Here is a 65,972-nt window from a genome sequence, read left to right on the forward strand (position 1 = left end):
TTTTGATTACATTTTTGTGAATAAAGCATGTAATATTCCTGAATCTATTGCAAATACGGCCTGGAGTAGAGGTCGAAAAAGAGTTGCTTGACAACGTAACTGAGACAAAGATTGCATGATGCAAGACTCTCTCTTTTTTCCTTATTTGTCGCTCAAAAGCGTTCCCTGATTACGTTAGAACCGATGGAGTTCAGGAAGTTTTGAAAATTAATTTTTCAACTGATTTTTTTTTATTAGAGCCATCATTGTTCTAAAAAATGTGAATTTTGCAAGCTCTATCAAAAATCTAAGAGTTTCATGTCATTCTTGGCTGGGAACACCAGATTCATCAAAAGCATCCCTACTGGCGAAGAGAGGTTATAAATATGACTTCGAAACTATACAAAAATATAGCGAATGGCGCTTTTAAACTGAAAAAACCTAAATTTGCTGAAGGAGAGAATAAAGGTTTGTCACAGTTCGGTTGAAATTTGAACAAATGGAAATGCAAATATAATATGCATTTACTATATAAGTAATGTTTAAAATGCTTATAACAAGATTTTATGCCTTCAAGTTTGTTTGTCTATGAATTGTTTGTGTTTTACACTTGAAAATTAAGTGTATCATCTTTCAAGCTGGCATAAAAATAATAAAGATTTAATTAGCAAGCTGTGATGCACAATCAACTGTATTGCGTGTATGTGTACATTGTGCTGTTAAAATTGTTACGGGAAAATTGTCGTAGGTTAGGGTCTTTCGTATGATATAAGTACATATCGATTACGATATATAAATTACAATTTTGCGGTCGCTAACTATATTTTGACACTGAATTTTGCAAATGAACTTGCAAAAGGCAGTTTTCATAACTGGAAAAGCATAGAAATGCTGTCAAATATAACAAATATATAACCATTTTATAACAAATATATAACCATTTTATAACCAAAACTCAAATCTTGTTTTAGTATCAGCGGTTTCTATTATATCGTTTTTCCCTCACCTGTAAACGTATGAAAAGTGATTTAAGTTATTTTTTATTTTAGTTGATAATATATAATATGTATATGTAATTTTTTTTATTAAAAAAAGTATCAATTAAAAAAAATAATAAATTGTAAAAAATGTCATAAAAAGACACACTTACATACATATGTTTACATAGACCCGATAACAGCACAAATCAACGAGAAAAATGTAGCAAATGTATATTTAAACATTAAAAAAATATATATAATCATAAATATCAAAGTTGTTAAGCGCAACTATTAAATAAACACAAGCTATAAAGTGCATTTTTTTCTTTAAATTGTTTACAGTAAACACACTAACGAAGTTTTATCTGTAAACAAATATATTTATTTAAACTAACAGCAGTTACCTTATAGTTTTTCATTCTAATTGGCAGATTCGACACGTCAAAAAGTGTGTTGTGCACGAATGAAGAAATCGCGTTGACAAGCAGTAGCAAAGCCTTGTAACAACAGTAAACCAAACAAAGTCAACTTCAGATCAAATAGCATAAATACACAATACATAACTGCAAATATATACAATAGCAACAATAAAGGCACGAAACTAACAAATCGAGCAACATCAATCGTCAAGCGTCAAGAATCGAGAATTCACAAATAAATAAACCAAGTTAACAACCACGACGACGACTAACACCGATTCGAAATCCAAACATTTCCGTTAGAACTGAAACAAAAAAAAAAAACAACAAAGTTGCCAACTACTAACTCAGCAAAACGCGAATGCAAAGCAAAATAAAAACAAAATAGGCGAATTAAAAAAATATTAAGTTTTTGTTACAAAAAAAATAAATAAAAAAATTAGTAATCCTAAGTAAAAGCGGTAAAATACCACTAAAACAGCAACAACAACTACTACAGTAAGCATACATAGTAGTAGTACACATAGTAGCAGTAGCAACTGTAGAGGAGCAGTAAACTAAGAGCAACCAAAAACAAAAATGTCATTTCGCGTTGTACGAAGTTCGAAATTTCGTCACGTCTACGGTCAGGCACTGAAACGTGAGCAATGCTACGACAATATACGCGTCTCAAAAAGCAGTTGGGACTCCACATTCTGTGCGGTGAATCCGAAATTCTTGGCGATCATTGTGGAGTCCGCTGGCGGCGGAGCATTCATTGTACTGCCACACAATAAGGTAAGCACACATACTTACATACAATATTTACTTACATGTACACAGTATAAGAAATTATTTGAGGTTTTGTTTTGTCTTTAAAAAGCGTTAACGCACGTTTAAGGAATTTAGAATAGACTTACTGGCGATTTCTATAAAATAATTAAAATGGTGTAGAAAATAGTGAAAATAAACGTTCGGAAATTGTGTGGGTGAAATGACGTTTGGGTTGGACTACGTGCGTCATGTAGAAAAGAAAACTATTTTTTTTATCAGAAATACGTTCATTACACTACACTGTTTGACGGTCGTCTTGTAAGGTGGCAGCATTATCTGTTTCGGTTTCATTTAAATTTATTAATTCTGTTGCTACTATTTTCAATATCTTGAGTGATTTATTAGTTTTTAACAAAAAGTGAAGTTTCAAATTAAATGAAAAAAACTATTTTTGAAAACAAAACCAATCCAATATGGGGGCTATATACTATTCTCAACAAATTTTTCTTTTTTATCATTTCGAATATGTTTAAATTATTGTATCACCTTAAATTTTGTTTTTCCCTTTATGTTTACTTTTATTTAAGGTCATGAAAAAATTTATTTTTTTTACTTACTGGGTTCTTAGTATTTTGTATTAGGTTCGTGATAAAGCTGGGCATTCACAGAGAAAGTCGAAAATCGTTTTATTATTCCCTTTTAGCATCCAACTGTAGCAAATATTGTTATATGGCTGGTCCATTTTTAGCGCATGCTCTCCAAAGAGCCAGCGTCCCGTTATGGGAGCTGTAAGTCAGTATATGCGATTTCTGGACCTATTTAATAGATTCTTGGTTCTTTTTTTGTCATACTTGGGCCATATCTGTTTTAATATCTAGCATGATGTTATTGATTTCCATCTGCTCGGAGCTATTTGTACAAAATATATAAGTATAAAGCTCTCTGTTGATCGTTCCCAGCAGGCGTGATATTAATCTCCGCTTCTGGTTTGTCTAAAAAGGCTTCTAGCTTTGCCAATTTGTCTGCCTTTTCGTTGCCGAAAATGTTCCTATGACCGGGAATCCAGTGGACGTCAGTGGAGTTAACTTGCCAACGAGCTTCAAGCTTATCTGCAATTGTTTACTATTCTAGAATTAATCCTTGGTATCGGCAAGGTTACTTTCCGTGTACTCCCGTGGTTTTGAAATATAATTCTACAGGCCTTCTTTATACTTAGTACTTCCCCTGGGAAGTTGCTGGCTGACTTTTTTAGACAGATAGAAGCAGAGATGTATGGATCATTGGTGTATACTCCTGCCTCTATTCCGCAGTCCATTTTGAACCCTTCTGTATATATAGAGGTAGTATCTTTTTTCCCTACTAACCCTCTTCTCCATTTACGAAAGTGAGCATTGACATTAAACCTTGGAAGGATATAGTCTGATTTATCTAGGTTAAGCTGGTTCAGAAAGGCGCTGTGTCATATTCTTTCCTGTTCCAACATTCCAATTTCTTTATCATGAAGACCGGACTTGCTGCTCCGTTCCGATTGAACTCATCTATGGGCAGTTGATGCAGGAGTGTATTAAGCGCCTCGGTCGGACATGATTTAATAGCCCCGGTAACCCCTTCACATGCTGCACTTTGTATTCGAATCAGTCTTCTGATATTATAATATATTAATTTGTCAAATATCTCCCTTCCGCGTTTTGCTTTTTAAAAAGTGTTACAATCATCGGATCTAGTTCAAATATGTGCCGTTTCGTTCGATAATAAGTTTCCATCTAGACGGCAACTTCATAATACCCCCCTCGTAGAAGCCCTCCTCCTTATTTGCGAAGAACTCGGACAGCCACTTTTCACAAGCCTCTTTTGAGTTCAACTTTACACCATCAAGGGCGTTCGCCATGGAGAGGAACAGGTGGTAATCACTTGTCGCTATGTCCGGGCTATATGGTGGATGCGATAAAACCTCCCATCCGAGCTCCCGAAGCTTCTGACGAGTCATCAACGAAGTGTGTGGTCTGGCGTAGTCCTGGTAGAACACTACACTCTTCCTGTTGGCCAATTCTGGACGCTTCTGGCCGATCGCCTGCTTCAAGCGGTTCAGTTGTTTGCAGTAGATTGTAGAATTAAGCGTCTGGCCATATGGGAGCAGCTCATAGTGGATGATTCCCTTCCAATCCCACGAAACTCACAGCAAGACCTTCCTGGCCGTCAATCTCGGCTTGGCCACTGTTTGGGACGCTTTACCGACCTTCGACTACGACCGTTTTCGCTTGATATTGTCGTATGTGATCCATTTTTCGTCCCCAGTCACCATCCGCTTCAAAAATGGGTCGAGTTCGTTCCGTTTCAGCAGCATATCGCAGGCGTTGATTCGGTCCAGAAGGTTTTTTTGCGTCAAATCATGCGGCACCCAAGCATCACGCTTTTTTGTGTATCCAGCCTTCTGCAGATGGTTTAAAATGCTTTGGTGACTAACTCTCATCTTCTGGGCGATGTCACGACAAGCCACATGCCGGTCTAACTCAATGTTTTCCATGATTTGATCGGGATTCGTCGTCACAGGTCTTCCGCCAGCTGGCTTATCCATGGTGTCGTTTTCCATTCCTTCGCAGTTCGAAATGATAGAGTACCATCCCCCAAAACACCATTAATCTCACGGAATGTGTCTCTAGCGGATTTGCCTTTAACGAAGGAATTTTGGATGTTTACACGTCTATAATTGTTGAGCGCCATATCCAAACTAATCATGCATAGCGTCGTTTTGTAGGTTATGTCAAGACCCTTCAAAGTTGTACATATAGTATTGCCAGATAGGAGCCCTGTAGCCGCTCATAGCCGCGAAATTCTAAAGACAAAAAGACGGAAGAAAGATATTTGACAACCTAATACAGTGGCGGACAAAAGTCTACATACACCCCCTGTTTTCTTCGATGTGAGAGTACAAAAAGTTTTTAGAAAAATGTATTTATACAGTTTTATTCTAATATTTATTATAATAGCAATTAACTAAAAAAATCCATTATTTAACATAAAACAACAAATTTATGGAAGAAAAACTCAAAAATTGCTTTGACAAAAGTCTACATACAGTTCAAATCTCATACTTTGTACATTGTTATAAAGGGTGATTTTTTAAGAGCTTGATAACTTTTTTTAAAAAAAAAACGCATAAAATTTGCAAAATCTCATCGGTTCTTTATTTGAAACGTTAGATTGGTTCATGACATTTACTTTTTGAAGATAATTTCATTTAAATGTTGACCGCGGCTGCGTCTTAGGTGGTCCATTCGGAAAGTCCAATTTTGGGCAACTTTTTTGAGCATTTCGGCCGGAATAGCCCGAATTTCTTCGGAAATGTTGTCTTCCAAAGCTGGAATAGTTGCTGGCTTATTTCTGTAGACTTTAGACTTGACGTAGCCCCACAAAAAATAGTCTAAAGGCGTTAAATCGCATGATCTTGGTGGCCAACTTACGGGTCCATTTCTTGAGATGAATTGTTGTCCGAAGTTTTCCCTCAAAATGGCCATAGAATCGCGAGCTGTGTGGCATGTAGCGCCATCTTGTTGAAACCACATGTCAACCAAGTTCAGTTCTTCCATTTTTGGCAACAAAAAGTTTGTTAGCATCGAACGATAGCGATCGCCATTCACCGTAACGTTGCGTCCAACAGCATCTTTGAAAAAATACGGTCCAATGATTCCACCAGCGTACAAACCACACCAAACAGTGCATTTTTCGGGATGCATGGGCAGTTCTTGAACGGCTTCTGGTTGCTCTTCACCCCAAATGCGGCAATTTTGCTTATTTACGTAGCCATTCAACCAGAAATGAGCCTCATCGCTGAACAAAATTTGTCGATAAAAACACATTTCGAACCGAACACTGATTTTGGTAATAAAATTCAATGATTTGCAAGCGTTGCTCGTTAGTAAGTCTATTCATGATGAAATGTCAAAGCATACTGAGCATCTTTCTCTTTGACACCATGTCTGAAATCCCACGTGATCTGTCAAATACTAATGCATGAAAATCCTAACCTCAAAAAAATCACCCGTTATTAACAGTAAGGTAACGTTAGCCTTTTTCTTTTATTTCAATATGTTTATTGTTTGATATTTATTGAATTTAGTTGTGGTTTAAACACTTCAATAGCTATAATGGCTCCGTAAAATGAAATATCAATTGATGTAAGAAATTTGGTGATAAAAGAAAGAAAAGAAAAAAAATCATATGGTGAAATTTCTAAAATTGTAAACTTGAGTCGAGCAGCAGTACAGACAATTCTAAAAAACTTTAAAAATAATGGTTCCAACGAAAATAAACCGCGCAGAGTGGACCCCCAAAAAAACAATCTCGTAGATACGTCAGCCTGATTCTCAACGAAGTAGATCAAAATCCAAAAGTAAATGCTCCAAATATAGCCGAACCCATAGCGAGTACGTCACAAATGAGTATCCAACCAAGAACAATAAAAAAAAACTCTAAACGATAACGGATTCCACAGTAGAACACCACGGAAGAAACCTTTTATTTCTGAAAAAATCGGAAAATTCGTTCAAAGTTCGCCAAAAAACACAAAGAAAAGGAAATGGATTTTTGGAAAAAAGTTTCATTTACAGATGATTCTAAATTCACTCTTTTTGGTAGTGATGAAAGTGCTAAAATTTGATGGAAAACTAACGCCACGCTTGAACCGAAGAACGTAGTATCAATTGTGAAGCTCGGTGGCGGCAGCGTAATGGTTTGGGGAGCTGTTGCGGCCTCTGGAGTTAGAAATTCGGACTTTATTGAAGGTGAAATGGACGGTTATAAGTATAAGTCTCTGTTGGAACATAATTTGAAGCCTTTGGTGGATAATTTAGGGCTCGGTTCCGGTTGGATATTTCAACAAGATAACGATCCGATGCATGCGGCGCAAATTGTCAAGGATTGGTTGCTTTATTATACTCCAAGTCAATTAAATACACCACCTCAAAGTCCAAATATGGATATAATTGAACATGTCTGGAAGGATTTTGGAGCGTAGAATTAGAAAGAACCAAATTTCTAGCTCTGCTCTACTCTAAGAGCGCATATTGGGACCTTGGAACAGTATTACATCTGCAGCGTTGACAAATTTTGCAGAATCAATGCCACGGCGTCTTCAAGCAGTTACAGATGCCAATGGGGACCCAACTAAATACTAAAACGCCTTAATAAATAGCATTTTGTAAAGTTTTTCGCACTGAACTAAGATATTTTTGTACTGTATGTAGACTTTTGTCAACACAATATTTGAGTTTTTATTCCATAAATTTGTAGTTTTATATTAATTAACGGATTTTTTAAGTTTGTTGTTATTAGAAAGAAGATTAGAATAAAACTGTATCAACACATTTTTCTAAAAAGTTTTTGTACTCTCACATCGAAGAAAACAGGGGGTGTATGTAGACTTTTGTCCGCCACTGTATTTCTTTATTGCTGGCACGATTTGCTATCTCAATAATAAATTAACCTAACCTAACTTCTTTATGTTGTATTGCCCCCCCCTTCAATTTATAGTCTATTGGGATTACATCCAATGTATAGAACTGTTATAATAATATCAAATCAGTTAGAAACCATGGGTCCGAAACATGTCAAAGAGGCCGCGTTAAAAACTAATTTCCTTATATATGCATATGTATGCAAATATATTTATATTTATATTTGCTTCCGTTGATAATTTCTTCGCGCAGTTTTAAATACATAGTTTCTTCTACTAATTGCTGATCATGATAAATAGACCGCGAGCCTTCCAACGCCAACATATTTTCAGCATTTTACAAAATTGTGTAAACAACAAACACACACAAACTTAAAGAAAACTTCGTCCTTCAACTCGTACAATAAATAAATGTGTGAGATCAAAAACAAAATTCAAATGATCTTCAATGTCTTTATTATATAAATAAATCTATTTTTAAATATTTCCAATGCAAACCATTTTATACATGCACACACAATATTTTCATACATACACACTTGCACACATGCACACTTTAAATAAATGTATTTTCTCTCTAATTGGACTGCTGAAGCCGTTTCCAAATAAGGTTAAGGTTAAAATAAAAATTTCGCTCTTTGTGTGCTTAACGGTAGGTGAAGTCTTAAGAAGGTGCATGCATGCACAAACATGCGCACACACCGATGTACATGTGAGAATGTATGCATGAGAGCGCGTGTAGGGAAAAGGAACTAAATTTAGCCCAGTTTGTATTTATAATAAATTTATGATTTGCATAAGCAAATAAAAATATCGTGGCATGAATTAGAATTGCGGAGGCATAGGGTTATTGTAGTAAAATGAAAAAAAAAAAATTAAATTAATTTTACTTTTAAATCATGTGAAAGTAATGCGAAACACAACTGCGAACTAATGTGAACGCGAATCGAGTGCAAAATGAATGCGAAATTACACGAAAATCTACAAATGGCTCGTGTTGGTTATTTGAATGCGAGCAACACAGCGCAGACCACCGCCACAGCCAACGCCAAACAGCAGTGGCACCGAAACAACAAAAGACCAGCAGCCAACTGACCACTGGTCGTTAGTTGCTCGCACCGTTGCGTTGCGTTGCTGGTGAAGCGTTGGGTGTGGGCGTGTATACCCCTACTGCTGTGCGCAACGTAAGGCCAAACGTAGGCCAAAAACAAAAATCTTCCAAAAAATTTTACTTTCTAAATCTGTTCAAAAACAAAAAAAAACCATTATCTTCTATATCTGTTTCTGCGTGTGCTGCCTGTATGTAGAAGGGAAAGTGCGGTGAACGAGGAAATGGCACGAATACAATAAATACATATGTATGTATGTAAATGCGTGTGTGTGTGTTTGTAGCAGAATTTCGTAAACGTATTCGAAAGTGATTTTTCATTTAGAATGAATATATCGCTTAAAAATAGCATACGACTACGATAGATTTTGGCAATTGACCAATAATTGAGGTAACGCGCGCAAAAATTCTAATTTAAATTAGCGACGTTTGCGCTGGTGCACACACAGCATGCGGCGGCGTGGGGGGTGTTGCGTGGCTGCTGGTGTACGTTTGGCATGCTGCAGCCACTTCTTTCAAGCGCTAATAAATTCAATTTTGGGAAAGTTTTTTTTAGCTATAAATTTCATAATTAAAATGTGTCAGCATTTGTTTGCAGTATTGCTAAATTGCAGTACTATATATTATATATGCAAAAATTGAAAATAAAAAGGCCGTTTCACTTCCCAAATTTTTCTGTTGTGTAATATTCCTTAAATAAATAGGAAGAAAACGAAGTTGCACCATAATACCCTTCACAAATTCAAAAGTTTTCATTCAGTTTTTATGACAGCTTTATGCTATAGTAGTCCGATCCAAACAATTTCTTCGGAGATTTCATTTTTGCTTTAGCCAATAACTTGTGCCAAATTCTGTAAAGAATTCTGTAAAGATAGTCAACGAAAAGGATTTTTATTGGCCAGTTCTCACATATGAATAATATGCTATATGGATTCGATATTAGCAGTTCCGACAAATGTTCCTTGGGGAGAACAGTATCAATATCTCAAAAATTGAGAAACTAGTTTGTGTACATACAGATAGTCATGGCTAAATTGGCCTAATTCGTCATACTGATTATATACAGGGTGATCCATTTCGATGTTCTCTTTTTTTTTTCGAGAAAAAGCACAGAAACTTTAAATTTAATGGCGAATGTTTTTTATTATTCGAAAGAACATTCTTTGGCATTTAGTTTTTGAAGATTATCTCTTTTAAATGTTGGTCGCCGGTACGTCTCAGATGGTTCATCCGTTGATTTTCGATGACTCATGCGAGTATTTCGACTGGTAACTGGCGAATGACACGCGTGATGTTTCGCTCCAAGGCCTGAATCGAAGCGGGATTGTCCGTATAGACTTTCGACTTTACATATCCTCACAGGAAAAAGTCTAATGATGCGATATTACATCATCTTGGTGGCCAATCAACATAAAGTTATCTGCTCATTGATCAATAAATCCATTGATTGTGTGGGAAGTGCCACCGTCTTGTTGAAACCAAATGTCGCCGAGGTCTCGAGCTTCAATTTCAGCCCTTAAATCGTCGTTATCATGGCGCGATAGCGATGAAATAACAGCTCTTGAATCTCTTCAGGCTTCTCTCCGTCAAACGCGGTAATTTTGCTTGTTTACATACCCATTGAGCCGAAAATGGGTCGCACCGCTGAACAAAATTTGGCTCGAAAACGGCGGGGTTCTTGGAACTTTTCAAGAGCCCTTAGAGCGAAGCGATGTCACTTGGGAAGGTCGAGCGGCTTCAGTTCTTGCACAATTCATTTAAGATCTCGATGTAGAATGCGCCAAGTAATTTCATACGTCAGTCCGAGTTGCTGCGAACGCCGTCGAATGGACTCTCCATGGTCTTTGTGTACACTGTCAGCTACGGCTGCTATATTTTCTTCACAGCATACTGGCCGTGGTCCATTCGGACGAATGTTATCCAATAATGAATGCTGGATCTCGAGATGGGTAATGCTGTTGCGAATATTACACTCAGTAGGTGTTGACCACGAGTTGAGCGAAGCGTAGGGCGTAAGTTTTTCCAAGATGAAATACCAAACAATACTGATACGTCTTATTTTATAGGGTCTCCGATGTTTCCTTCCAGGGGTTAAAAACTTAATGTACCCTGTTCTGTTTTTATTATTCTTCACTGATTAGAGTAATGATATCCTCAAATAGGCAAAACTAAAATTAAAATTTTCTACTGCCACACAAACACCACCTAACTAGTGTGTGTGTGCGTTAGTTGCGAACATGGTGAAGTATTATTTAAAAATAAATGTTTAATTTTAGTTTTTCATCAACGTTGCGTCTCTCAGCACTCAACCAAACATTCGCATATAGAGAGATGTACTAACCATGCAGATAATCTGCTGGTTTTCTAAAAAATAAGCCTATAATGATGTAAGAATTGGTAGCAATTACAGTTTCTTCTAAAGCAATGAGCTTCTAAGGGTTAATTTTTTTCATATCAGAACTACAATAGCAATTGCCTACTTTCCTCTAAATAAATATTCGAAAAGTTATAACTTGAAGATGTTTAGGCTATAAAGAAAGAAGGCTGCAGGGCTTATATCCATTCGCAAGTCCAAAAATGTGTATTTGGGGGAATTTAATGTACTTTAATCGGCTTAAGGGTCGATTCTGGATAAGTGGGAGTTTAACCTGCTACAGTATCCAGAACGAAGCTGCGCAAGGGCGCAATTCCCACAACAGCCGGGGTTCTACGTTACCGGAATTGACCCGGATTTCATTCGCCTAAGGGCTGTACTTTCGTAGGTCTAACCTCGTTTGGCTTGGATCATTGATCCGTGTCATGCTTTGCCCTGGAACCCCTACTCCGTATATGATGGTTAATTACTCTTCTTAATCATTAGTTTACCGTTTATGTTTATGTTTGCAAACGTCTACATAAAAGCTAAATCCCGACTAGTCACTAAAATGTTGGATATGGGTTATTCTCAGTACGTGATTCAATTGTGTATATATGTATATATGTATGTATGTACAAAATTGCTCTGATTTTCTTATTTTTATGCCTTCCTTGCTGAGTTTTATTTTTAGATTATTCGCAATTGTTGGCCAAATAAAGGGATTTCCTTAAAACATTTTCTTGTTGTTGTTTGCTCTGTAGCAAATTGTTAATTTACACATGTGTCACATATTGCAGATATAAAACAAAAGCACTAATTGCATTGAGTGAAATAAAATGTACAGAATATTATATTTTAATTAAAAAATATATGAGAAACTAATAATTGTGATGTACAATATGTATAATAATATACATATAAACATTATAAAGGGTGATCCATTTTGAGGTTCGGTATGCGAGACGTGATCTATTCGGTCGAATATTAACCAATAATGAATGCTGGATCTTAAGATGGGTGATGGTGTTGCGAATAGTACGCATAGTAGGCCGATTATGTTGACCATAAGTTAAGCGAAGCGAAACATATTCTTTATAGAACCTAAACTTTCATAATAAAGTTGAACGATTTGCAAACGTTGTTCAGGCGTAAGTCTTTTCATGATGAAATGCCAAACAATACTGAAAAAATATAAAATGACAGCTTGACACCACTCACGCGTGATCCGTGAGAAAGGTACCTCTACTTGGGTCACCCGTTATTATACAAAAAACCACTTCGAAAAAAGTTCTTTTTTGTCAATTCATCTCTTTAAATACACATCACTTTCCTTTAATACTTAGAAGCTTGCTAATCCAATGTTTTCCGCAATTTATTTTTGAATGTTTTAGTGATTGATGGGTTTTGGATACAAATGTTGTTGAAAAACATTTTATTATTTTCAATCTGCTAACGTACTTTTTAAGTATTAATCTATTTCCCGTAATTTCTAAATTAAATACAGAAAAGGAGATTTTTTAAAATTTTCTCATGTTAACACAACACTGAAAAATGTTCATTATTGCTTTTGACTGCCTTATGCGATCAGCTGTTTCTGTTTATTACTGTTTTTTATGATATTCGCAAAATTAAATGTTGAAGCCATTGAATAATTGAATATTAATAAAAAGTGGTGAAATTTCATCTGAATTATGAAGCACATTTTAATTATGAAGCAAGTGCTGAAAATTTGGAATGCTCAGTTGTATAATAATAAGTGCCAGTTCCCCTTTGGAGCTATAAAAATTCATTGGCATAATTTCTTCATTATAAATATTTATCATAGACAAAATTTTAAACAAACTCCATAAATATAAAAAATTGACCTGTTAAAAGTGCTACAGAATTGGAAAACTCCCTTATGTAGTTAGTAAGACGCACTTAAAATTACTAAAATGGTTAAAGACCAAAAGCGAAAATATAAAATAGCAGTTCTCGTCTATATAAATTTTCGTATCGTATGTTACAAAAAACTAGTTTGGTTAGTACTTTCAAATCTGTTAAAGTATTTTATGGCATTTAAGAGTCATTGAATTTATAAAACGCTCCTAAATCTGCATAAAAAATTAATATATCTATCAAATATAAACTAGTGCAGACATACTGACATGCAAATAAACATATTTTCATGTGTGTGTGTATGTATTTAGTTCGCAATTTAATGCTATTAATGACCGGCTGTCAGGTGTTTCGGTTTCGGTGCTTGGGAGCTATTACAAATCTCACTGAATGAGTCTGAGCACCTGCTTCACGCATTTTCACGGCACATTGCTATTATTTACGAGCACAAGCTCCTGAAATATATATACATACATAAATATACTTTATACATACATATATATTATATATAAGTACATATGTATGTACATATGCAAATATTGGACCGATATGACGTGAGCAGCAAGCAAGTTTGCGTGCGGCAAGGAGTGTTTTTCACAGCAGGTGATAAATATCGAATGCGAATTGTGCTGGTGTGGCAATCGGTGGCTCGACGACTATGTCATTTTTATTTTTCACAAAAATATGAAAACACTGAAAATGTGAAAATCCACATAAAATACAAATAAACATTGAAAAGAGTTGCGGCAAAAATAGAGGGGCGCACTTGAAGAGCGTAAATGAAAATGAAATATGCGATGTGCGGACTGAAATTAGGAAATGAGGTTGACATAGCGTCACACGGGCTGACTACATACATACTTACATATATACATGTGTACATATGAATATGAGCATATTTACGCGGGTGTAACGATGTAATTAATTTGACACTCATATGCAAAAATAGAATACTTTCAGCTGTTCGCTTTCGTTTTTTTTTTATAAAAATAAATATGTATAATCTTAGTGTTATATGTTTTACTTCTATTATTTGACACTTGATCTTTCTATTATTTATATTAACTTATAACACTTTAAATTTTTTATGTTTGCAGGTTGGTCGCATAGCTGCCGATCATCCATTGGTGGGTGGCCATAAAGGTCCCGTTCTAGATATTGCCTGGTGTCCGCACAATGACAATGTCATCGCCTCCGGCTCTGAGGATTGTGTGGTTAAGGTTTGGCAAATACCCGATGGCGGTCTGTCACGCACACTCACCGAACCAGTTGTCGACTTGGTGTTCCATCAACGTCGCGTTGGTCTTGTGCTTTGGCATCCATCGGCATTGAATGTGCTGCTGACGGCGGGTTCGGACAATCAGGTGAGGCTAATTGAATATAATTGTGCTCAAGTTTGTAGAGTTAGTGTAAATTAGATGGATTTCATAAAATTTCAACGAAAAAAGTGAAATATATTTGTGAGAAACATTAGGTGTGTTTTTTATAGTGATGTTTAGTACTTGTTAGAAGAAAATGGAAAATATTTTAGAAGTAGCACTTGCGAGCATCAAAAAAAAAATCACAAAACAGTTTGATTTCACGGTCACTAATTGAAATTTAGGAAGAAAAAATATTTTGCAATCAAAAAAGATATATGTAATTGAATATGCCAGATAAATAATTAAATGCCATAAGATCAAATTTGACCCGGACTGGGCTTGTTTGGCTTTGCAATTTAGGGAGAAAAAATATTTTGTAATTAAAAAATAAATATGAGTTAATTGAATATGACAGATAAATAACTAAATATTATACATACCACATGATCAAATTTGACCCGGACTTGTGTTGAGGTATTATTTTTTTTTAGTTTAAAAAGCTTACTTAAAAAATAATTTTGTACAATTAATCATTTGTTGGAAATATTTTTGGGAATCTACTTTATCACGAATACTCGTACAATTACTTCAGAGAGATAGCAGAAGATCTGAACATATCTTACGGAATGGCTTAACACATTTTAGTTAATATTTTGGGTATGAAGCATGTCAATGCTAGACTCTTTCCAAAAAGCCTGAATCTTTTACAAAACGGAGTCGAGTGGAGATCGTAAAATATTTGACAACGTAGCTTTCAGCTGAAAAATCTACATTTATTCAACGCTTCATTACTGGTGACGAGATGTGGATTTATAGAATGTGACGTCGACTCTGTCGAACAATTTAGCGAATTGCACTGCTAAATTGAGTCGAAACCGAAAAAACTACAATAAAATTCTTAAAAGACACTGAAGACCATCCTAGCTTGGCTTCCATATAACAAGGGCATGGAAATTCTTTAAGCGTTGACACGCGTGTACTGATTTAGGACCCTATTTTTAATTCCACAATAAATATTTGTACAAAAATACGAAAATGTAGTTTTTTTTTTGCCAGTCCAGGTCAAATTTGATCAGATGGTCTCTTGCCATTTTATGTTTTATGCTATGTAATCTTCTTAAATATTTTTTATTTCTGGAGACTGAACAAAATAGTCAAAAGTATGCTTCTGTTAGCCACTGGTGACTCCTGTGCGGAAAGACTCTATTGACATGGCGAAAGTTTGATTCTATTCCATTTTACAAGCGAATGACTCACTATAGGCATCCATAAAAACATTAAAAAAAATTAAACAATGAAACAACTTTTACGTGATATACAAACTCATAACAACTTTTCTGTTCTTCACATAGGTTGTCATTTGGAACGTGGGTACTGGTGAAATACTCGTTCACATCGACTCGCATCCGGATGTTGTATATAGTGCATGTTTCAACTGGGACGGTTCGAAATTGGTGACCACATGTAAGGATAAAAAGATACGTATCTATGATCCACGTAACGGTGAAATAGAAAGCGAAGCACTTTGTCACGAAGGATCGAAGGCAACGCGTGCCATCTTCCTGCGTCATGGTCTGATCTTCACCACCGGTTTCAATCGTTCATCGGAACGTCAGTATTCGCTGCGCGCACCTGATGCTCTTAATGAACCCATCGTCATGGTGGAGTTGGACACATCAAACGGTGTGATGTTCCCACTTTACGATGCGGACACGAATTTGATTTACCTATGCGGTAAAGGCGATTCAGTTATACGCTACTTTGAGGTAATTGCACAAATTAAAGTAAATAAAAAAAATGCATTAATTTTTTTTTTTGTCTACTGTAGATAACGCCCGAACCACCGTTCGTGCATTACATCAACACATTTCAAACGCCAGATCCCCAACGTGGTATTGGCATGATGCCAAAGCGTGGCTGCGATGTCACAACCTGCGAAATAGCTAAATTCTACCGGCTAAACAATAACGGCTTGTGTCAGGTGATCTCGATGACAGTGCCGCGTAAATCGGATCTCTTCCAAGAGGATCTGTATCCCGATACCTTAGCCGAAGATGCGGCACAAACTGCCGAGGATTGGATTGCGGGAAATGATGCCGAACCATTGACATTTTCATTAAAAGTAAGTGTATTGTGTGTAGAGTGTGTCAGTGAATTTATAAAATTGGAATACATAAACGGTATGGGCTTAGTGCCAAGACATATTTTTTCGGTTTAATTTTTTGTTTCGGTGATAAAAACGATCCGGTGATATAAACGAATGGAAAGCTAATGTCAAGGGTTGGGTCGACTACGAGCCCAAAACATTTTATTTGCTCATAGACTTTTTTTTAAATACATATAATACCAATAAAAATTGAGTGCAAGGTTCATTCATTTAAAAAGATAAAACTTTTTCTAAATGTAATAACTTGTCATGCCCTGAACAGGGCATATTAAGTATGCCACGAAGTTTGAAACAGAAGGAAACGTCGGAGACTTTCTAAATAATATTTATAAAAGATCAGCGTGATCAACTGAGTCTATTTAGTCACTATCTCTCTATCTCTCTCTGTCCGTTCGTCTGTCTGTATATATGTGAACTGATCCTTTAGTTTCTGAAATACTGATTTGAAATTTTGCACACGTCCTTTCCCCCTCAAGAAGCTACACATTTATCGCAACCGCCGACATACAAACAGAATGATCGCGGTCAAATTCTTGTATGGAAAACTTATTTATTTGACAATATACATATCTTCAAGTGATTTGTCATAGAATATGCGTTACTCTATATGATTTTTGAAAATCTGTATTCCAATTTGAAATTTTGTGCGTTTGGTATTTTGCATTTACGGTTTGGTTTGGTTCAATGGCTGCCAACAGCTGACTGACTTGTTTGAATGACAACTAACTTAATCTCTAATATTTGTTTATTTTTCTTCGAAATTTTGAAAGAATTTGTTTACAGTTTGAATCAAAATATTTCAATTGTTCAATGCTAGTTAAACTACGCTATACACCTCACACAGCATATACTACACAAAATGCAAAATTAAGCATATTTATTTTTTTATTGTTGCTGCCAGCAAGCAAAGATGTTAAGAAAATATTAACATCAAAAAATAAAAAAAAACTCATTTCATGCATTAACATGCAATACAAAAATATACATGCATACATACTATATATCAAATAATGCTTCGAATTCATACATACATACATGCCACATCTTAGAAACTTTAGAAACATTTTTAAATCACCTTCAAAGCAGACATCAATGCATGCAAGCTTACATACGAAGAAACATCCGTTTTCATGCAAACTTTCACTACGCATGCATCATACCATCCACATACATTCCACAACTTTCTTAGCTAATCTCATCGTCATCACCACCACCGCTAACACGCACGTTTTGCGGCGTTGTTGTGTTTTCGTTGTGTTCTTTGTTAATTTCCAAATCCTCCGCTCCGATAGCGAGCGGAACAGTAATGCTAAAACGCTTAAATAGGATCGTGTCTCTATTGTACAGGGTGGCTATGTCTCACAATCGGCCAGCAAGTCGCTGTCGGTGACAAAGAAGGCGAACATCCTCAACAAGGCCTCAGCGGGCACATCGAAGAGTGCGAGCAGCGCAGCGCTTGGTGGTAATCATGCGACATCGAATAACAACAATGCATCGAGCGGGTCCGGTTTTGTGAGCGGTGTCAGTGTAAGTAACCAAAAAAACAACATAAAACACAAGAAAACAATCAGAAATTATTGTTTCATTTTGTTTTTTGCAGGAAAAGGATCTGCGCGATATCACCGATGAAATACGCAAATTGAAGGCGATCATTGTGAAGCATGAGAATCGTATACGCGCGCTGGAGGCGGCTGTGCGCGCACAAGAAGGCGACGATACCGATTCACGACCAGCGGCGGCGCCCGTCACTGCCGGCAATGGCAATTCTTCGTCCAAAGCGGCCACGGATGGCGGCGCGCAAAAGGAGAGCAACGATAATAGCAGTGCCAACGATCAGAGTCATCCGACTGCCGCGAACGACGATGAATTTTAATTAAATTTATATATAACTATTTTTAATTAAACTTGCTGCGCGACGCTTTATCGATTCAAAATACGTTTCGTTTGTATTAATATTAATATTATTTTATCGATTTTGTAATTTATTTTTAAAATAATATATAAATAGCTTTTCCACCTTTTAATTTTATGAAAACCAGAAAGATACATTTTCATTATTACATTTTAAAATAAAATTAAAAAATTTATATATATACATATATTGTTTGTAAATTGTCAATACATACCCACACACACACATGCGCGCCCTATCAAAAATCAGTATAAATGTGCTTTAGTTAGACCATAAAGAATAAATCGCAAATAACTATTAAAAACAAGAAATAATATAAAAAGAGGAAACTTGTTAGAAAATCGTTGAAAAGTTGTCTGTAACTAAAAAAACAACGCAAAATAAAGCAAAACGAAAACTTGTAAATTACCATTGTAAAAGAGTAGTTATAACTTGATGTGTATTGTTTTTTTATTTATACATAATGCAAGCTCATTTCAGTAATGGTAAAACAGAGAGCTTTAAGTAGACGACTAATCACACACTGTTTAAGTGCGCACACTTTCAGTTGGCTTAGCTGTGCCGAAATTAAGCAAAATAACGCCTCGAATGGTTATATGCTTTTGAATAGCAAAGTCATTTCGTATAGTTAGTTGAATTTATTTTTTTTATAAAAGATACACACTCTCTGCTACAAAACTAAAATTAACTGTTAAATGAAAATATGCACTTATAGGCCTAAATAAAATTAAAACTTTTTGAATTCATTTTAATTCATTGTAAAATAAAATATAAATCTTTCAGGCTACGTGGAACTAATAAAATGGTTCAGACTGACTTCAAATGGCGCACTTAAAACCAATTTACACACATACGTATAACTATTAACCACACTATTTGTACATTTATCATAAATATAGTGAACGTTTTTTATTAGTTGTTTACACTTGTGTGTGTTTTTCTCCCGCCGTTGCTGCCTTTTTAGCTCACAAATATTCGCGTTGTAAAATAACCTTACAAAATAAACAAAATAAAGATACATAACTATGTATTTACACTCAGTTGTTGCTTCACGCGCATATTGAAAACAAATGTTTGCTACGAAAATGCTGCATGTTTGTTAACAACGCGCATGCGCAAAAAAAATTAAAATTTTAGCAAGTGATTATGATTAATTAATAACTCTTAATACAAAAATGCTTGAATTGAACTAAAATTAGGTGAATAATTGAACTACAAATGTTGCGTGCGCAGAATTTCTCAACAAATTAACTAGATTCAATACAAATTAATACACAAACGTTATTAAGATTTATTTGAAAAAATATAAACGCAAAAACTTCAATTTTGTTGTGTAATATTAAATTTTAAACTGTAATCTGCTTTATTATTAAAACTACAAAATTTGTTGACAAAAATTTCAAAAATTTTATTAATTTTTTTAAACATATTTAAATATGTCAAGTTTTGTGCATTCTTATTGTTCAATTATTTGCTCTTATTCATTCACAAAAGTCCTATTTAGTTTGAAAAGTAAACGCCACAGAACAAATTGAAAGGAGAATAACTAACCAAAAAGAATTTACAAACTACTAAAACACGGAGTTCAGCTATAGCAGAGATTTGAATATAAGCATATTAAATTATAGAATCTAAAAGCCACATTGTATATGGTTAGATCGGAAGAAATGTCGAAACTGCAAATGTGAATATTTTCATGTTTCTGCTGTCTGTCCAATGCTGCGAGTCGTCCTCTTTAAAATTAGCTTACTTATACAAAATTTATGCCAAATTAATAATGTATTTTTAATATGTATACATATACTTACATAATTACAAAAAATATATATACATACATATGTAAAGCATAAAGCAAACTACTACTACTACAAGTATGCGACAAGCATAACTAATTAACATAATAATATATATTTATATAGAAATTTTTGATAACTGAAAAACTTAAAAATGATCGTTGTAAATTTTGTATTAAGCGAATTAAAATCATAAAGTGTGTGAAGAAAATGTTTCTGCTGGCGAAGCAAACAAATGAGCAGGTAAACTTAACTTATTTCATTGGCAAATGCTGCAAGCGCTAAAATCTAGCTTTGATACCTAAATTGAATTGCTTGCTGCTTGTGAAGAACATGACAAGGTCCAGTCAAACCAATAAATTATGTATACGTATGTACGTAAATTAAGAAAACTACTATTTTTTCTTTGAGATATTGTCTTTTGTTTCCTCAGAACTTGTGTACTTTCTAATATATTTTTATTTAATGTGAACATTATTTGTTTTTTTTTTGTCTCATTTTTTTATAATTTTAATGTATTCATATTATGTTAATTTAAAAATATTTAATTTGTTCTGAAATGTCTCTCTTTTACGCTATTTTTATATTATTATTTTGTGTACTTTTTATATTGCTAAAAATGCCTTGTTATGGAATGTGTTTCAATAAATGCGATTGTAATTCTTAGTTGTTTTCTTTTTAACACTTTTACATTTTCTCTATACATACATACATACATATACTATGAGAATCACAGTTTCTTACGAAGCAACATTAATGCTTTCCTGCCGATTTTCAACTAGCAAACAGTTATGCAAACATAATTGCATATAAATAATCATGAGTATGTATTAAATAAAATATACAAACGCTAAATATGTGTGAATGAAAAGTGATTTACACATAAAATAAAGTTTTTGATAACATTTATACAAACGAAATAAAAATGGTTATAAAAACGAATGAGCGACAATATTGTATATATTTATTTCAAATGTTTAATTTTCAGTTGCCAGACTAAATATTACTTAAGGGGTTAAGGGATTACTCTAAAATGTGGATTATTTTTATAAGAAACATTTTTTTGGGGATTTTGTCTAAAATAATAATAAGCAGCAAAATCTTTCTCCTCGCCAGACCAGCTTTACTCTTCTGGAGAGTGGCTACGGGTTCAAGAAAATGTATAATTTTTTCTTCTGGAGATGGGCCACGGGATCAATTATTGAAAATACTACTGTGATCAATTGAAAGGAATTTTGTCATATTTTTTAAATCTATATTTATTTTTGCAAATCCATTTCAGCTCCTTCAAAGTAATCCCCTCCCTCTGCAATACACTTATGCCAACGACTTTTCCAGTCATCATAGCACTTGGAAAAATCCTCCGTCGTGATGGACATCAGAGCTTTAATCGATGCAGCTTTTATATCTTCAACTGAGTCAAATCGATGTTTGCTAAACAGCCAGAAGTCACACGGGGCCAAATCAGGCGAATACGGTGGTTGCGGAACGATATTTGTTGAATATTTGGCGAAATGATCACGAATAACCAATGCGGTATGCGACGATGCATTATAGTGGTGTAAAAACCAAGAGTTGTCAACCCATAATTCTGGCCTGTTGAGGCGAATAGTTTCACATAACGTTCAAATAATATTCCTTGTTGAGAGTTTGGCCCGACGGAAGGAATTCATAATGCACCACTCCACGATAATCGAAGAAAACTGTCAACATGACCTTGATATTTGAACAACTTTGACGTGGTTTTTTCGGTTTCGGTTTGCCTTTAACACGATATTCGCTCGATTGATCGGTTATTTCGGGATCGTAAGGGTAGAGCCAAATCTCATCTCCAGTTATGATGCGTTTCATTATGTTTTGATAGTCAGAAAGCATTGTTTCACAGATGTTAACACGACGGTTTTTTTTCGAAAAAATTTAGTGTTTTTGGAACCATTCGAGATTTGACACTCCTCAAGCCCAATTCGTCTTTAAACATTGCCTCCACCGATCCAAACGATATGCCCAAACTATCATCAATGTTACTTTGACTTTATTGACGTGATGTTCATCAGTCGATGTTTTTGGCCGACCAACTTCCTTCAAAATCGCCTGCACCGATCCAAATGATATGCCCAAACTATCAGCAATGTCTCTAATAGTTAATCGATGATTATCAAGCACTATTTCTTTGACTTGTTTGACGTGATGTTCATCAGTTGATGTTTTTATGCGATTTGATATCACATTTTTCTCAACACTCTCACGACCGGCTTTGAACTCTTTATACCAGTTGTAAACACTTTTAGAAGACAGAGTTTGATCCAAAAAGGCCTTTTGCAACATCCTCAAGGTTTCTGCAGGCGAAATGTCATTCCGCAAACAAAATTTAATCACACTTCTTTGTTCAATTAACTCAGACATAGTAAAAAACGAAGAATTCACATTTAGAGCCTCACAAAACGATGCGTATCTCAAAAACTAATAAAAATTTTATGTGAAATTTAGCACAGAAGTCACCAATAGTACTACCTACTTACAGAAAAAAAATTTTACCTATTCGAAAAACACAGGAAGTATAAATTAAAAATTCACCTTTCAATTTGATCACACTCACACACCGCTGTTAATTTTGATATAAGTTTATGACTATGCTAAACACAAGATAAATGTTTTGTAAATATATTTTCATTTAATACTATTCGTTCCAAATGTGTCGCAGAGCAGAGCAGAGTATCTATTTAAATTTATATATTTTAAAGATTAGTTCTTAAAGCAGTTAATTTCGTAAGAATATACATATTTCAAAATCAACATTTACGAAAAGAAATTTGAAATGACATCGCAGAAGGAATTTAAATTCTTTGTGTTTATAAATATTTCAACGAATAATTAGTAAATGTCACTTCCTGTTTAATTATCGCTCACAAAATAAGAAAGGAAGCGTTAGAAAAACATTTAAACAATCTCATTTCACACTCTCTTACATTACAGAAATTCAAAAATAATTATAAAGATTTTATGTAGAATAATTTTTACCAGTTTCGATTCCTATTGAAAAACAATATCAGCGTTAATTTATTTTGTGCAGTGGCAACGCGATTTAAAGTGTTGCATTTCCGACCCGTATCAGCGAAACCGGTTTTGGCATCTTGCGATGCCAACCGATATTATTGTGCGCTGTCAACTATTTCAGCAGTCACATTTTGACATTTGCTGAGGACAGTTTGGAAAATTTATAGTGTGAAAAATTCTTGAATATTCGCAAGCTAAATAATAAAAAATATTTTCAGTAAGAAATAAAATAAGTCAATTGAAGTGTAAACAAATAAATGTTGAGGAAAATCAATAACCCTTGGAATAACAGCTAGAGAATAATAATTACAAGTTCAACAAAGAATATTGCAGACTGCGGAGAATTACATAATTTATTTAAATAACTTATAGAAATGCAAAAAGGAGTGGAATACAGGAGTATAAATGAAACTTTGAGAAATTTTTATTAAACACAAATTATTGACGATTTTGTGAATTTTTCCACGACTGAGTTAACGGGTCGATGAAATTTCATCATCAATACAGAGGCAGAGCCGAAGACAAAATACAGTCGTGAGCAAAGAAAACGATTCATAAAGGAGTTTTTCATTTCTATACTGAACTAAAAAGAATTGCAGCAATTACTTACTCCACGGGAAGATGTTTAGCAGTCATTTTACAAAAGAATTATCTATTACACTGAAAGGCGAAAACGGGAGCTTTTTAGTTAGTAAAAAAGACGAAACTAGTGCCAGAACTGAATCGAGCAGCTTAGCGGAGCAGTTACGCACAAAGAATAAGGAGTTCCTTTGATCAAATAAATATTAGAATACATATTCAAAATAGTATCTATTATATAGTTTGACACTAATAACAATTAAAAACTAAAAATTGCTGCGGGAACAGCACATTCGCCAAAGAGCTATGAAGTTTTGATATAAAAGTAAGAGATAACTCAATTTTAGAATTATTAAATTGAATGAATGGAAAAGAATTGATCTGCTGTACGTGTGAAAATTTTAGCACAGTTTAAAACTGTATTAAGAAACTTAGAAATATTAAAAAGCCAATAAGCAAACTACAAAAAGCACAAAGCGCTGCAGTTCAAGTAGTCGGTTATAAAAATAAAAGGATTAATATACACAGTTTGTATATAATACATATACGAGTGTCCAACCGGACGCAAAATCGACAAAATTGCCGACACCAACAGAAAAACATCAAAAATTTCGCCGAAGGAACAGGAAGATAAAAAGGACTCTGCAGAAATGGCTGCCATGAATACAAAGTCTACCAAATTTGGAGGGAAACTGAATTTGTCCTCTCATGTAAAATATGAGCATTTAGTAGCTGGCATTTCGGGTGGCGTAACGTCGACGCTAATATTGCATCCGTTAGACTTGATAAAAATTCGTTTTGCTGGTAAGTTTCTTTTTTTACAAACAATCCCAATATATAATATAGAATTATTTAAAAAACATTATTTTTCATCAATTTTTATATAAAAAGTATGCATATATAATTAATTTTTAACTTAGAAACAAATTTGTTATTTAAATTGTAATGAAAACGTTGCATTATGCCTTCATTTGACAAATACATACAGTCGGTAAATTTTTACTGGCTTGTTAAATATTAATCTTTTGTTGATAAAATATCTAAGAACGCGTGCTATAGTCATCATCCATTTTAGCGATTTGACTACGACGCAAAAAATTTAAAGTCAATTAATTCAAACCAATTAAAAATTGAATAATAATTATAGATGTCTAGGAACAACTTTATCTCTCTTTTGCCAATTATGTGTATATTATGCCGAGTACAATGTTCAAATGCTAATGTATGTACGTTTGTACGCCAATACGTTTCCTGAAGTAAAGGGTGATTTTTTAAGAGCTTGATAACTTTTTTTAAAAAAAAAACGCATAAAATTTGCAAAATCTCATCGGTTCTTTATTTGAAACGTTAGATTGGTTCATGACATTTACTTTTTGAAGATAATTTCATTTAAATGTTGACCGCGGCTGCGTCTTAGGTGGTCCATTCGGAAAGTCCAATTTTGGGCAACTTTTTCGAGCATTTCGGCCGGAATAGCCCGAATTTCTTCGGAAATGTTGTCTTCCAAAGCTGGAATAGTTGCTGGCTTATTTCTGTAGACTTTAGACTTGACGTAGCCCCACAAAAAATAGTCTAAAGGCGTTAAATCGCATGATCTTGGTGGCCAACTTACGGGTCCATTTCTTGAGATGAATTGTTGTCCGAAGTTTTCCCTCAAAATGGCCATAGAATCGCGAGCTGTGTGGCATGTAGCGCCATCTTGTTGAAACCACATGTCAACCAAGTTCAGTTCTTCCATTTTTGGCAACAAAAAGTTTGTTAGCATCGAACGATAGCGATCGCCATTCACCGTAACGTTGTGTCCAACAGCATCTTTGAAAAAAATACGGTCCAATGATTCCACCAGCGTACAAACCACACCAAAACAGTGCATTTTTCGGGATGCATGGGCAGTTCTTGAACGGCTTCTGGTTGCTCTTCACCCCAAATGCGGCAATTTTGCTTATTTACGTAGCCATTCAACCAGAAATGAGCCTCATCGCTGAACAAAATTTGTCCGAAAAAAAAAAAAAAACCGAACACTGATTTTGGTAATAAAATTCAATGATTTGCAAGCGTTGCTCGTTAGTAAGTCTATTCATGATGAAATGTCAAAGCATACTGAGCATCTTTCTCTTTGACACCATGTCTGAAATCCCACGTGATCTGTCAAATACTAATGCATGAAAATCCTAACCTCAAAAAAAATCACCCGTTAGTTAACTAATAGCTTGACTAAATAATCGCCCACAGCCAATGCTCGTTCGCACGAGTCTGGAACGTGATAACAGTTCATAGGAAAATGGAAATTTTTGCCAAGCCAAATAGTAAAATAAAATAAATAAAGCACTATAGAATGACAGAATTAATTTTATAAAGCAAACAAATTGCGAATACTCGCAACCAAAGCTACAGCAAACTTATTGCAGACATCATGGCAAATATTGTAGCGATATACATACATATGTATGTATTTAATTTCATACACGCGCGGAGGTATTTAGATTCATATTGTTTGGTAATGTATAGAATTCGCATTTAGCCGGCTTATGTATACATATGTACATATGTGCATACGTAAATATAACACATCAAGTGTACATGGTTTTTTCCGTTGACTTCACCATGGTCAGCTAGTTTCTCCGTATATTGTGAACTCATTATTGACAAGAAAATAAAATAAATTAATTTATAAAGTTAAATAAAATATTATAATGTGTGGGGCTGTAAAAGCCCTTATACCAGTGACTGTAAAATAAAGTTCTTGAATTTGTAGATACAAAATTCTAGAAGTAATCAACAATAAAAATTATGGCCTAAAATAAAATGAAAACAAAACGAAATTGCACACTGAACGGTAATGGGGGAATAACACTCGATTCAACTTGTTTTTGTTTAAATTGTTTATTACTAATTCATTGTTAAATGCTATTAACGCCCCGATTATTGATTTTACTTTAGTTTATATGCAGCAGAGACTTGTTGTCGACCAGAGTTGTTTACCGCTATTTCGCAACCATTTAAATGGTTATGAAAACGAATTTTATTTATTATTGTTACAAAAAGCTTGTGCCGATAATTATCCGCACATGCCAGCTGATGACACTGTCGCACCAATCTTTTTTCTAAATATGTGTTTTTCTTATTTTATAACTATTATTCATATTTTCTCGGAAACTGAAGGGTTCAGCTTATCGTTGAGTAAATTCTGTCGGTTGACGTCAATAGTTATTTGCACGCCTTTGTTTTTAAACGAAAAATTAGTTAACAGCACAATCGTGCGTCTTTAGTTATATGATATCAGTCTTACAGGTTTTAGTAAACATATTTGTTTTTAACTTTGGCGAATTGCGTTTAGAGCTGGCGATTGTAAAGTTATTAAGCTATTTACACATTTTACGCACTGTTTACATTATTTTCATTTGCTACAACCGCTTCCGTTTAGCATCTGTAAACAATAATATGTAATTCATTTCAACCGTCTGTGTCCAACCGTATTTACGCAAAGTGAAATGGAAAAATTTAATAAAAATTTTTCAAGCAAATAACCCTGAAGCCTAAGTTGTACAGCTTTATAACAATATGTGCTTAATGTATTAATATAGGAAGTAATTGCTGATTGGTTTCAATGGCACGTCAGACCGACGGTACTAATCCACATTATTTTTCCAACTAGTCTAGCTGTTTTTAGTTGTAATTGAAATTTGTTTTTGTATATTATTATTTACATTGATTATTTTGTATTAAGCGGACAGTAAACCAAATATTGTTGCCTGCATTTTTAATTATTAACTAAAAATCACTTGGATAAAAAATATTGTCATGCATATTTTAATACAATAGTCTAAAAATTTTTTTATATTTAATTTCGAAGTTTTTGAAATCGGATATCTGCTTAAGATATTCTTATTGGATATTTTTTTTATCTCAGCTCTCATATTTGCTAATCTAATCTATTAGAATGCCAAATAAACCATTTTGTATATGAAAAACATTCTTGTCTGTCAGCTGTTCAATAAATGAAAGATTACGACTCGTGTATTTCATACTTGCCATGGTGAAAAATGCCATAGATTGAGTAACGACATTCTTCTTGAGAAATCTCTAATAACGCGCTAGTTTCTTTGTGTGCACCATATGTACATACTTATATGCATACATATGTATGTACATATGCACTTAACAATTGATTTGTTATTGTGTTTTGTTTAGAGGCATCAAACAAAAGTTCATATATCGCTGGGGGGGACTATTGTTTCAGTAACGAAGTGTTCAGCTTTATTAAAGTAATAAAGAAATTCATTTGAACTGAAATTTCTCGAATCAAAAAATATTCCTCATAAAAATTTCAATTTATATTCTGTGAATTTCAGACTAATTTCTATATGTAGTGTGTGTATTATTTATACATATGTATGTACATTCAAACATCACGTGATTTCAACACTGCCATGATACCTGATGGCATTATGATTCATGATTATTCAAACAACAAACACAGACAATGCCAAAGCGATGGATATGGAAAAATAAAAAAGTTAAAAACTCGTATGACTACTAGAAACAAAAAAAACCCGCCCTATGTCTGCATTTACTCTCTAATATACCTATCTCCATCAATGTTTATTATTCGATATGTTCTTTGTAGTACTACGCTCCTGTCTATTTGAAATTTTTGCTTATTTTATACTCAGCCCTTTGCTGTGTGTGCTGAGTGATCGAGCATGCTATATTAGCGTGTTGCTAAGCGCTTTCAAGTGATTTTGCCCAGGGTTCGTAAACGTTTGCTTCGTTGCCTCGGTTTTTCCGTCGCACCCGTCAGCCCGTCACTTAGTACTGGCTATGAGCTGTTGAATTGGGTGAGTCATCTCATTTGACAGTGCAAAAGCAAAACTTCAAAATGCAACTGCCACAGCGAGCTGGAAACCTGAATATTGCTTTGTTTCGACTGTTTAGTTTTTTGTTTACACGGAAAATATTGATGCACGCACTCACTTCCTGACTGTTGCCCCATTGCAATGATTTTTTAGTCGGTTGTTAACTTGCATTGAACAATGTTGTCAACCTATTGACGTGTATTATAAACATTTTTTTATTTATGTTTTTTCTTGTATTGTTATGTGTTCATGTTTCCATCACTTTTACTATCTGCGTTTTTTCTTTATATTCGTAAGTTTTGTCGTGTATGCAGTCAATATAAAACAAAAGTAGTAAATTTTTGTTTAAGTTTTTTTTTAATTTCTCAATTGTTTTTGCGTTAATCATTTACTTGAAAAGACCTCCAAATGCAGTTTCTAAGTTTCGTATATGAGTCAACATGTGCGTTTAGGTATTGCATATGTATGAGTAATAAACGATGATTAGATACCAGTTTTTGTATTTTTATACCTTGAACAGGATTTATGAAGTTTGTAAAACATATGTACCTAGAAGGAAACGTGTAATGTTCTACAAAACATGTAAAGCGTGACATATCTCTCCGTCTGTGTATACACGTAAACTAATTTATCAGTTTTTGGAATATTGATCTGAATTTTCGTATACGGACTTTTCTTACCAAGAAGCTGCTTATTTTGCGGAATTGTCGATATCAGAACACCGTTTCTAACCGTCACCCTCTACGTAACCGAAACGGACCCGGATCTTTTATCCTGTTAACGTCTGTAAACCCGGCAGATTTCTGCCGCTATAACAACAACGTAGCTGGCATACAAACTGAACGCTCGGAGTCAAGTGCTTCCTTAGAAATGTTTTTATTTGTCGAGATATCCTTCCGAAATTTGGCTCGAAGTATTGTCCAATCCAAAGATACAATTAATCTTGGAGGAAATTGTTCAGATTGGATCACTATAGCTGCCTTACAAACTGATAGATGGCAGTCCAGTTCTTGTATGGAATTTTTTACTTTGTGAAGGGTATTATTGCTTCGGTGCAATCGAAGTTAACATTTTGTTTTTTTTTTTAATTGTTTTCTGCTTTTGAGCCTTCTACTTCTTTCTTATATTTTTTTTTTTTTGTAATTTTGAAAATGCACATCTAAAATTAAACTGGTTTTTCTGCACACATAGACTTGCTAGAATCTCTGAGCGAGTTGAGGTTGCCACAAGCCCAGCTCAAGGCCGCCAAATCACCTGTAAAACTTGTTACCAACTAAATGATTGTATTTTGCGCTAATGCGTGGAGCCAAAAAAGTTACAGTACTAATATTAATATTATTTTTTAACACAATATTGTAGTTCTCTATTACTTTAATTAAAAAATACAAGAAATATTCGTGTCAGCAGCGAAACTATTAACTACTTACGTAAGCAACTCGTAGAAGTGCGAATCAGCTAATGAGTTGTAATGTCTAAAAATAGCTATTTCGATGTGAAAACATCGTGTGCGTAAACGTGCCAGTGACGAGCCCCCTTTTTTGAGCACATGGCCATTTTTTAGCCAAATGCTGCGAAAACAACTAAGAAACTGCTATACAGACTGTACAGCGAAGTTCTGAAGTTGTTTTGCTCATCATACTGAATTGAGTTTTTATTACTTACTGTTATTGTATTTTTTAGCTTATAATTTTGTCAACACTTGAAGTTATTCTTTTTTGCCACGTACATTAACGGCCCGGTGATAACGAGAATATAATCTATTATAAATGTTTTCGCCAAAACTGCCATGGCTTATCTAATTGCTATCTAATGGCTCATGTCAAATATGAATGCTTGCATTTAGTAAATACAGCTATAGTGTTAAATATGCAAATATTTAAACATAAATATAGTAATGTATATATACATTTCCATCATATATCAATTATAATAGAAAAATAACAATTTCTAAGCAGCGAAAGTTTAGCACGTTGCTGTGTCTACAAATAACTAAATATAATATATACATTTATCATTATTCTGATAAGCGTTTTCATAAATATGAGTGATCTGTTCAGTCGTGCGATAACAGCTATTATTGCATTTTATTATTATTACTTTTGTTTTTTTTTACAGCTGAGGTGATGGGTATTTAGCATTAATAACTTGCTACTAAGCGATAGCAGGTTGGCTATTAAAAATATCTGATGTTTTTGTGCTAATTATATTTATATTTTGTTATTGTCCCATATTCGAATATTCGACAATGGGCCAAGGGTTACGGACGTGAGAATAACAAGCAAGAGGTATAAAATTTTTGTTTTGAATTTTTGCTTTTTAGGGCGACAACACATTCTGTAGATATTTACTTTTAATGAAAGTAAAGTAATTCGTAATGGCGTTTAAAGAAAAGTAATGCATTCTTGTAGCATTCTGTTTTTTTTACGAAAAATGTAAAATTTTTAACTTATTTAGTTTCTTTTTCCTTTAATTTAATTTAAAGTAATATATGTATGAAAATATTTTTCTCAAATTTCCTGTTTTGTCATTTACTATTTGAAAATAAGTAAGAAAAAACGTTGACTTCGGTCGAACGGAAGCTAGAATAACCTTCAAATAACCTAAAAAAGGTTTCCATTCAAAAACTTGCTTTCGGAACGACAACGATTTTTATCGGTCAGTACTGAATAATTTATTTGAAGATGGCAAGGTTGCCTTTGGACAATAATCTTTGCCAAATTTGGTATATTTGATCAAATGAAAAGTTTTCCATACTAAAATTTGATTTTCATTATTCAGTTTGTAGGGCAACTATATGCTATAGTTGTCCGATGTCGACGGTTCCGACAAATTGGCAGTTTTTTGAGGAGAAAATTGCGTATGCCAAATTTCAGATCTCGTAAACTGAAAAAGTAGTTCGCGTGTACACGGACAGGTGGATAGACGGACCAACGAACAGACAGTCAAGTCATGGTTAAATTGACTCAGCTCATTATGCTGATTATTTATACTGTATATTGTATATCCTTCCTGGCAAACTTAATACGAGTATACCCTGTTCGGGGTATAATAATGTTTGCACTTTCATCTAAATTTTAGGTTCTAAAACCACTTGATTTATTTCTTTATCTATACGTGTGTATGTGTACATACATATATTTTGTACTTTTGTTTTTTAAAGCGACTATCTGTAGCTAAGTGCGCAAGAGGGCTCGTCTGTGGTAACAAAAAATATATTTGACGTATGCAGTTATTTGTGATGTGATCAACACATACATATGTACATAGATATATGTTATAAAAATAGAAATAAAGTTATTTACTACATATCTACACAAATATGTATGTATGTATTTATGTTTGTTGTATATATTTCTTCAGTAAAATATATTTTTGCAAATATTTTTGTTATCGTTGTTGCTATGGGGTTGACAATTTTAAGAATTCTCCGGCATTTCTTGCTTTGACGGTAGACAAAGACATTTTCTCAGTGTTTATATTAGAAATTATTTATATTCACATATATAAAAACATATTTTGATTTGAAATTCAATTAATTCTAATATAAACACTGAGAAAATATCTTTATATATATATATACATATAGAAGAAGAAAAATAATATGCAGAAAATTAAATTTGTGCTACGAAATCATGCACCATAATTCTTTGAATAAATTTGACACAAATATCTTATATTATTTTGTTGAAAAGAACTAATTTTCATTAAAGAATTATTTTATTTCAAAAAAATATACTATATGCCAAGCAAGAAATAAATATTTGAATTCGTAATAATGCAATATTTTCTCAAAAGCAGACACAAGTTTAGCGTCAGCATGTAAATTCAAATACACTGACGTCAATGCCAACAAACCGTGCTCCCATTACCCGTTTGGTGTTAAATTATACAACACCTATACAAAATTAGCTAAATTTTATGTTTATTAAGTAGAAACTTTTTAGTATTAGAACATTAAAAAATTAAAAAAAAAATCAAAAAGTTGAACTACAAAAATGAATAAAACAAACAATTTGCTTTCTTCAATTTTACAGTGAATGATGGACGCACAACCACAGTACCACAATATAGCAGTCTGAGCAGCGCATTCTCAACCATCTTCCGACAGGAAGGCTTCCGCGGCCTATACAAGGGTGTCACACCAAATATCTGGGGTTCAGGTTCCTCATGGGGTCTCTATTTCATGTTGTAAGTATTTGTGTGCATGTAAACGCTTGAATATCAAATTAATTTATGCGTTTTTAACATTTTTTTTACAGTTACAACACAATTAAGACCTTCATTCAGGGCGGTAATACGACACAGCCATTGGGTCCGACATTGCATATGTTGGCCGCTGCCGAGTCTGGCGTGCTCACGCTGATTCTTACAAACCCCATTTGGGTGGTGAAGACCCGTTTGTGCTTACAATATGGCGCTGAGACTTCGAGCAAACACACTGAATATCGCGGTATGGTTGATGCGCTGGCGCAGATCTACCGCAAGGAGGGTGTACGTGGTTTGTACCGAGTAAGTTTGTTAAATGATAAATATTAATTTAAATATTAATTTTTTTCGTTTTTTTTTTTTTTGTAGGGCTTTGTACCCGGCATACTGGGCGTGTCTCATGGTGCTTTGCAATTCATGACCTATGAGGAGATGAAGAACTATTACAATACATACCGCAAATTGCCGATCGATACGAAATTGGTAAGTAAAGCAAAAATTTTAATATATAAAAAAGTAAATATAAAAAAAAATAATTAAAAAAATTAAAAAAAAATATAAAAACTTAAAAAAAGTAAAAAAAATATTAATCAAAATTTAAAAAATTAAAAAAATAAAATAAAAAAAAATTAGATTAATAATGGAAAAGCGTAAGCCACACTGTGATTATATTTTTTTGCAACAAAAAACCCCAAAAATACGCAATTTCAGCCTACACGCGCCTTACTTATTTTACCCATCCACATGTTTATACATATTGACAAGTTTGAATCTCAATTTGCATATCCTTCGCCTATATAAGCTACATAACTATAAGAGCCCATACAAGCATCACATGATTTGCTGATGGCCACACGCGCAATTTTCCGCTCTTCATTCTTAAAATGTGTGAATGAGTGTTTTTCTTTTGGCCATCATCCAAATAATACAATGTACAATATATGTATGTATGTATAGCGTGTGTTTGGCTTTGAAATATACTTGTATGTCGAGCGACTTTTTCGCAGAATTTTGTCTGTTTGCTTATTTGTTATCTTTATCACAAAAATGATAACACGGAGTCAATATGCCACAAGTATTCGAACGTTGCTCTTTTTTGTTGTTGATAATTACTTTTTGCCAAAAAACATGCTAATAAATTTTGCTTATAACGAATTTTTTATTGTTGTATCGAGCACAAGTGTTTCCTTTCCAAAGAGATTTAATTAAACAGTTACAGGTAATGGGGAACGATTACGGGTGTGGGGAGTGTGCGGTGGGCTTTTGTAATAATTTCATAAATTCGCAAAAAAAAGTTGACTTCGGTCGCGTTGATGCTATAATACTCTTAAAAAAGAATTTTTTTTTGATCGATCAGTTTGTATCAGCTATGTATATGTTATAGGCTGGATAGACGGCAGCGTTAACTGCATTAATCCAGATTAATTCAGGAATTAACTCCGTTGCGAACTCCCAATTAATCCTCAAAATTTTAAACAGTTAATTGCATTTTCGTTGGCAACATTGTTAAAAATTACCAATTTCAATCTATTGTGAATGAAAAACAAGAAACACTGACAGCTGTTTTTCAAATTAATATTACAGTGGTTTGATTTAAAAAAAATGCTATGGAAATTGTACCGTTGCCTTGTAAAATAATCCATGTTAAATTTCATGGAGTTATCTCTTCAAATAAAAAAAAAATCTTACAAGAACGTGGTTTTGATCGTTTAGTTTGTATGACGGATATTGACACTTCCCACAAATGAGCATCTTCTTAGTCAGAAACGGCCGTATGCAAAATTTCGAACCCATATCTCAAACTAAAGGACTAGTTCGCGTATATACAGACAGACAGGCAGACGGACATGGCTGCCATTGACGCTGATTGGTACGCTGATAATTTATATATACTTTATAGGGTCTCCGACTCCCCTAGGCATTACAAACTTAATATATCCTGTTGAGGGTATAAAAAGAAAATGGAAGTGAATTAAAGCGCAATTTTTAAAATACTTTTAATTTAATTTTAAAAAGTTAGAAGCATATTTTGTTATATTTTTTTAGAAATTAATTTAAAAATTTTTAACATTTTATAATTTCCATTTGTTTCACGCATATTTCCTCACAATTTGTTTTTGCAGGCCACATCGGAGTATTTGGCATTCGCTGCTATATCGAAGCTTATCGCCGCTGCCGCCACATATCCCTATCAGGTGATACGTGCACGCATGCAGGATCATCATCTTAATTACACAAGTTCATGGGATTGCATTAAGCAAACATGGAGGTACGAACGTATGCGTGGTTTTTATAAAGGCCTAGCACCATATTTAGTTCATGTCACGCCGAATATTTGTATGGTCATGCTTATTTGGGAAAAATTAACCAATTAAAGCTTAAAAAGTGTATAAATTAAGTGAAGTAAAGTAAGTTGAAGTGAAGAGAGTGAAAGAACGCAAGCAAGTTAGCGAATAGACGTGTAAGATTCGCGTGTGAAAGGATTTTCCATTAAGTAGATAAGAACTTTACTGAAACAAAACATAAGAAAAAACAACAACATATGCGCTAAAAAATTGAAAGATCGAATATTCAAAAAATTTTTCCACTATAGATATATATAAACTACTTGCAGCATTTTAATTAGAAATGTGTCTAAATATATTTGCTTAATACATATGTATATATATAGTATTGCTTACACTTATGAGAAAGAAAAAAAAAAACAAAAAAGAATGTGACGTCAGCTTATAAGTAGCTGTAAGAAACTAAAGATTTGCAATTTACTGGCGGCGGAGAAGCGCATAGTTTATTGACTTAACGGAAAACAAGCGTGCGAAAATACACCATGCAGTAAAATTGTTGGAAGTTCAATTAATAATAACACTTTTGCTTATTTCTAATGCATTTGGTTTAGAGCAAAAGTAAAAGCAACTGCTGCGTTTGAGAAATAATTTACTTTTTTGTTTGTAGTTGAGTTAAGGTTTTTGTATTATTATTATTTTTAATTACTTTTAATATAATGATTTTAATTTTTAATTTAAACATTTTTTTTTATTTTTAATTTTTTTTTGTAATTTTTTTTTTAATTTTTTTTGTAGTTTTTTTTTTATTTTTAAATTTTATTTTTTAAGTTTTTCTTTTACTCTCTCTCTCTCTCTTTCTCTCTACTTTTGTAACTGCTGTTTATTTGAAATAGTTTTAAGTTAAAGATTCCAATAGCTTGTAGAGAAACTTACTACTATATAGACATTAGTCCTTAAGTCTTCTCTTCATGTTGGCATACAAAAAAACAAATATCATAATTTATTCTTCTCATCACTGAAACCGCCAATCTGTACAACTTAATTAAGTCTAGACCATTTACTAATTTAATAAAATCGAAATAGTATATTTTAAAATTGTTTAAATTTAGAAAAATTATACAGCAACTATTTTTCTATTTTTCCTGTAAGATTAATCGAAAGCAAATGTATGTTGTCGGCAATTGTGATACAAATTTTATTGTTCGTATTCTTGCGTAGTTATGTATATGAAATGAATTGGCTTGTAGTTGTCGAATAATAACCGAAAAGAAAATGGAAATAAACGTGAAGCAACAGGTTTAGGATTTTTAAATATGTACATAAATATATTCCTTGGCAAAAAACAAAAAAAACTTCAGCCTTGAAATTTCGTATTTTCGTTTATAAGTTAATAGACATAACTTATGTAAATGTTGAAACTTATGGTCCGTAAGCGGCAGTATCATATTCTATACGTACATTTATATAAGCTATTGACTTTATCTATAACTTAAACGTAATATGCACAACGAGTTCTCAAAAAAAAAAGAAATTATAAAAAAAATATAACAAAATATGAAGTAAATAACTTGCACAATAAAAGTAAACAAGCCGAGTAACACTTTGAATGAGCTCAAAATCCACTTATTTAAGCTTAGCATAAGAAAAAAAATAAAAAAAAACATATGTTTATAGTATGTAAGTAATTAATTCATTTGGCAAAAAGATTCTTCATAACTTCTTATGTAAAGAAATATGTAATGCTCTATTACAAATGATGAAAAAAATGAAAATATTAAAAAAAAGCTTTTATGAAAGCATAATTATATCTGTCAAGATGCTAAACACATACTTGAAGCGTTCAAAAAAGGTTTTATTAACTTAAAGTACGAATAACGGGAGTTTTTCAACTTACTAGGTGCTCGTAGTTGGTGCCCATTCCTGCCGCGTTTATGACTGCGGTGAGTGTGCGTGTGTGATCGAACTTGTTTAGCGCCTTTAACATGCTTTTGGTCACATACCCAAGCTTGCCGTGCCTGTGGGCCTCTACCCACAAAAAAAAAAAACAAACCGTAAAAAAACTGTAAAATGAGTAAAATGTAAGCAGCTCACGAAAAAAGTAAGTAGTGTGCACGTGCTTCAATCTTAACCCATTCGCAACTGTGGTAAATTAATTGTAAACTTTTACATATACATATAAACCATTATAAAATGTAAGTCTTGAAACAGTTTTGCAGAATCTATTTGCTAATTGAATGAAAATTTAAAATACTACTACTTGCACGTTCGTTGGAGGTAAGCGTCTTTGTACACCATTTATTAATTAATCTTCGCATTTTATTTTCTTCTTTCGCCCCAAACTTATTGCAGATACGAAGGCGCAGTCGGTTTCTACAAGGGTATCCAGGCCAGTTTGACGCGGGTGCTGCCGGCGACGATGATAACGTTCGTTATATATGAGAATGTGTCGCACTATTTGTTACAAAGATCGAAGACCAAAACGTGAGGACGCCAAGAAGTCGTTCAACAAAGAGACTAAACCAAAAAATAATTAATTCCTTCGGTTTAAATAGCTTTATAACGCCTACATAATAAGTGTTTAGTAGTTATATTTTATTGTTACATAATATGAACTAATTAAGAAAGCTACTCTGTAATATTAATACGATATGCCATTTTTAGTTACGTTTTTCTTTTGTCTGCTTATAAATTTTATTATTTTCCGATTGGGTTCCGTTTTATGCGTGATTGCGTCACCGCAACCCTTTCTTCCTCTTTGCATGTGTAAGATAATACAACGCACGCTGAAATTGATTCGGTATCATTGTCTATCAAATATGCTATTTTCCTAACAACATCGGCGTTGGTCATACTCCAAAAAAAAATCCTATTCCAATTGCTAATTTTAAGTCCTTCTCATAAATTTTGTAATATCGACTTCACGTAAGTGTTAAATTTTATTTGTTAAATAAAGGCATCTACTTCCAAATGTGATACAACGAAAAAAAACCTATGTGTTCTGCTTAACTCTCGCTCTCTTTCAGCAAAAGTAAAGTCTTGTGTTGAGCAGTTGTTTACAGCTCTAGGCAGGTCGGCATAGCGTTAATCGAACAACGCTGCATACAAACACATAAATATATTTGTATGTATGTGTGATTGTAGGTTGCGTGAGGCTATGTTATTTGCTTGCGCCTAAAAGTATGTTATATTTATATTCTGCTAATGTCATAACGCCTAAATGTAGGCATCACTATCTCACTTGTCAGTTTTCTGAGTGATTTCGGAGTATTTAAATAATATTCTAAATCAATTTTAAATACATATTCAAATATCTATAACGGAACTGCATAAGAATTATTAAATTTCTTGTAGTATCTTCATACTAGGAAACTGCAAAATGTTACAGATATATTATTTTTGATGGAAATGGCGAAGTTTCCGAAATTAAAATACATGGAACTTCTAAATTAGATCTAAGGAAATTATTGGAGGCTTCGTCCCGATCATATATAAAGGTTCCATATTTTCATGTCTTCCCTGCTGGTTTACCACATATTTTGCCTGTCAAAAAATGACGGAAAGTATAGCAAAAAGGGGTCCATAATTTTTCCAATGGTAATCTGTTTTAAAACGTTTTAGGTCACGTGGTTTACGCTATATGGCATAAGAGAGATAAGTTTTCGTAATAAAAAGGCTTCTCAGATAGATTTATGCTATGACACAGTAACCGTCAGGAAGGTTTTGATATGTGTTTGATGATTTTGGCAGGGAATCTTCTAAGAATGCGCTGCTCCCTTACGCCCAAACTCTTAATTCGGAACTGTACTGTCAACAATTGCAACATCTGAAGTGAGCAATCGCTCCAATGTGGCCAATTTTGGTCATTAGGAGAGGATTTTCATTCGATCAAGACAACGTCAGGCCACATACATCGAAAGTGACTCGCCAAAAGCACCGGTTGGCTGCCATGTCCTTATGTATCTACCGTATATTGGATCTGACATCAAGTGATTGCTACTTGTACCTATCTATGGCGAATGATTTGGTGAAGGTGAAAAATACTGGCAGCACTGCCAGCGCGATTTCCAAGCATTGAACGTGTTACGGAAAACATTCTCCGGAATAGCCTTGAGAGTCGAGGTGCATACTGCTAGGATCCCCTCTGTCGTCTTAAGATACTTGCCTTTCAGCGGCCTTTTCAGGCAAGGAACCAAAAATAGTCTGGGGGCCATATCTGGACTGTAGGGCGGCTGCGGATGTGTTTGAATGCCGGCCTTGACATGTTGAGCTGTTAACAAGAAATGCGGTGTGAGCTGGGGCGCTATCATGGTGCAACTTCTAATCGGTTGCGATGTCTTGTCGTACCCAATTGACTCTTCTTTTGAGTCTCTTGAGAATTTTCACGTAAAACTTGGCGTTGACGGTTTGTCCAGGAGGAACAAGTTCATGGTGGACGATGCCTTTGATGTGTCAAAAAAATGTTTGTCCTGACTCTTCAGGTCCTCTACCGAATCCAGTCGGTTCGCGCACGCTCCGAAGTATTGTCGCAGCGAAAAAAAATCAGTCTTATTACTTTTCGGACAAACCTTGTATGCCTCATGAGAAACTTATGAAAATCGGTGGTCCCACTTTTGTGCCAAAAGGGACTAGGGTACTAAGAGTACAAAAACTTAATTATGAAGTTATCTTCAAAATGGTAATACGTTATTGATGTGGTCCGATATGAACAATATGTTTGAAGATTGTAGTTTCGCTCTGGACAATAATCCCTTAGCATGGAGATATTTCATCAAATAAAAAAATTTTCGGTACAAGAATTTAATTTTGATCTAAAATTTGAGCTAATAGTTTACGCTTATACAGACTGCGGCTAAATCTACTCAGCTTATCACACCGGTCATTTATATTTATTCTTTATAGGGACACCAACGTTTCCTTCTGGATGTTACAAACTTCGTGGCGAGCTTAATATGTGCTGTTCAGGATATAAACACAAAAACAGTAGTACCACTTTACCCAAAGAGCGGTCTAAAGTAGTTCAGAAGCTACTTAAAAAAGACTATGCATTATTTTATGTAGACAATGTGCATCTTATAACAAAAATATGACAATAAATTATAAGCGAAGTGTCGGTACTGGTTATATTTGATGGATGTACGAGTATATGAAGTCTTTCTACTTGTAATCCACTGACTTTTAAAAACTCTTCGCATACTTAATAACATCTTACTAATCCTAACCAACTAATTTAATATTTAAACGCACAGATGTTCACTTTAAGAGCAATCAACGTTAATTATTGTGCGGCACGACATGTCAAGGCCTCTATCCACCGACAATCCAAACCAGTTCAATGTGAACGACATTGATTGTTTTTACTTTTGATAACTGCAGATAGATTTTCTGCATCTAATGCCAAGTCGATCACCTTCCGGTGAGTTGTTAGATGACAATAAAAAAACGAAAAAATATAACATAAAGAAACATTGAAAGATCCGCTATTTGGCAGAAAGAAACGAGGTTTTACTTTCATTTTGTATATAACGAAGTCACAACAACAAAATCTGAGACTAAATGTATGTTAAAACAGTGAAGTAAGAGCAGAGTAAGATGTACAACAAAACTAAGTAAATAAATATATAATAAAACAATATAATTGCCGGTGTAAAAGTTGTTACACAACTCCACATTTTGCAACGGATCTTAGTGCAACGTGAATTAAAGCAACTTGCGGGCATTGTTAAGAGTGTCGGCATATTCATTTATACACTTACATATATCTATACTCATATGTATGTATATATTGCATGGGAAACGGTAAAACAATTGGCCGCGAGCAAGCAACGTGCATTAATTGGTCGGTGAGCAGGTCTTTATATTAATAGTTGTAAATCTAATCTAGATTATCGTAGTTATATAGGTGGGTATAATTAGATCCAAGTGAAGGCGCGGTTGTACGAAGCGTATGAGTGATATTTTTTCTAAACAATATTGTGCTTAGTCGAGTGTAGTTATAGATACATATAGTATATGATGATTTCAAGATGGAGATGCTGTTCCAAAGATTGTCCTAAAAGCATGATTACCTCTCATTAAATTGTATATTCAAATCCCGTCAAGTCAAATTGTTTTTCGAAAAACAACCGAGTACCTCCATTTGATCTCTTCAAAGGAGTGGAGGTCTACCTCTTCCTCTGATTCCACCGGCGGGTACTGAATCGAAAACCTTATTTTTTGTCTGCATATGCGCGATCCTACTTCAACTCTAGGTATTGGATGTCTTATTAACTCATATTATAGTTCGTAGACTTATTTAGTCACATCACTATATTTTTCTTCAGAAATTGCGATATGTGATATAAACTCAACCACATTGACTAGATTTAATTACTCGTATTAGGTACATATGTATATGATGAAAATATCGACCAGTGAAACAGGAAGAATTGTATTAGGGATAAGGGACACAATTAGATTTCACTCATATTGATATATTTATGAAAACTTTAAAATATCGCAGATATTGAGGTATGCTGCTCAATAAATGGTTAAAATCAGATGGAAAGTCAGAAATCACAATGCCGGGTATGCAGATGCTAGGGGAAGATCTGGGCTATTTGTATTAACTTCTTTCCATTACTCAAATATATTCCAGAACATGTTTCAATGCAATTTTATGAAGATACACTGTAAGCCAGTCGATATAAAGTCTACTATAAAAATGAAAATCATTATATATGTATATAAATCATTATATCCGTATAAAGAGAGCCAAGCAAGCTTTCGGTGCTCGCGATGTAGTCTAGAGTTCCTCTATCATTGCGCGTAGCACCAAAGTAAAAAACAATGAGTTCCAATGTTAAGTTTTACACGGCTGAGAGATATGGAATCTCGTAGCGTCTGAAATCCAAAAGCTGAGAGCTGTCACAAACCGATGGCTTCGTAAAATTTGTCACATTTTCTGGCCTGTCACTGCCTACATCACGGATCTTTGGAGCGGACTCGTAGCACACTGTTAGTATAGAGAGACGTTCTTTGAATTTCTTTAAAATACATACTGACTAGTATTAGGGTACTCGTATACCTAAGGTCAGCAGGAAACTCGAAAACTGTATATTATGTATATGGGCACTAAAGGAAATATTGATCCAATTTTACCACATACAAAATTATCGAGAAAATATCAACAATATGTACTGTGCCCAAAAAAATAAGGTGACATTTGAATTTAAACTGCGCGCGTCGGAGGATTTGGCGAATTATTGTTTTTTTTTTAGGTTGGTAGTACTGTCGGTCACATTTATGTCAAATTTCATGTCAAAGTATTCATTAGTGTTTGAGATACGCGTCGTTTTGTGAGCTGCTGAAAGTGCGTTTTTCGTTTTTTGCGATGTCGAAAGTTGTTGAGCAAAGAATTTGCATTAAACTTTGTTTACGGAAACAATTTTCTGCTGCGGATACGTTGAGGATGGTGCAAAAAGCTTTTAGTGATGAGGCTATGTCTGACAAAAATGTTTACAAGTGGTGTAGTGAGTTCCAAGCCGGCCGTGAACGTGTTGAAGACGAAGAGCGTCCAGGGCGACTATCAACTTCAACCGACGAAGCTCACGTTCAACAAATCAAATATTTGGTGGTGAAAAACCTTCGATTAACAATTAGAGACCTTTCTGATGAAGTTGGCATATCGAATTGCTCAGCCAATACCTTGTTGAAGGATGTTTTGGGCCTCAAGCGCGTCAAATCTCGACTGGTACCGAAAGCATTGAATTTTTGGGAAAAAAGGCGTCGCGTTATAGTGTGTGAAACGATGCTTTCCGACTACCAGGGTGCCATGAAACGCATTATAACTGGCGATGAGACTTGAATCTATGCTTACGACTCCGAAACAACCGATCAATCGAGCGAATATCGTGTTAAAGACAAGCGGAAACCGAAAAAACCACGTCAAAGTCGTTCAAATATCAATGTCATGTTGACAGTTTTCTTCGATTATCGTGGTGTTGTGCAATATGAATTCCTTCCAACCGGTCAAACAGTCAACAAGGAATATTATTTGAACCTTATGTTATAATTATTTTTAGTAAAAATTAGCTATATTCACTGAGAAGCATATATGTATATCCTATAAAGTGAAATAGTGTTGCAATCAGACAACTCAGAACTTTATCGTAAAGTTTGATGTTTTTGATATACGTTCGCTGTTTGTGTTGTTTACAGTTACTGAAAATGTTCGTCTCTGCCACAAATTATAAAAAAGCTTTGTGTAAGTATAAAAGAAAAAATCTCACTTTATGTGGACGCATTTTCGCTAAAAATTTTCCTATAAGTGGAAGAGAGCATTGTTTAAAAGTGTATCATGCAAATGGAAATGTTTTTCACTTGCTGTAATTACAAAAAATTCAAGTGCATACACCTTATTTAATGCATCACCGTAATAACTAATAAAGCGAACTCGGCTCAGTGACCGACAGTCATTAGCGGCTAGTAAGGCATAATGCAAATTTCAATATTTATAAGGTTACGGTGTGCTAATCTCCATTATTATTAGGTTTATTAATACTGAGAAATATGTATATAGTACATGCATTGTATAATAAGCACATCGACTCTTATGTAAATGAAATTTAATCCACTATTTAAATAGGAACGCTATTTTACAATGTGTTTAAATTTGCATCTAATGTAACTACTCGATTGGCCGCGTATATCGTTTCTAATCACTTGATGAGAATAAAATGAAATCGTGCTTCGTCTTATTCACTCATAGTATATAATATATTATTTGAGTTTCTGGTATTTTGCATACGTTGTTTCAGTTCATTGCTTATCAAATTGAAATTCAATGCACAAAAATGATAAAAAAAGACGGAGAGTTCGAAGAGAATTTATACACAGTTGTAAATACACACTTACTTATACGAGTATTCATATGTTATAGTGCAGTGAGTAGTACTTAGGTGCTAAACGCTCTCGACATCGTCGATACGGAAACAATAAAACAAAAACCCATGACTTCTAACATTTATACCAGGTAGCAAACGCAGCGAACACATTCGATGTGATATTTGTTAAGTAATGCTAAATATGAAAGCGTTTAGCAAATCGCTGTTAAATAATAACAGTAACAAGAACAAATGTCAAATAAAGGAACGAAGTAAAATCCGTTTGATGACGTTTTTTTGCCTCATTTTCAATGGGTGAAATTGTAGGTATTTTTAAAACTTAATAACGGTATACTATATATTTATGATTACTGATATTTTTGTCGTAACATACATACATACAAGTATATGCTCATTTGTATGTGCATTAATTTTTACCTGTAAAATACGTCTCTCTTGTTAGGCAATACGCTGCTGTCTAATTTCTGCTTAAATTGTACAAGTCTCATGAAAAGTGAAAGGGCTGAGCTTAGGTTGGCTCTACATACCACAACTGGTCTGCTTAGATGTCTATTATTCTCTTTCATCTTAGGCGAGCGCTCAGCTATGTCGACCAAGGCAAAATACCAAATTGAAGAGACGAATGCAATTTTGGAGACCTTTAAGCAGATCTATTGTTTAATTGTTTGAGATAATACCCAAAAGGAAATTTTTACTTATTTTTGATTATTAAAGTTAGGAAATATTAAGGCTTGCAATAAGTAACTACTATCAAATTTCGCCAAAAAAGATGGATAAAAATTGGAACTATTTCTAATGGTATTACCGCCTTGCAGATGAATCAAATGGGTTTGGTAGTGAATGAGAAATATCTCCCATCATAAAACAAACAGTCGTCACACTCGCGACTTGGCTTTCATGTCACTTTTAACATTCATAACTTCGAAGTCGTACAAAATTTCGTCCATTTTGGAACCAGTTTTAACAGCAATAACAATGTCAGCCTCGAAATCCAACGCAGAATAACTCTTGCCAGCAGGTGTTACTTCGGACTGAGTAGGCAATTGAGAAGTAAAGTCCTCTCTCGACGAACAAAGACCAAATTCTACAAGTCACTCATCATCCCCGTTCTGCTATATGGTGCAGAGGCATGGACGATGACAACATCTGATGAGTCGGCGTTACGAGTTTTCGAGAGAAAGGTTCTGCGGAAGATTTATGGTCCTTTGCGTATTGGCCGCAGTCAATGGAACGATGAGCTGTACCATATTATCGACGACATTGACATAGTTCAGCGAATTAAGAGACAGCGGCTACGCTGGCTAGGTCATGTCGTCCGAATGGATGAAAACACTCCAGCTCTGAGAGTATTCGACGCAGTACCCGCCGGGTGAAGCAGAGAAAGAGGAAGACCTCCACTTTGTTAGAAGGACCAGGTGGAGAAGGACCTGGCTTGACTTTTAATTTCCAATTGGCGCCAAACAGCGAAAAGAGAGAACGATTGGCGCATTGTTGTTAACTCGGCTATAATTGCGTAAACGGTGTCTATGCCAGTAAAGAAGGAGAAGCTATATACAAACTGTTATTCTGCCTAATCCCGATTCTTGTTCCTACTAGCAGTGTATTTTTATCTTGAAAACTTTTCTCCATAAGACTCATTTACTCTTCGGAGTTGATTTAAAACTTATATGTAAGTGTGTATGTCTGAAGTTGCCTACGCTATTGAGGGCCAAATAGCTATAACAGAAAGGAAATCAACCTATAAAAAAAACATCCTGCTTTCGAAAGAGAGGGGAATAGTCTCTAATTCGAAAGTCTCCCTCGAGATTGGTTACTTGCGACTTTTTTCTGGTCCTGAAACTAAAATATACGCTCTAGACCTTAGAGCTTGACCATTTAGTATCATTAATTCAACTCAAGGGAAGTCCTAAAGGACTACCAAGCCAATACTAAGTTGTATGGAAAACAGGAATAACTAATTGGCACAACAGAATCCCATTTTAAAGGTGATAATAAAGGTTTCTTTTCTTTCTTTCGAAGATATTTATATTCTTCCGAATTTGGAATAACCGTACTTATGGTTTGCCACGAATTTTTGTTCCACTTACAATCGGGTCTGCCTAACTAGAGTGGAACGGATTTATTTTTGGGTAAGGACGACCCAAACGGGGACACTCCTTAACATTTGGGAGGGATATTTTCTCAGGACGTAACAACAACTATCACCAAGTATGATAACAAAAAAATCTGTTTTTTTTTTCAGAATATGAACGAACCACTTATCCTGGATCCTGATATAACCAATTGAAATATTGCAGTTTTTCTTCGTCTATGGGTAATTTATGCGGATAAATCCAATTAAAAAGACATTTTTAAGAGAGCTTAGGACAAGAAAACTAAAAAAATACATATTACATGGCTTGAAGGATGTTATTCCTAAACCGTAATTTCTTAAAAGCTGTAACCATTTTCAATTTCCAACTCGGCAATGACTAAGTATGCAAAAAGACAGCACAGCTGTTGTTGTTCTGCTATTTACGCTCGGTCGAGGAGGTCGGTTGCAAATGATAGCGACAAAGCGTAAGTAACTATTATTATATACACGTTATCAAGCCCGTTGTCGGCGCTGGCGCAGTACACAGCCCGACCGATTGCTCTCTCATTGCCACGACAGCTGGCTGGCCGCCGGTCTCCGCTTGCTGCTTGCTCTACCGTGTTTGGCGCAATTCGACTTTTCGACGTTGCCGGGCACTGCTACCAGCTATGAACTTATGTATGTATGTCGGTATGTATGTAGCTCTACTTGCATTGGACTTGGTGGACGCGTTGTCGCTGCGCTGTTACATTGCCGAATTAGTTAGCGAAGTGAGACAACTGCGGCTGGACGTGGGCGCAGCTGTGCGATTTTCGGTTCAAACATTTTCAGCTTATTATACGTATATTAACGCTTGTAATAATATGCAATTTTCCGGGTTTAGAGTGATTTAATTATATTTCGCTTATTTTCAAAGACACAATCGAAAATTTCGTATCGAATTAAGAAAGAGGTGGAAATTACGGCAAGTTAATAAGCCTTTTCGCTTTGTTGTGGGTGTCGAATATACTAGTGCATAACTGTTTTTGTGACAGCCTCTAATGTTAGAGTTATATAGTAAATCGAAATAAAATAAAAATCGAGCTGGTTAGTACTCGCATTTGTATTACTGCTTTTGTTTTGATGTATTCATGCCTCGACGGTGTCTGTATGTAATCGCAGGAGTCGTGCTTTTCCGTAGTGTTCCTAAGTAGTTAAATGTCAATTATTCTTCGCCAATTGTTTTGTGAGTGAAAAGTTAAATGCCAAAATGGCGTTTGCAAAAGCACCGTGAGCATTTTAATTGCGTTTGTTGTTGCCTTTACAGTTGTGTCCCTCAACAGCACAGCTTTTCGATAATATATCTCTGACAGTAGGTGCTACTGAGAAGGTGCTCTATTTTTTTGCTGCTTGTTTATGTTGTTTGTTTTCTTTTCTTTTTAATTGCTTTTTGTTGTGATACTTCGAACCAGTTTTGCATAAATTCTGTTGACTAAAAAAAATTTGCACGCTTCGTCGCGATTTGTTGTTTTTACTTTCATCATTTATTTATTACCTTATCTTCTGTTACTGTTTCTAATTGAACATATTCAGTTTTGGAGTTTTGGGTTTCGCTGAGGTCTTTAGAACTTTTCTGCGTTTGCATAAACAAAAAAGTGACCAAACCGCTGAATGCAGTTCATTAAACTCTACGGAGGATGATTTGTAAGCAAAAGCAATGAATTTTCAGTTCAATTAAACAGCGATTGAATGTTGCGTAAAATTTTACCCATATGTGGTAAGGAAATTTTATTTAAATAAACTCATAAAGCAACCTAAAGATGATGTGATAAAACGCTCAAAGGTTGAATGCTTCTAAAAACTAGCAAAAACTTTAACTTTGGCTGTATCGTACCTACTCTTCTAATACTCTTCAAAAATACAGAAGATTCTTTACAAAATTTTTTTTGATAGGTCAGCTTGTATGACTGCTATGTATGTATGTATAACCTACAGTGATCCAAATTAAAAATTTTTCAAGAGATTTTACTATTGATTAAAGCAATAATACATGCCGAATTTTGTAAAGAGATGCCGTAAAATAAAAAATTTTCCATACAAGAACTTGATTCTAATCGATCTATATGTATGGCAGTGATGTACATCCCACATATGCTATAGTGGTCCGATGAAGACAGTTTCGAAAGGGGAGCAGCTTCTGATATCTCAAAAACCTAGGTTCGTGTACATATAGGTAGACCTACATGGCTAAATCGACTCAGCTTGTTATATTTGTCGACAATTTCTTTAAGGTGTTACAAAATTTGTGACACCCTTAACATACTCTATTCAGTGTATAACAAGGGAAATTTTAGAGTAAACCTATTTAGCATACGATCAAATTTGACTCGGACTGAATAAAACTACTGTTAGTTTGTTGGGCGATTTGTACGATGAAAATAGAAAAAAATGAACAACGAGTTTGCTTGAAATTTTGTGTGTCCGCTTGAATCTCTGCTGCGGAATTGTTGAAAATATTGGAGAAGTGTTTTTGGGAGCCTACTTTACGGTATTTATCAAGAACAATAGTATTTTAGTAACCAAAAGCATTCAGTAAAGGTCGTGAAGTCATCAAAATCTTGCCTTATATGAGTCGTTCAGCTCTGCTAATAACGTTAGCATCAAAAAAGTATAAGAAACAGTACTTGAAAATCGTATTGTTGACATCGGAGAGATAGCAAAGGATCTCAGCATCTCTTATAGATCAACTCAACACTTTTTGGTTAGTACTGTTGGTATGAAGCTTGTCAATGCTAGACTTTTGGTGCTAGTACCTGGATCTTTGCAAACAAGATTTCAAATAGAAGTCGCAAAAGAGAGGCTTGGCAACGTAACCGATGGCCCTCATTCATCAAGTTAACTGCTGAAATGTGAATGGATGAATGAAGCTTCAGAAATGAGTTTCAAAAAACAAAAATTGCTGAAGGCTTAAGCGTTGACATGAGTGTTTTGGCTCAAGAGGCTATTTTGAACACGATAACAAAGATTTAGCTAGTTCGGGTCAAATTTGATCAAATGGTATTTGATTAGAACATGTAAAAGTGGCAGCAATAAAAAATGGGTTCGGCTATTTTTTCTTAATACACAAACATTAATTTCTCTAACTTCACTTCATTAAATTTTTTTTCAATGAAGTGCTTGAAAGTTGTTTTTTTATTTATAATATTTTCAATTATTTTTTTAATAAAATTTATAAATTTTGTATAGCATTTCAAACACAGATTAAATAAAAAATTATTTTAAACAAAGTCTATGCAAATAAAAAAGAATAAGTGTCTTTAAAAACACATTTTCATTTGAAAAAAAAAATGCATGTATAACATTTAATTTTCTTTAATTAACAATTTAATAATCACTTTTCATCCAATTTATTAACATTAATTGCTTCGATTATTAAATATAAATTTTTTTTGCATTTTAATTGCAGAGCATTTACGACATTTAAAATAGATTTGAACTGTGACTTCGCTATGAAAGAAAACATTTATGGCGGGCACTGTGATAGCGAGCAACAAACAGCAAGCAGATAACAAAGTACTTTGACCTTGAAAGCCATGAATGATTGATAAACTTCCCAACGTCTCGCATTCTATTAAAAGTGAACAGTATAAATATACACATACATACATATATACATACAAAAAAATTGGTTACCAAAAATTACTTTAAATATACATAAGTGTAATTTTTACAAAATCGTACAAGTGTAATACCGTTAAGTGTGTGACAGAAAACTGATAATTTCGTAATAAAAATAACCATAAAAATCAAAACAAAGTGTGAATCATTGCAATAATCGTCAGTGAAGAGTGATAATAACTGCCGTCCAAAGATCACTAGCCAGCCGTACGATCAGCAGTAAATACGCGCATACACCACACGTGTTTATTCAATATCCGTCCCGCAAACACCGGCAATCACGTATCTTGAACTCATCCATTCGCAAGTTCGCTCCTGCTTTGCGAACATTTTTTCGACGAGCCGTCCTTTTCATTGTATGGCCAGCGCGATTATACGCAGTGTAGCGGTACATTCACGACCTGCACTCTCGATCCATCTAACCGATTGTATTTGCATTAATAACGGTATTTCGTCTGAATGCTCATCACCATACACGCCGAAAGGACTGCCACCGGTGGCGCCTTATAAGCCAAACCCACTAGACGACGAGAGCTTTGATTTTAACGCCTCGAATACACCGACAATATCATCAGCGTTATGCGCATGCCTCAATTGTACTAAAACACCACCCTACTGTTTTGATCGTTTCAAAAGTGCCATTGTCTCAACATCAACCACTGTGGACCTCCGTAAAGATAAAACTTTGCATAAAGATAATTTACCAGCTATTCGGGAATACAGTGCGGTAGAAGAAGACGCAGCGGCATTGGGTGCTCTAAGCAAGAAACAATCTCCGCTCTTCGGCAGAAAAAAGCGTAACGATTCGTCAGCTGCTACGCTATCGCAATCATTCTCCTTACGCACCGAGGAACCATTCTATGCCCAACAGATTATAGTGGGGCCAACAACAAAGAAGGATAGTGGTGAAGCGAAGCATACAAATCATCAACATAAAATCGACCATAACGCTGTCGAAGCAATCAGCATGAGCGTAGGCGTGGCAAACGGCGCGGCTGGTAGCCCAAACAATGGCACCGATATAAATCGCAACAACGGGCAGTTACGAAATGGGGTAAGTTTGAATTTAGATAGTATAAATTTAATGAAAATTGTATAGAAATACATACATACTCGTGAACTCCAAAGCCAGTTTTAAAAGTATTATTTTACATATTCCTATAACTGACTTTGTTGCCTTTGTATATGCCATATGTAGGCAAAACTTTCAATATTTTCCGTATGACACATCTAATTACTATAGTTTGCGCTGACTTCAAACTTTATCAATGCCAATTCATATCTAACTCGCATGCTCATTGATTAGATTCGAAAGAATGCCTGTACAAGTCCACTCACAAATAAATTTTCACAAATGACTTGCGGGATTCACGGTCAAAATAATAGTGATTCATCGCATTTTATTCGTATTATTTTATATTATTGTTTCATTTAGGAATTTGTGTGCATTTTCGATAAGCTCATGTAGTATTGTTATTTTCAAACAATAAAACAAAAGCAAACATTTGTGTGGAATTAATTGCTATCTATTGACAGTTGACAATTGGTTTTGTCAATTGATCAGCTGTTATGTTAAAAGTGACTAATTTAGTTTCTGTTTTCACCGGTTACGTGCAAAATTAATTGCGGTACTAATGCTTTTGAGCTACATATGTATGTATGAAACTCACTGAAAATATTTAATTTTTTTAAAAGCTTCGAAACCAAACATAATTATTATTGATTATAATCAATATAAATATAAAAGATTTGGTCCCACTTCTAACTACCCGTGTTATACGTTTGTATTGTGTTTTCTAGTTAGAGAATATATGAAGTTGGGAGCGTTGCATCAATAAGCTACTCGTAATCAGTGAACAATATAGGAAACACTTGTAGTTGTTTATCGACATTATAAGATATTCTTATGCTTCGATTATGCTAGGGGTAATATGAAATACATCAAAATAATCGAAAATTGTATAAAAATATGGCGATTGATTTCAAAACACAGCGATGAAGTTCTCCATAACTCAGTACATTTCACTTAGTTATACTCCAACTTCTTTAAGGGATTAGGAAAAGTCAAAGGCACGAAAAAATGAGAATTTTCAGTATTTTTTTTTTTTGCTATTAAATCAAGTTATTTTACAAAAGTAGTAATATGGCATTATTATAGAATGTGTTGACTTGAAATCACGAAAATTTAATTTTCAAAGTTATAGCTGTTTGTGTTGACCCAGTTCCAAAAAAAGGTACTTGCGGTGACAACCATAAGTCCTTGGAGAGTCATCCAAAATAAATCGGACAAAAACAATTAGTTTTATAAATATATAATTCTGGGCCTGATCGAAGGATTTTATTTTATTTTTTTAAATTAACAAAATGTTTTCTGGAGATCTACAAAATAAAACTTCATGGAAACTTTTGATCGCCATGAGGCTTTTTAGACTTTGGAAACAAAAAGAATTCGAAAGGAGCCAAATATGGGGAATAAGTTAGTTGGGACAGCATATTGTGTTTTAACTCGTTCAACATGGCGGCAGTCTGAGCCAGTGCTTTGTCAGGTTGTAAGAGCACTTCTTTCTTCTCCAAATCGTGCCGTTTTTCTGCAATGCTGTGCCGAATTTATTCGAGATACAGTTTTGTGATCGATTTACCCTTCTCTTGGTAATCATTGGTGATTTCCTCTCAACAACTTTTCCGGCCGAAGTAATAGCAGTTTTCCCCCCTCTTCGAAGCAGATTTCTTGGGTGAATCCACCAGTCCATCCACGTTTTTATGTTGATTACAAAATTACGGCGTCAAACACTGCTACGAAGTGATTATACAAGTATAATCTTTGGAGCTGGGGTTTTGGCTGAATCCACTATTTGGACTGCTTCTTGGTCTCTGTTGTATCCCAGTGCATTCATGCTTGGTCGATCATCAGAAAATCACGCATAAACTCTCTTGAATTGCGCTCTGATGGATCTCTAAATTGCTTTCAGGCTGATAAAACAGTCTTCAGAGCATGTCAAGCTGTGAAGTAGTTCTCCAAGTAATCGATGTAGATCATATTTGAAGAATTCCCGTGAAAGGCCTTTCAGGCTAATAAAACAGTTTTCGCAGCACGTTCTACAGATATATACATATATACCAGGCATCCATTTCGCCGACAGTTTACTCAAGTTCAATATTTCATACAGGATATGTTTCTTGTGAATGTACTACACGATAATAACTTTCACTTGGGATGGAGGCACTATCGGGTAATCAGGCTAAGTCGTCACGTGATAGTTAAGTGCTCGTTGGTACTAAGGTTACGGATTGATTGGTTGGCATAGTTGTAACTAAGAATTTTATAGTTTTTCTATAAATAACCTCAAATTAATTTAATAAAAGAAAGACGGAGAGCGAGAGTGGCAAGAAGAGAACTTAGTACCTGTAAAATTAATCCGAATACATACATATGTATGTACATAAGTATGTATAGCTGTTAGGTTAATAATATGAAAGGGAATGGTATGTCGAATAGGCACCCACAATACCGTTGCCGATATAAAAGTGAAATTAATAAAATAGAAATTTTCAAGTTCAAAACGCCATTATAAATTCCAAAAGGTATCAAACCTCACCAACATGTACAGACTATGCTCGTTATGGTGACACCGTTTTCATGCAGACATTGCTTGCATTTAAATTACAGAGGTTTACCAGTTGTAACGTGCTGTGGGCAACGTCGTTGGTTTTCACGTTTTATGCTCCGTTAGTGCTGCACCAATTATGCAATTGTTTACAACGTGCCATGTCTTAAATTTCAATCTTGCAATTCTTTGACTATGTCTTCCATTTTTATATTCAGCAGCTTTTATTTACAATTAATGTTTTTGTTTGTATTCTCTCTGTTTACGTTTAGCAATTTTGTTTTATTCGCCTTTTCCATTGTTTGTTTACCTTTGGTCCACTCATTTCCACAAGTTAGCTCCTCTGCTGCATTAGCCGCTATTTGTCAGCTCGTTTGTCGATAATTTGCTGCAGTTCGTGTTCCATACCTGGTTGTTTCCAAGCTTTCGTTAATACATAAATGTGTGTGGACACATGGTACACGTAATTTTCCACTTCGTTGCGTACAATGGTGGATGCGTGTCTGCGACTCTTCTACACGCAACATTTCCCAACGCATGGTTCCGGCATATGGCATTCGTCTTTGAATGGTCGAATGACGTGTGAAGTGTGCCATAGCAAATAAAATGACATTACGAATTTGGTGGTAAATTGGTTATGATACGTGTGTATAAATGTTTGTGTGTATAAAGTTGTTTACCTATTTGGGAAAAATTTTAAAATAGGGTTTTTTGTACATAAATGCAAGCTAGGGGTGTTCGCAGAGTGGGCGCTCAAAGACGAGCCGAACGTACATTCGCGATTTACGTAAATGTGAAAATGCGCTCGGATCGGCTTTAAGGGTCGATATTGCGGGCGCCGCGGGCAATGTTAAATTCCATGAAAATAAACGTTCTTTAAACATATAAATACATACATATACTAATTTCGAAACGAATTTATCTTTATGCCATAATAAAATAACTCCTGTAATTCGGACCTATAAGCTAGCAAAAACTCCTTAATGCCGATAAAAAATTGCTTCTGCATTTAATTTACAAATATTACAAATACATGGATGCCAATAGGATCTTGGGCCAAAATGATCCTGCGACAGCGTGTGAGCTGATTGTAGCTCAGCGCTCTCCAAGTTCCCGCGAAGCCCATCCATCCAGTAGTAGAACATACGAGGAGAGGGGAACAACGACCCGTTGCACATCTACTGAAAGCTGAGATATAGTAGCCTTTCTGGCTGGCAGCTCATCAGCTAGTTTGCAATGCCCCTTTGGCCTGTCACTCTTACTAATCTTACCACGAAGTAACTCAATTCTATGGATAACGAGGTTAGGCATTCCTTAACCAGCTCTGAATGCACGGTTTGTGAGTTCAAGGCTAGTATCAGCTATTATAGTGGGTTGTCACTTCTTTGAAGGACGCTGCACTCCGGAGCAGTGAAGCTATACTACCTTAGTGGACGCAACCTCGACTTGAAAAACTCTGCAATAGTTAAGTAGTCTGGAACCAAAATTGTTCGAGAGTTCCTGATAGTATGACCCTCCACCAGCCATCGGCTTTGACCCATCTGTAAAGAAGCTCACTGCCCTTCTCCTCCAACGACTTCTACCTACGCCAAATCCCACGCGCAGGTATGTGGAAGGAGAAAAAGTCGCCAGAGTTTTCTTTGGCTCAGATCCAATAGGAAGTCAAAGCGTGCGAGGATTATTGAATACTCAGATACTTGTTAATACCAGATTTTCTGAGCCTGATGGCAACTTTCGCGGCCATACACTTTTCAGCGATATCTATGAGCAATATATGCAAATTGGCATGTTCCATGGTAGGAGTGGACATTAGAGCACCTTACATGCTAATGAGCGCGATCTTCAACTTCCAAATGTGGTCTTTTCTAGAGCCGCCCACCACACAAAGACCCCATAGAACATAATAAATGGCTCCTCTTCTGGCCTTCATTGTTCTTTCTTCGATGTTAAGCTTCCATGCAAGCTTCCTATCTAAAACGAGTTCTAAATACTTCACTGAATCCGCAGATTGCAAGCGAATGTTTCCCCAGCAGTAGTGCGTCTAGCATCTTGTATCTCCTAGTAAGTAGAGTTCAGTTTTATTCGATTTAATGGCGAGACCACTTACGGCCGCTTAATTTTTTACTGAGATACCCTTACGTCAACTACTTGTACAACGTACACGGTATTCCGTTCCTTTGAACCCATTTTCAGTCGATCGAAGAGATAAAACAAAATTTGTTGAAGTAGCTGAAGGCCATCCCAAGAGTGCTTAAGAAAAGTATTTCGAGGACTGCAAAAATCGTTGGAATAAGTGTATTACATGTGGTGGAGAATACTTTCATAGCGACAAAATAAATATTGATGAATAATTAAATATCTTCCGTTTTTTTTTACAATTTCTGGTTCCTTTTTTCTCGTAATATATACTCAAAATATCAAACTTCCAAGCTCAAAAAATTTGGAGATAGCCAACTATTCACTTAATTAAATCCGAGTTTTAATTGAATATTTCTTTACTCAGTATACAGCTTAGTATATCTGCATATACATACATACTTATGTATGTATGTGTAGAAGGCTGTTTATTTGTTACCAAAATTATATCACAATTTTGATTGCATAAAAACAAAAAGTACACGAATGCAAACGCAAAGGTACATCACATGTATGTATATAAGTATAAATACACACTTGTACATCTGTATGTATGAATTTAACGTGTATGAAGACACATTGTGCAAAGCCTTAATTAACATGGCAAAAATGAAATGACGACTATGACATGCACATGACGTGCCAACTTTTATGAGAAAGTGTTAGCAATCGTATACGAGTATATGTAGGCACACACGATAAATTTTTAATTTTTTTATTTTTATGCAATAATCACTTGAAGACATGCAATTTCGCTTTTCCAATATCGTTCAGTGGGTTGTATGGCACATGATTTTTATGATGTTAGTGTGTTTCAAAAACGCCACCTGTGCAATCTATCCCCATCATGAGCTGCTAATTGACCTTTGACCTTGTGTATGTTATTTTTATGCAAAGTGGTGAATAATCAAATAAGAAATAGTTGATTTTCAATGTCTATCGATTATTTCACTCTTAATACCATGCTTTTCGTTAAATGTTTCGGCATCCATATTTCCTTCGTTGTTTAGTGCCACACAAATGCGCTCACAGTGAAGTACTTTTAAAATGTTTACGAGTAATGACAATGCGAGCGTAAAACAGCTGTTATAAAGTGACTTTGAACTGAACTAATGTAGAAAATACTTGTATGCCCCGATTTGTAAAAATTTGAAGAAAACTTAGGAGTAGTTAAGCTCAAGGTAGTAAAGCAAAAAAGTAAAGTATTTGGCTTTATTTATATGAAGCGGCGAAATTAGCTTTAAAGAAGTCTGAAATGGTTAAATTGGTCTCATTGTTGCCTTGGTTCTTGTAATTAATTTTAATTCACAATGGTGCCAGTTAACACGAGACTCCAAGAAATAAAAATAAAATCATTTAATATACATATGTACAATATAAATATACAGACAAAGGTAGACACAAACGCAGTCCATTATAATTGTAGTTCACTGTACTATAGTGTTTGTGCGGCTATTTATATGTGAAATCGTTTGATATTTTGCTGTTTAAGCATTTATGTAAATATGTATAAATCTTTTAACTAAGCGTTTGTTTCCAATGCTTTTCAACACACTTGTTTTACTTAATTATCTTAATGGTAAGATTTTAATTCATCATTATATACAGTGCATGAAAATATAGTCATTAATTTTGTATACCTCAAAATCTAGTTTTACTTAAGGGCAAATACATTAAAAGTAACTAAAAACATTTATTTTGAAAAAATCGTTTAAAAATTAAAGTCACTCACCATAGCGTTATGTTGGCTGGAATAAAAAAAAGATGGATTGAATTAATATATATTATTGTACATCTCTAATAGATAATAAATACTTGTAAAATATATCATTCAAATAATCACAAAATATCAGCAAGAGAACAGCAACTCAGTTAACAAAAAGTATAATTAATTTTCACGATTTTTGATTTTGAGAGCATTTTTATAATAAAATCAGACCACTGACATATTGAAGTAACCATGACAGCGTCAAGAAAAAACGGTCGTGGTCGAATCGCGGTGAGCCGGATTGACGGTCACGAAGGTTTTGCTAAGTGTTTGGTGGGATTGGTTGGGTTTTATCTATTATGAGCTCCTTTCTTACGGCCAAAATCTTAATTCAGACCCGGATCGTCTGACGAAAGCAATCGCTAGGAAGTGACCAATAGGAGAAGAATTAAAGCGGCGCTTATTTGACTTAATTCGAATCACTCTTAACTAAATTTAATGCAAAATTAGTGGATTCTATTTTACAAGGTCTTTACTATTTTTTAACATTGTATTGAACAGCGATCGTGAACAAAAATATTGGATAACAATTTCGTCTAACTTTGATCTCGATATCCAAATTATCCAATAACGCTCAATAATACTGTTTACTGATTGTTTGGGGAGTCGAAGAAAATAATTCCATAAACTCTAGCTAAAGCCTTGGCAGCCCAATTTTACCGGGCAGTATTCAGCACTGCTAATTTGACTCAGTTGCATTCTTGGATCCATATTTTATCAAGTCAACATAGAAATTCTTTTTTAAAGACTGTGAGTAGAATACAGCACTTGCAATGCTTTTTCATTTGTAAAAATTTGTGAATGTTAAAGGGTGATCTTTTTCGAAGTTCCTTACTTTATAAAAGAAAAAACCAAGAAACTTCAAACTTATTGGGGAATGTTTATTATCATCGAAAGAACATTCTTTGGTATTTATTTTTTGAATATTATCTCTTTCAAATGTTGGCCGCGGCTACGTCTCAGATGGTCCATTCATTGAGTGCAATTTTCGATGACACGTTCCAGCATTTCGACTAGTAACTAGTGAATGACAGGCGTGATGTTTTGCTGCAAGACCTGAATTAAAGCTGGATTGTCCGCATAGACGTTAGACCTTACATATCCCAACAGGAAAAAGTCTAACGGTGTGATATCGCACAATTTTTGTGCCTAATCGACCAGCACAAAACGTGATGCGATGTGTGGGAAGTGGCGCCGACTTGTTGAAACCAAATGTCGCCGATATCACGAGCTTCAACTTCAGGCATCAAATAGTCGATTATCATTGACGGTTACGTTCTCATCGGCATTCTTTCCGGTTGCTCTTCGTTCTAAATGCGGCCCATTGAGTCGGAAATGAGCCTCAACGCTGAACAAAATTTGTCTCGAAAAGGATCTTCTGGGAACTTTTCAAGATCACATAGAACGAAGCGATTTCGCTTGGGAAGGTCGTGTGGCCTTAGTTCATGTACAAGCTGTATTTTGTACGCTTTCAATTTAAGATCTTGACGGAAAATGTGTCAAGCCGTTCCATATGTCAGTCCAAACTGCTGCGAACGGAGCCGATTCCACTTTCCACGGTCTTCGCGTACATTATCAGTGACGGCTGCTACAATTGCTTCATTGCTTGCTGGACATGATCTATCGGATCCAGTATTATCCAATACTGAATATTGTGGTTCAAGATAGGTGATGATGTTGTGAATAGTAGTATGCCGATTATGTTGACCATAAGTTCACCAAAGCGCGCTATTCACATTCCTTACAGAACGTAAATTTTCGTAATAAAGTTGAACATTTTGTAAACGTTGTTCAGGCGTGAGGCTTTCCATGATGAACTGACAAACAATGCTGCATAAAAATAACATGACAGCTTGATACACTCTCGCGTGATCTGTTAAAAAAAGGCTATTGAAAAGAGTTCGTTTACTTGGATCACCCGATATTAACTGCGCCCACCTTTGAAAAGTTAATAATGTTAACTAACTAAACCACGGTTATATATGCCACGATCTCTCGATCAAATATGGACTTTTCAACCCATATCCCCACCCAACCCAACCCAAAATCGAGACAGTCACGAAGGAAGTGTTAAGACATTTTCTACCTTGTTTTCTTCCAAACAAGGGTTAGGATAACTTTTCTTGTCAGCTTATTTTAGTTAAAAGAGCTGAAGTTGATTTCAAAACTTTTCATAATTTTAAATATTTAAAAAATGCAGTAAAGAACATTTTTATTGAAAAATATTTGTCGAAATTTATTTATTTCAACATAATGTACATATGTATGTTGAGCCAATCAGCTACCGACTCCCATTTCGTACACAAAACAAAGTGATTAAACTCAGTATTATCAATGAGAGTATGAACATTACAAAAATATTCCTAACTAAGTATACAAATTGTCTTAAATACATAGCTTTACTAAATACAATGTATTACTTGTTTACTTCGAATTTAGCAAAACCAGATTAATTGCTTTATTCAGATAAGTGGGCAATTTCGCCGAGACCTTCCCGAATACTTAAGCAAGTGTCTGTGTCCAGACTATTCTGTCTGCCAGCGGCTAGAATATGCAAATACATATGTCAAACATTCTAATTATTTTACAATCTCCGACACTTATAGTATATAATCGCATAACTATGTACTCGTATATGTATGAGGATCATAAAATAAATAGTACAGTATTTATTAAATATGAAGTGTGCTTAGTTAAGTATATTTATTGCTTAGTGTAATGCGTTCACCCATATTTTCATGGAGTGCTTGTGCACTATTTATTTATAACAATTAAAGATAATTTTTAAAGTAAACAACTTGTTGGTGTCTGTGGTTCAACAAACTGGTAATATTATTATAAATATATGTACATACTTATGTATGTATGTACTAGGCAAAGTTGTCAGTCTCGTAACTCGCTAAAGTTTTTTGCTTTTTTCGCCTTTACGTAGAACTAGAAAAATCTTCGTGAGCAGTTTTTCATTGAGAGCGAGCGCAAAGTAGACATAACGGAATAACACAAATGATTGTATGTGGTTAGTAATAGACAGATCAGCGTTATCGCATGGAAAGTGTATAGCAAATAATCAAATCTCGAGTCATTACGATAAAAGTGAGATTTTGTAACATGATTTATGAAGACGCCAGCAACGTGGCATATGGGTATGGAGTGCACAGAAAATACTATTGTATAATATACAAATTCCATAGCATCTTGCACGCGGCACCGAAAATGAAGCCTCGTGTGTTGCATTGTCAAGAGATAATTTTTATCAGCATCAATGTAAAACGAAGTATGCAGTATTATCACTACATATACATACATGTATGTATGTACATATATATATATGCAAGTATACTTGTTCTATATAATTACGATCGCGGTAAACAAGTTCTGCGTTGTAAAATAATTATTTGGCAACCACTGAAGATATAAAGCTTGTTCTGAAATATATTGTTTATCCGAAGTCCATAAATGCATTTCAAAACCGTCGACAATATTGCTTTTACGAAAGTATTTTTCATTGAAATCCAGATAGATTGAATACAGATTGAACTCCACCAAACCCAATTTAAGAGCTCTTTAAACGTAGTGAGCGGAAAGTATCGATACGAACACGGCTTATACAATATTTTATACCGGCATATTGTGAATGGAAACAGAAATTTTCAGTGATTATTTCTCTCTAAATCAAATATTAATAGCCTCTATGGAGAAGCCTCTCATTTTCTGTAACCGAGTGAATACCTTTATTGGACAAAATAAAATATAATACAATTAAATATAGCAGAGTAACGAATTTTTATCTAAAGGGTTATCTTGTCAATAATGTATCCATAGTGAATTATAGGTATGAATAAAAATATAATTGTTTACAGTCAAATTTGATCCGAACTCAATGAAAAAAATTCATGTTCATGTATTCGCTAGATTATTAGAAAGTTTGAATGCCACATTCATACATCCATATCTCCTTTTTTATGACCTCTACTCGTCGTCGTTTTTACAACATCATTTAGAGGTTACATGGGAATTCTCGGGTAAAAAACAGCATTTTTCAAACATTTTTTCTCTAAGAAAAAATTAAATATTTTTTAGAATTTTTTTATTGTTACAAACATACTCTACAGCAAAAAAATTTTTGGAAAAAAATATTTGAAACACGGCCATTGCGACGCCATTTCCGGTGATCCCTTAGAAAAAACAATCGCTCGTGTTGGTAGGATACGTACTGACAGGATCATTTTAACATATGTAGATCTTGGCCGATCGAAGAAAAACTGAAAATTGGATTTTTGGACGTCTTTACAAAAAAATTAAAATGTAGCGACATTTTTTTTCAAATAGTTGTAATCGAAAGAAAACCTTCATAAGAATTGAATCTCAAAGACCTGTATAAAATTGCATGAAGATCGGTTGAGTAGTTCTCCGAATTCAAAAACACAGTTTCGAAAAAACGCGTTTAAAAACGACCCACTTAGCCTATTTAGCCTCGAGCGCAAAAGTTCTCAAGGCTGTATCTCGGAAACTGTTATTTGTATCAACTTGAAAATTTAGGACAATATTATCTATAATTTAATAAGACAATAAAAAAATTCGAGTTTTTAAAACCCGTACACCCATGATTTGCATGTTTCTGATGACTTTACGACCTTCATTGAACGCTTTGTGACACTCAAATACTTGCGTTCTTGATATTGTACACACCCCAAAACACTTCTGCCACATTTCCAACGATTAGCCGTAGCCGTAATTCCACTGAAAACACAAAATTTCAAGCAAACTCGTTATTTAATTTTGATATATGGAAATCAAACTTCGCTCAAACATAAAAAGATTGTACAAATCTTAGAAAAAAATGTTTATCGATTCGGCTTCCGTGGGCATTTTAAATAGACCAGGATCAGAATAAAATTGAATCAGCTTATACTTATTTTATTCCGTAACATATTTTTTCGGATAACTTTGAAACAAACTAGTTGTCAACTAGAGTTAAGTCCGACTAGTCAGCTGATTATATATTCTTCCTACAAAGAGCTCTATATTTAATATGATGTGGTGAATTGAATTTAAAGATTTGAACCGCATGGCGTATGAGTGATATTCAACAAATGACATTGTTTATTTGTGGTATTATCGGACGTGTATACATACAGTTAAAAGCTATTTGATCAAATTTTGATTATAAATTTTGAGTTTTTTATTAACTAGATTTAAACCAACCATCCACCGAAAGGGCTTCACCATCACACGACTTCTGTGGTTAATCAAAAGACTAAAGGAGCAAATGCTCAGTATGATACCAAATAAGTATACAACCGTATTGAGAATAAATAGGTTACGCACCATTAATGCTGAATGCTTTTCAAATGTCTCTTAGAAGTTTCAAATGAATAAATCTCAGAAGTATAACTTTTAAAACAAATGAGGTCACATACTCATAGAAATGCGCGAATGAAACCGTTACTACTGCCATATAAGATTTAAACTGTTTAAAGCTTGTAATATTTTGCGTGAAAAGGATTTCAGCTCCAAAAGTGTAAGAATTTCATATAATTATGAACTTATATTTGCACATACATATATACGAGTATACCTATGTATTTACATATACATACACATAATCATGCGTATATTTATTCTGGCTTTTGCTTTTATACATTCACTTTGAATAGAGCTAGTAGGTAAATATGGATTTCAAAATAAATGCACGAAGCTAATCTTTAGATGGCCATCAGCGTGCTAAACATGCCAGCGCTTACTCTACCCGCATAACTAGGACACTTCTTAAGAGTATACCGGGCAAAGGTATGAACGCTACTCCTTTTCACTTTTATCGGCGTTTGAGGTGCGGTTGTTATTGAACATACATACATACGAATAGTTGGGTGGATGTCTGTGTAGATATGAGTTTATGTATTACCTTTCAAAGTTGTTGATTTCAATACGAACTAAGTCAAGCGCCTTTATCTTAAAACTAAAAGCATTTTCCTTTCACTGCTTTTGCAATGTTGACTTTTGGTTAATAGATTCTTGTATATGTGTATAAAGGGTGGTTATAGAGGTTTACAAATGCTTAAGGGATAGCCTCAAACTAACTGAAGAATGCTACTGAATTGGCAGATCTAGGCAAAAAAAAACTGGGTGCGTTCGATCACATAGACGATTGTTGTGCAGTGGTTTTCAGTTACATATAATCATTCCTGACTTAACCGGAACGGAATTATCAAGTAGTAGATATGGTTTGACTACGTCAGACGTCTTTTTATGGAAAACCTCAAGTAAATGTAAATGAGGATACTTAAGCCATTGACGAGAAACTAGAGGAAAAACGGCATTTTGATGGTGCTCTAATAGGGAAAAATTTGACCAAAAGACGCCTTTCGGAGGTCATATACCCGTTATTCTCATCAAACACTAAATGTCAACAAGTTTAACAACCGGCTAACCGGCTGAACCTAGCTAGAATACCCTCAGCCACAGTCACATTTTTTATATCCTACAATACTTATACATAAACTAAACCTAAAAACCTAACCGGCAAAGGTTCGCATTCAACAGAAACAGTGTTTCTAGGTCTTTCAAATAGATAGCTGTCAAATTATACCTGTAGTTCTGCGATCTGAAAAAAATTATCACAGACTGTAGCGTTGCCTTGAGAAATAATTTCGTGAAGACAACGTGTCAAATAAAAAAGGATTTCATACAAGAACATTTTACTTTTGACCAATCGGTTTGAATGACAGCTATATTCTATAGTTGTCTTAAATCAGCGGTTCTGACAAACAAACAGTTTTTTTTGAAGCAGAAAAGGATGAGTTCAAAATCTATCTCAAAAATTGAGGAACTAGTTCTCGCATAAACAGAAAGACGGTCACGGCAAAATCGACTCAGCTCGTCCCGCTTATAATTTATATAGAGCGTTTATCAAAAGGGATGCCCTGATTTTGACAGCCCGTGGTAAAAAATTCATGTTTTTTTCCGAAAAAATCACAAATCACGTTCATTAAAAAATTATCTTCCCAGATGAGGCCTATTTCTGGCTTCTGGCTTCGCCAAAAAAAATCTCGCTATTGGGGTCAGTCAAATCCACGTGTGGCTTAGGAAAGGCCATTTCATCTCTAAAAATTTACCGTTTTGTGCGGATTGTAGATGGCAGCATTATCGGGTTTTATTTCTTTCGTAATGAGGCAGAAAATGACGTACCATCAATTGCGAGCGTTATAACACGAATTTGAGCACCTTTTTTTCTGGAATTTGATGAACTCTAAGCGGAGGACCTCTATTTCCAACAAGACAGCTCTCCATGATTCGCGTCTAAACTTGGACATATTGCGTCCAAAGTTTTGCGACTCGTTAGTTTCAAGAAGTGGTCCAGTCGCCAAGATCATGCGATTTAACGCCCCTAGATTATTTTCTCTGTGGATATGTTAAATCAAAGGATTACGCCAATCAACCAGCAACTCTCGACAAGCTCGAAACCAACATTTAGTGCACTATAGGTTAAATTCCAGTCGAACGGCTGTACCCGATCATCGAAAATTTGCGTAAATGGATGGCCAAATGAAAATGAAACCGTGGAGACCATTTGTCCGACATTATCTTCAAATCATGAATGGCATTTCATTTTAACATCACTTCTTACTTGCTTGTAGACCCTTTATGTGCTTTACAATGGCTTCGACGTTTTCTTCTGGGTATCACATGCTTCGTGGCAAAGTTAGTACCTACTCTGTTCAGGGTATAATAAATCCACATTTTGGTTATTTCATTCGCTTTCCATTTTAAATAAATAGTATAAGCCTTAAAAAAAGCACAATTATTATGCAACTATGCGTACAGTTGGTTCTACAATAGCAAAACCTTCCTTTGTATATTCGCATATATTAAATGGGTTTCATATAAGATACAATGATTTGGCAAATAAGCTACTATATATAAATACCTATGGCTTTCATCTGTTTCCTACACCAATTCGCATTGGTAATCCTATGAGATTCTTTACTCTTCACATGAAAGTATGTACATATGTATGTATGTATATAGCTGAACTGAATTTATTTTTTATTTTCAGTATGAGATAAATATTGTTTTGCAAATTGCTTTCGCAAATTTGGACAAGCATAATACATATGCACACATGCGTGTATGTCGCCTTTTTGTCGAGACAAGATAGCCATTTGTGTGTAGCCTTCAAGTAGACTAAGTTAAGTTCCTTAATATATGCTTTCGTAATAAAATTTTATTATATAAAGTTTATTAACTTGTACTAGTTTTCCTAAGAATGTTCTACAAAAATAATTTATATGTACTCATATCAGTAGTTGTGCTGCAAAAAAAAATAGAAAAATATGTTCGAATGTGATGGGTACACTTGTACTTAGTGGTGTTGGGTTATTTCTAGAAATTATATAGTGCAAGGTATTGCGTTATCATTGCATAATTAATAAGAATAATATAACAGCAGACGACGTCGGATTACCGAATATTATTTAGATACGTATAGATTACAGACTTCTGCGTAAAATGTCGCAAAATTTATTATAGTTTTATTCACCTAAAATATGGTGAAGATCATGAATCTCTGTTCTAGAACAAGTTAAAGAAAATGTGCTCTCATATCAGAGGTTTTCAACATCTCTTAAGCATCTATTCATCACGTTTTGGTAAGTGCTTAGGGCATGAAGCGTATTCATCTAGACTTATACCATAAGATCTGAATCTTTCGAA

The 65,972-nt window shown here is 34.6% G+C and overlaps 3 protein-coding genes across 8 annotated transcripts in view; all 3 read left to right on the forward strand.

The window, feature by feature from the left end:
* The window catches only part of LOC105229181 (coronin-1C-A), a 32,932-nt gene extending 12,108 nt beyond the window's left edge, over positions 1–20,824 (forward strand). For 3 of the 5 annotated variants that reach the window (XM_049453464.1, XM_049453463.1, XM_049453461.1), the window contains exons 2-7: positions 1,391–2,155; positions 14,023–14,289; positions 15,639–16,052; positions 16,115–16,408; positions 17,780–17,980; positions 18,054–20,824. In XM_049453464.1, the coding sequence (XP_049309421.1) occupies positions 1,958–2,155; positions 14,023–14,289; positions 15,639–16,052; positions 16,115–16,408; positions 17,780–17,980; positions 18,054–18,326 (1,647 nt within the window). In that variant the 5' untranslated portion in view covers positions 1,391–1,957 and the 3' untranslated portion in view covers positions 18,327–20,824. Of the gene's footprint in view, positions 1–1,370; positions 2,156–14,022; positions 14,290–15,638; positions 16,053–16,114; positions 16,409–17,779; positions 17,981–18,053 lie in introns of all 5 variants that reach the window. The other 2 variants (XM_049453465.1, XM_049453462.1) reach the window with 2 other exon arrangements.
* Positions 20,825–23,329: 2,505 nt separating this feature from the next.
* LOC105229101 (mitochondrial folate transporter/carrier) lies at positions 23,330–37,988 on the forward strand. Its single transcript, XM_011209184.4, has 6 exons — positions 23,330–24,595; positions 32,682–32,835; positions 32,907–33,156; positions 33,223–33,336; positions 34,977–35,122; positions 37,488–37,988. The coding sequence occupies exons 1-6, from the start codon at positions 24,442–24,444 to the stop codon at positions 37,621–37,623; spliced, it is 954 nt and encodes a 317-aa protein (XP_011207486.1). The 5' UTR covers positions 23,330–24,441; the 3' UTR covers positions 37,624–37,988.
* An 8,846-nt stretch (positions 37,989–46,834) lies between these two features.
* On the forward strand, positions 46,835–50,865 carry LOC105229100 (uncharacterized). Of its 2 annotated transcripts, none has more exons than XM_011209182.4 (2): positions 46,835–47,180; positions 49,540–50,865. In XM_011209182.4, the coding sequence occupies exon 2, from the start codon at positions 50,110–50,112 to the stop codon at positions 50,848–50,850; it is 741 nt and encodes a 246-aa protein (XP_011207484.2). In that variant the 5' UTR covers positions 46,835–47,180; positions 49,540–50,109; the 3' UTR covers positions 50,851–50,865. The 2 variants fall into 2 exon arrangements, with proteins under 2 accessions (XP_011207484.2, XP_049309432.1); XM_049453475.1 differs by having other exon boundaries at positions 46,835–47,086.
* The last annotated feature ends 15,107 nt before the right edge of the window (positions 50,866–65,972 follow it).

The sequence above is a fragment of the Bactrocera dorsalis genome, chromosome 3 (assembly GCF_023373825.1).
Source record: "Bactrocera dorsalis isolate Fly_Bdor chromosome 3, ASM2337382v1, whole genome shotgun sequence".
Lineage (NCBI taxonomy): Eukaryota > Metazoa > Arthropoda > Insecta > Diptera > Tephritidae > Bactrocera > Bactrocera dorsalis.

Bases quoted from the DNA above. Each gene is read 5' to 3' on its own strand.
- LOC105229100 (XM_011209182.4), top strand. From the start codon at position 50,110: ATGGCCAGCGCGATTATACGCAGTGTAGCGGTACATTCACGACCTGCA.
- LOC105229101 (XM_011209184.4), top strand. From the start codon at position 24,442: ATGGCTGCCATGAATACAAAGTCTACCAAATTTGGAGGGAAACTGAAT. The intron at 24,596-32,681 runs GTAAGTTTCTTT...TCAATTTTACAG, and splicing joins GATAAAAATTCGTTTTGCTG to TGAATGATGGACGCACAACC. The intron at 32,836-32,906 runs GTAAGTATTTGT...TTTTTTTTACAG, and splicing joins TGGGGTCTCTATTTCATGTT to TTACAACACAATTAAGACCT.